The sequence below is a fragment of the Adiantum capillus-veneris genome, chromosome 16 (assembly GCF_014529385.1).
Source record: "Adiantum capillus-veneris isolate H3 chromosome 16, ASM1452938v2, whole genome shotgun sequence".
In the NCBI taxonomy this organism is placed as follows: domain Eukaryota; kingdom Viridiplantae; phylum Streptophyta; class Polypodiopsida; order Polypodiales; family Pteridaceae; genus Adiantum; species Adiantum capillus-veneris.
In genome coordinates, this window is record NC_140946.1 from 30,467,203 (window position 1) to 30,539,291 (window position 72,089).

The window sequence follows — 72,089 nt, forward strand, 5'->3', positions numbered from 1 at the left end:
TTGCTCACTCAATTAAGCTTTCACACAAAGCTTTTTCCTCCAAGCTCTTACAAGCTTCTACTCTTCTGCTCGAACGGTTCACCTACTTCAAGCTTAGTTGCACTGAGTTCATTATGTACAATGATTATCGCTTGTCACATATATACAAAAAGAGCCTTAATCATAATCTCTTAAGAAACCTAAGCACTTCCTTGAGGGTCTGCACACGCCGGGGAAGCCGAGCACCATCGCCAACCTCGCTCTGATACCAATTGAAGAGTGCGCGTGTGTGGATGCATGAATGGAGTGCTGTGTGAGGATGGAGAGCACATAGTTGGTGGAGCACAATGAGTTATCATCTCAGGCTCCTTTTTCTCTATATATGTAAAGAATAAGAGAGTTAGTAATGAGTGTTCAGCCAATTCGCCTGAACCCCAACAAATTCCTTGATAGCTTCGAGTATGTTCGCTTCGGTAGATAGCCAATTGAGATGAATCAAACATTTGCACGATAAACCCTTTGGTGGCTTTGATGTAATTATGTGTAGTGACTTCTGCCAAATAATCCAAGCGCACAACAAATGCATCTTTACAAAGTAAACACATTTGTTATGGGACATTGCTCCTAGATATTGGCAAACCACCACACTCTTCTACAAGCTTAAGATCACCATGGGGCAACTTGACCTTGGTGACATTGCTATCCTGTACAAAGTTTGAGTGGGAATCAAATAGATTCCGGTCTAGCTTTGGTTAATAATGCATTTTCTAGGATGCCTTCAAAAGGACAATGCACTCCACACCTTCACTGCACAAACAAAAAGACAATTTTATGTAGGGCCGGCCCTCTAACTTGTTTACCATCTTTTGGTACGAGTTCTCCATTTACGTTACTATCACTTCTTGAAAATTAACAAAGCAAACTTGCGAAAGTTTTGTAGCAATATCAATGTACTTAAAAAATAATCTATGAAAAGAAAAATCCAACTATATCTTTAGAGGTTAGATTTTTAGTAAAAAGGAAAATCCCTCCCATAATTACTTAGGTTTTGTTACATGTTTTTAGACTAGTACACCTATAGTTAAGGGTGACACCAAGCGAGATGGATCAATACTTGATATTATAATATCACCATGCTTACTCAAGTCGTTGCTTGATCATGCTTTTCATTCTACATCCCACGGACACATTGGTCACGTTAGGTGTTAAGCTAACAACAAAGTTAAGCTAATTTATGCTCCCTTGTTCATTAGGACCTATTTTAGAATGCCATAAATAAACATGGCTTATAGAATAATTGTCTTATTATTTTCCTAGCTCAAATGGCTTTCTTCGGATGTACAAGTGGCAGTTGATTGCTTCTGATGTTCATATGGATTGGAAAGAACAATGTGTTCTTGATAATCATCTTGTTATTCATGTGTTATGTTAGAATGCCTAATCACAATATATGCCCAACAAGGCCAAGGTAAGAAATATCTTCAATTTTTAGTTAATGTGGACCGAGTATGGCATTGCTGTGGGCAAAAAAATCCATGATAAAATTGTTAGTCGAGGGGGTTGTCGAAAAAGAGTCGTGCTTGGCAATGCTTTATTCCACATGTATGCAAATATGTTATACTTATGAAAGCACACCAAGTTCTTAACAAGCTTCAAGTTTGGAATACGCTCTCTCATAATGCGTGATTAGAAGATCTACCCAAAAATGGTAGGGCCAAGAAACTTTGGTCTACTTTCAACAAAGATGGGTTTTTATTGGATGTAGTCCCTTGGATTGGACTTTTAGGAGGATACTAGTATGTGACCCGCGCGATGTTGCGGCCAAGAAAAGCATGTCAATTGGATCTCTCTCTCTCTCTCTCTCACACACACACACACACACACACACACACACACACACACACACACACACACACACACACACACACACACGAAGTCATATAGAGGTAGGGGTGTGTGTGTGCGTGTGTGTATCTATGCATCCACATGTGAGGAAAATGGAACTCTAGTCCTTGGAATCAATCTAAAAAGATAACAATACAGAGGTTTGCCTTCTCTCTCTCTTTATCTCTCTCATATTAGATCTTGAGATCAAGACTCATCGAGCAGATCTTTGCTATCTCTTTCTACACCTTCTTTTCTCCCTTCCTCTATTCTTTTGAGTTGAAGACCTGTTAGGTAGCTCTCTCTCTCTCTCTCTCTCTGACACACACACACACACACACACACACACACACACACACACACACACACACACACACACAATAAGCACATGGAGTGCTTTTAGCTAAATGGTTGCGACTAACTCATCCTTCACACGAATTCTAATATATTCAAACTACCCATATCTTCCTACTCATCGACCAATGACAATGTAAAAGATTTCTACTAGCTTGCTATTGTTGCACCATGCTATCAAAACCATGAATTTGCCCAAAGATGGGCTTCTCACGACCTTGAGTTGTTTGAAGCAAGACCTGTTTTGGTTAGTGCCACGCTCCACGGTGACTTTTGGAGGGCTACCAAGTTGCCAAGGAAAGTCTCTCTCTCTCTCTCTCTCTCTCTCTCTCTCACACACACACACACACACACACACACACACACACACACACACACACACACACCAAATCTTGAGTTCAAGACTTTCTTGCTAGATTTTCAATGTCCATTTGCATTCTTCCTATGCTGTTAAAAATTATGCTCTCTCTCTCTCTCTCATACACACACACACACACACACACGTATGCATGCGTGCACATACACCCATACCTTGGAATAGATGTAAAACATCTACATGTTCTTCAAATATGTGCATCTCAAGTAGTCAGAGGTAGTGTCTTCCAGAATATAAAACAACAATGCTAGCCACAGAAAAATCCCAAATGCATCCAATGCTAGGACGTGCTCCATCGTTGCATCCCCATCAAGATCTTTTTGTATTCAGCATTATGGTAAAAGAACCCATTTTGACGTTTCACTTCAATTGCATCCCTGATGATGTGAGGATGGGAGAGTGCATGGAGAAGAATGTGTCCCTAGTCTTGGACAGGTGAATGGGCTCCTACGTCTCTCTCTCTCTCTCTCTCTCTCTCTCTCTCTCTCACACACACACACACACACACACACACACACATAAACATAGCCTGTTGAGTTGTGGCTAGAGTTGTTTCCACCTAAGCCATTATCTTTTTATCGTCTCATTACTAGCCCCAACACTTAATGGTTCGAGCAAACCCATGTATACAACACCCATCTACTACTACCAAGTGCTCCCCACCAGCGAACGATGCATATCCCTTATTTGCCTCTACTTCACAACTGAGTTACTACTGCTGAACGTTGCATGCCATCCCTTGGCCAAACATAAAAAATACAATATCTCCATGCTCCAAAAGAGCCATGGTAGCAAAAAGAATCTACAAAGTGCAAATAATTTTAGTACAAAAATCTTCAAATATAGTAAATGTGCCTCTAAATGTTTTGGAAAAAAGCAAAGATAGCCGAATTATTATAAAATCATTCATTTAGTGTAATACCACACATAAATTTTCAAGATAATTTTGAAATTCTAGATTTGAAGGTGAGGAAAACTACAAAGTATAAAGAAATTGAGTGTAGAAGCCATCAAACATAATAAAGTTGCGTCTAAATTTTGTCATATATAAGTTTTTAAAGTTTTTGAGAGAAGCATTTTGCCTCAATTTGATTCAGTGTAACCCCCCTTACAAAATTTTGAGATTTGCCTTGAAAATTCTAATTTTTCTTTAAGCGCTAAAAAAAGCTCAGGTTTAGAGCAATCCCACCTATGAATTTTCAGATCCACCTTTAAATTCCAAGTCAATTCCATTCAAAAGCGATATCACCCACCAAGCTCAAAGAAATCCTAGCATAAAAACCTTCAAAAATAGCCGAGTGTTGCCTCCCGTTGTTCGCCTTCCATCACTTGAGCTCCACTTCAACCTTGGGCTTGCCTGCCTTCTACCTTGGATTAGTCGGATCAAACTTTTTCAATTATGTTAATTCCTGATTTTGTCAATTCTTGATTCTATAGATATCGCTTTGTCGATTTCTAATTGTAAGACCAATGCTTATTCTCCCTCCCCTCTCTCTCTAGTGCCAGTGTGAGAACCCTCTTACCCCCCCCCCCCCCCCTCTCTCTCTCTCACACACACACATACACACTCACATAGGTTGTCTCGAATGGCTCTCTCTCTTACTCACTCACACATATGCACTCTCTCTCTCTCTCTCTCTCACACACACACACACACACACACACACACACAGGATGAATCGAATGGACCATTCTCTATTTCTTAACAATCTCACTCACACACAAAAGTTTGCAATCAGCAACATTGCATTCTCTCTCTCTCTCTCTCTCTCACACACACACACACACAAACACACACACACCTTGGTGCAACGCTCTAACACCTCAACGAATGGTAGGTCGACTCTGTCTCTCATATACACTCACACAAAGGTAGAGGGTCTCTCTCTCTCTCTCTCACACACACACACACACACATAAAACACGAACATGTGTATGCAAATGTTGACCTTCAAGCATTGTCATCAAAGATCACTTACGGCATGGAAGATTCGTGCAAGCCTCCAAAGAGAGGTTTATTGGGTGAGATAGAGGGAAGTTCTTTATAGCCTTCAAAATGAAAAGTGAAGCCACCCTTCAAATGGATTTTAAAAGTAAAAGTAGTATGAGTGGTCAGTGTTGAAATTTATGGGCTCGAGCGAAACCCCATGGCCTTCCCATAAATATGATAAATATAGTACTAAGTTCTTTTGACTTTACATTCACAGTACAAAAAAGCGTTTTCATTTTCTACCATCTTAGTACTTATCCTTCACTTTTGGATTTCAAATTAATTTTTTTAAAAGGCTATCTTTGAAATGAAGAAGTGTGACATGTGGAGGGTCTCTCCTTCCTTGAAAATTTTAAGCTCCATTATAAAGAGTATAGATGCCTAGCAAGGGCTAGCCAAGAGGGAAATTATTTTTCTCAAGGTGCTCAATGCATGTGCTCCCATGGTGTTTTTTTAATTTTTTGGAAAACAACTTTGATTAGAACACTTTGGTTGATAGCTCTGAAGTTTACAATGAAATCAATTACTCATTTTTGTGTATAACACTAGTGTAATTTATATATCAAGATAGCTTGACATCACATGAGAATACAAATATTATACTAGCAATGTTTGCCTTTGATGTATACATCAAACTCTTTATCTACATATGTCCTCCTTACCCTTTCTCCCTCCTTCCATCTATGAAACTTATATCCCATCCCTCTACTTATAAGTTTAAAAAGAGAAATTATTGGGGGCCATTCCTTAATTTATACGGTTTTTTTATTTATCTTTAAACCCTCTCTTTTGCACTAACGTGGTATAACAAGTTTTCCACGTCCATCCCCCGCCCTTTGGCAGTTCTTGGACGACTTAGAATCCTGTTGATATTTATATACTATTATGTAGAAGTCTTAAGATAATAATGGGACTTGGATGAGAAAGCTTTAACTCTCTTGTTACATTTTTTAATTTCCCCCCTTGAGTTTGTATACTCTCTCTCTCTCTCTCTCTCTCTCTCTCTCCCCGTGCAAGTTCCAAAGTTTAAGTACCACACACCACTAGAGTGCTCAACTTTTGCTCACCGAACTTGCTTCCCTCTCATTTTCGACCATGGCCTGGACCTACATACTTCCCTCTTTTAGCCACAATGTGGGCTCTCCATTGCAACTGTCATCACCACCACGATCCTTGAGCTTCGAGAGTCACTTATCAACCCCACACATAGTACATCTCATGATGTACATTTGGTCCCATAGGCTATGTTTGACCTTTGAGGACAATAATAAAATCTCTTTGTCTCTCTCTCTCTCTTGGAACATTCACGCAAGAGGTATAATTGTAGAGAGAAACTATACTTGAACATGCTCTCTCTCTCTTTCAACTCTCGTCGAATAGAATAGTTTCCCACGATGTTAAAATTGTCTTCTTCTTCTTCGTGTGTCATTCCAGTTGAACAATAAACTTTTTCTTTAGGCAATTGCTAACAATTGTAGAACTACCCCTAGCCTACGCACAGCCCAAATCTACCCAACAAATTTGAAAGACAGCATAGACCTGTAACTCACCTTGTAACAAAATTCTCAGGGCAGCTGAGCTATGGCTTTCCTACGTCGCGCAGGAGCCAGAGTGTTGGGCGCTAAGCGCAGAACGGCATCCGCTCTCCACGTTGAAAACCTACAGAGAGTTTTCGTGGGGAGCATGTTTGATGGCGATAGTGTGCTACAGCAGACCGCTACCCTGTGTTCCGTGTCCCCAGAGGGTGATTCGGATGCGGACCATCTTCACCTCGACGAAGAGACACGACAGCACATGGCTGATGTTGCATATGCCGCTGTAGCTACTAGCGATACAAGCAATGCACACAATGGAGCTTGGAAATGGGCCATTCGTCAGCGCATCTGGGACCTACTTGAGCAAGAAAACATTGCTATGCATCCTCTCCCAGTCCACCATCGCATCCCTAACTTCATGGGAGCTCTTACAGCAGCCTCTCAGGTTAGTTTTTTTTTTTCTTGTTTTCATTTAGTTTTCAAGTGGGTACTCTCTCTCTCTCTCTCTCTCTCTCACACACACACACACACACACACACACACACCTTCCTTTTGTTAACATTATAAAAGTAACATACTAATGGGAAACCTCAAAACAAGAAAAACCCATGGAAAATATTACATGCACTAAATAAAAAACACTCAAAGTAGATGTCCCCAAAGAGTTGGTCTAAGGGTAAGGCTTTGGCTTCTCAACCTATCGATGTTGGGTTCAAATCCCCCATTGGGTCCCCTCTAGAAGAACACCTTGTGAAGCTCACCTAGTGGTCACGTTGCTGGGGGGTCTTGCCCTTCAAACACTTGAGTGCATCCTCCGAGGTTTCTAGGCTCTAGCTTGTCGCTACGAGTTCTCTCTGTTGTTCTCAATACGTGGTACATTAGTTAGATGGCCATGGTGATGCCTACGCGTGGCTCTTGCCCGATGGTACGCGGCCCTTGCTCGACCATGTTTCTCCAAGTTCCAAGCAAATTTAAGAGACTGTTGAAGGGAGGTTTTGAATAGGAATACATAATCCACCTGAACTTGCTCAAACAACATGAGAAAATTATGTGCTTTTCAAATGGTCCAAAGCACCCTGAATCTAACCCAATCAAAAAAGTATGCATACGGCTGAAGGAGCGGTGAAGCACTTCAAAAATCCAAAAATATTGGCCAAAATGTATCCCAAGGAAACGAGTGCGAAGACATGTACAGATGTAAAATCCACACACATCCAACCCTATGTGTCCGTGGACAAGCTAAAGCATGACCAGGGTTCAGTTCAGTCAAGTCAGTCTAGAATAGGAAGTGATCTGGCACTTTTGTGAGTCTGTTCGTAGACCCTGCATGTCTAGACACTTAGATTAGATGCATATCCTCTGGCTGTAACAGCATGATCATCAGATTACAGTCAGAACCCATTAGGAGCATTTTTACAGTGCATAGACCTATTTTCCCTATTTTTGACATTTTTCACTTATTATTTTTAAGTGACTTTTGTCGGAAAGTAGGTAGGGCAATTTTGCTAAGTTTGTATATAAGCAAACCAAGCGCTAGCACTTTCTGGCAGAAGAGGCAGCAGGGGCACTCGCTCAACAAGCAACTTCTCAGCAGAACCTTAGATGCCCTAGCGTTTTTGCTTCACAGCATAAAGCTAGCGTATTTGGACCAGATCAGCCAGCGTTTTTGCTCTTGCAGATCCCTGGCGACAGAAGACCAAGCGTTAGCAGATTCTCCGTAGCAAAGACCATTTTCAGCCCTAGCGTTTTTGCATCAACATGGCACTTCAGCGTTTTGCAGATTCACTGCGACGGAACATCAAGAAACACCAGCGTTTTCAGTTTTCAGCAGTCAGAGACTGCAGTAGAGTCCCCGAACTTCGCAGATCTCACCTTTCCGCAATAGATCCTCGCCGCACGGTCAAATCCCGCAAAGTTTGCAGATTCAGCCCGGAAAACGCAGATTTCAGCATCTGTGTTTTCAGCGCGTCGTCATCGCATCGTCGCCATCGACATCGTCACCGACATAGAGTCAAAATTCAGCAGATAAGGATTTGCAGATTTCGGCCCTTAGCATTTTCAGATTTCAGTCCGTCTCGTCGTCGTCCTCATCGTTGTCAACATCGTCGGCAAGTCCAAAGCATTGTAGAGATTTGTGCAACCATAAGTAGACCGCTCTCGCCATAGAGAGTGGGGCCCTTGGAGGAGGGTTTGACAACATTCTGGCGTTGTATTCTCTTCTCTCTCTATCTCTTAGTCTCATGCACCTTCATTCACAGTGTTCACCACTTTCTTTGTGCCCATTGCACTCTCTCACTAAAGGAACGGAAGGCTCTCCCTTCCGTAAGTAAAAGGAACCCTTGAGCACAGTTCAGAGCACTCATCTTGAGCAAAGTTCAACATTCATTCCGCTACACCTTACAAGCCTCTTGCACAGGTAAAAGTTAAGGGACAAGTTGCTAGATGCTATTTGGTGAAGTTCAAGAACTATCCACCTATGGATGCAAAGTGGATGGAAGAGCATGAACTGTCAGAGTCACCAAATGTATTGCAGCTTTACCTTGAGGCCTTTGGGTTACAGCCTACGTATGCCCCAACCCAACGTCTACAAAGGAGGGGTAATGATAGAGCTAGCATATCAAATGTACTCATGGATTCAGTGCGATAGCAGTGTACATTGTTTGACACAAGTGTCACAAAGTGATGACGTGGCGGACAGCAGAAACCCTAATTTCTGCCAGAAACCCTAAAATTCCTGCAAACCCTAATTTTTGCCAAAAACCCTAAATTCCAGAAATCGCGGAGGCGGATTATTAAAAAAAAAATAAAATAAATTTTTTTTTTTTGAAAAATGATGAGCGACGCGAATTTTGCTTTTGCTTTTTTTTTATAAAAAAAAAAGAGAAAAGACTCTCTAAGAGAGAGAGAGAACTGATGCTTTTGATTTTAAAAGCTTTTGGGGCTCTGCTTTTGGGCATCCCTTGTAACCTTTAAATTAGTGGTGAGGGCCTCACTTCTCAGGGCATCTGGACGCAGAGTCTGAGAGTGAAACCCTAACCGCTCTCTTGTACTTTGATGATTGATTAATACAAAAAGAAATACCGAAAGGGGCGCCAGTCTTTGGGGCCAATATCTCTAGGCACGGAACTCCGCCGGGCCAGTGCAAATCTATTGTGATCTGTGAATTGTTTTGAAGTGGTTATTTGGTGCTGTCGCGGTTGATTCTTGACTTGGAGTGTCCAAGTTTGTTACAGTGGTATCAGAGCACGGCCGATTTCTCTTCTACAAGAAATCCGATCCCCGATTTTTTTTTTTTTCCGCGGCACCTATGGCTTCAGGCAATGATCAGTCGACTCCCTTTGCATCTGGAGATGCGGGCTGGGATCACAACGAAGATTCAGACAGAGAGTATGGCCCGCCTCGGCCTACTCAGGCGGAGCAAACAGAGATGGAGCGTCGTCAATTGATTGGCGATGCAACAAAGATGATGCTCAATTTTGCCAAGGACCCGAAGATGGTAAAATATATGAACCAGACCTCTTTGAAAGAGGTACAGATGGAGTGGCAGAGAACCACAACACCACTCCCGAAACCCGCTCTCAAGAAACCTTCTACCTCCAAGAAATATACGGAGAAGGAACTGGAGAACGTGGTTGATGCACGGATTGCTCAGCTTTTCGACGTGCAAAAGAAAGGCAAAAAGCACGGCAAAAAGCAGAACAAAGGTACTGACTTCCCGGGATATTTGGGTCGTCAGTCGACATTCGACAAAGCAAAGAAACGGAAGAAGCGTGTTCGATTTGAAGGAGTACCCAGTTCTTCTTCTTCTTCTTCTGACAGTTCTTCTAGCTCCTCGGATTAGAGCGAAGAAGACAGAAAAAAAGCAAAAAGCGAAGCAAGACACAAAGCTTCGGAACGGGCAAGAAAAAGGCAAAGAAGGCTACATCTCGCCCAGAGACTGACAGTTCTACTGAGGACTCGTCTACAGACAGCTCAGATTCCGATGACGGAAAGTTTTATGCGAACAAGAAGAATTTTTACAAAGCCAACCAGTATGACTTTCTCGAAGATAACAGCAAGAAAGTCCGAGAGTTTAAGGAAGGTGGCCACTCGATCAAGTTTGATACTTTTCAGGATACTCAGATGCTTCGAAGGCTTTGTCTCTTATACAGCAGTTTGACATCGCTTTCGCGGGAGGACGCTATTCAGAGCACTCCAAGATTCGGAGAGCTGCCTCTTACTCTGAGGGGAATGCTCGTACTTGGTGGTCCACGCTTCTATTAAGCAAGACTGTGCCAGTTACATGGCTGAAATTCAAGAGGCTTTTTATTTCTTCTTGGTTGACTCAAGAGTTTGAGCGAGATATACGAGCTGCTTGGAACCATCTCCGGATGACCAAGAGCGATACAGTGAATTCTTATTGTGAAAGATTCTGGAGCTCTTTTCTACCCGCCTCTTCATTCAAGAAGATCTCGTTCAGAGAACAAATTGAGCGGTTTACCTTGGGTCTACCTACAGAGATCCGAGATCACTGCTTGGAACAGAAGTCAGCTTCTATTCAGGAGTTGACGAGTCATGCGAAGCGGGGCTTTGCCATTCACTCTGGCAGTCTGACCTACCCCACAGATGAGGCCATGACACAACGAGCCAAACAGACTTCTGGGAATGAAAGTAGAATGAAAAAGAGCAACCCAGAGAAAAAAAAAAGGATGCACGACCCAAGCTTACTCCTGAGGAGAGAGCTCGCTTCATCAGAGAGGGGAAGTGCTTTGGATGCGGGAAACATAGACATATTTCCGCAAAGTGCCCTGATAAGGCACAGAAAGAACAGAATGATAAAGACGACGACAGGTCTGAGAGTTCGAGAGCAGCTGAGGAATGTGGCAGAAAAGGCAGATAGAAAAGCAGAACTGGTACCACATGGCGTGGGACTTGCACCGAATCAAATGAATGAAAGTACAAACTTTGCCGTTTTTTTTTTTTGGGGCAAAGTGAAGGATCAAGAAGCTCTTTTGAAGGAGCCAAGGCCAACTTCTTTTCACTTGGAATTGGCGGCTCGATTTGGAACTGCGCCCGACAGACTGACGCCACTGGCGGAGGTAGTTCGACTGGCACCCGGATGGGATGTTGCCATTACACCGAGCATTGGCAAACTTCGTTTGCAATGACAGGGGTGTTCAGGGCACGTGAGTGATGTTCTACTCGGGATCCCTTGGTACCACAAGAACTACGCCGTGGTTGACTACCGGGCCGAGAAAGCGACTTTGATAAATGAAGGGCTTAGAGATTGTACTTGATGAACTTCAGTTTTCTTACTCATTCTTTTGGGAGAACTGAACCATGGATAAAAGTTGAATATGTTTTGACCTGAAGAAAAGAACACCAAGATTTTTTTTCTCCACGCTCATGCCGATTGCTTTTGAGAGGGCCTGAAGATCATACCATTGATCTGATATCTGGAAGCACACCACCGAATCGGCCACCTTATTGTGTGAGCCGAGTACAGAATGAAAAGATTATGAACTCAGTGAAAGACCTCTTGGAAAAGGGTCTTGTCCAGCTTAGTACTTCACCGTATTGCTCTCCAGTGTTGTTGATTTTGAAGAAAGACAGATCTTGGAGAATGTGCATCGATTATAGCACTCTCAACGAAATCACCATCAAGAACAGATTTCCGATTCCTAGGATCGATGATATACTCGACAGGTTACAGGGATCCTCGTGCTTTAGCAGGATTGACTTGAAGAGTGGATATCATCAGATCAGGATAGCGCCAGGAGATGTCTACAAGACAGCTTTTCGGACGACTTTTGGGTTATTTGAGTTTTTGGTGATGCCTTTTGGCTTAACCAATGCTCCTGCGACATTTAACCGGATGATGGACAGGATTTTTCGAGAGTACAGGCTATTTGTTGGCACTTTCTTTGACGACATCATTGTTTTCTCGAAGAATGAGGCAGAACACAGAGATCATCTGCTTCAAGTCTTTTAGGCATTACGAGATCACACGCTAGTGATTAATGCAAAGAAAAGTGAATTTTTTTCTACCATGGATACACTTTTTGGGACACATTGTGTCAGCAACACAACAGGAGTGCAAATGGACCCGGCCAAGATAGAGACTATCCGTGATTGGCCCGATTTGAGGAATGTCCATGAAGTTAGAAGCTTCTTGGGACTATGTTCATACTACAGGCGGTTCATACGAAAGTTTGCAGAGGTTGCTTCCCCTTTGCATATCTTGACACAGAAAGGAGTACCTTTTTCGTGGGGACCCACAGAGGTGACTGCCTTTCAGACATTGAAAGAGAAATTGACTACGGGACCTATTTTGACTTTGCCGGACTTGCAGAAGTCATTCGAAGTATATTGTGATGCTTGTGGTCGTAGTCTGGGTGCGGTCTTGATGCAAGAAGGCCATGTCATAGCTTACGAGAGCCGTTTGTTCTCTAGGCCGGAGATGACAGCACAGATTTATGAGAAAGAGCTTTTGGCGGTTATCCATGCTCTTACTCAGTGGCGGCATTACCTACTCGGAGCGGATTTTATTGTCTTTACAGACCATCAGAGTTTGCGCTACTTCTTGTCACAGAAGCAGCTTTCGGAAAAGCAGATGCGGTGGGCGAACATCTTGTCACAGTTTCACTTCCAGATTGTCCATGTGCAGGGACAGAAGAATGTGGTGGCAGATGCTTTGTCTCGGAAACCGTTGGTTCTGGCTATTTCCGCGATACATCATAGGAGCTTCGAGGATATGGTCGATCAGTGTGCCACAGATACAGATTTTGCAGATATTTTCACACGGATACGGGATGGGGAGACAGTAGCTGGATACTCCCTTCGGGAAGGCTACTTGATGAAAAAGACTATGTTGTGCGTTACACAGCCGTTGAGGGAAAAGGTTATGACTGATTGCCACTGTCCACCTTTTACGGGTCACCGCAGCATTGCTACCACCATGAAAGGGGTAGAGAGAGATTTCTTTTGGCGGAGACTGAAGAAGGATGTGGAAGAGTTTGTGCGCAGTTGCTTGGTATGCTAGAAGGTCAAGTTTGACAGGCATAAGGCACAGGGATTGTTACAGCCTTTACCCATACCCACCCACCCGCCCCTGGGAAAATATTGAAATGGATTTCATTTTTTTTTATCTCCCGAGAATACAGAATGATCACGATGATTTTCCGATTACATGGCACGCCTGAGACGATTGTCTCCGACAGAGACCCCAGATTTATGAGTTTGTTTTGGAAGGCAATTTGGGAGAACATTGGGACGCGGTTGCAGTTCTCGTCATCGTTCCACTTGCAGACTGACGGGCAATTTGAGATTGCCAATTCAGTGATTTTAGATTTATTGAAGTCTTGTATCTCGCATCAGAAGACTCAATGGGAAAAGAACTTACCTTTGGTGGAATTTGCCTACAATAACACGATACACTCTTCGACGGGGAAGACGCCATGAGAGATTGTTGAAACTGCTGCGAAGGTTCCATCCTTCCTGAGCACGAAAGATTAGAAATTTGAAGCGGATGAATATTCGCGAGATTTGGATACGGCTTTTGCCAAGGTTCACGAGACTTTACAGAAGTCTCAAGAACGACAGAAAAAGGCAGCGGATCGCCATCGTCGCGACTGGAAACTGAAGGAGGATGATTGGGTGCTCTTACTTTTGAGAAGGCACGCCTAAGAAAAAAAAAAGGGAAAGGAGAGGCTTTTTCCAAAGCTTAGTATGTGATACTACGGACCTTTCCAGATTACTGACAAGATAAATGATGTCTCCTTCCGATTGGACCTGCCAGATACTTGGAGGATTCATAATGCATTGCATGTGAGTCTCTTGAACCCTGTTAAGGGTGATGTGCCTGATGATGGGGAGCCTGATGAGCAACCCGAAGTGGAAGAAAACGAGGAGATCCTTGTTCCTGAACAGATTTTGGCACATAATGATACGAAGAAAGGTAAAGTCCGAAGGCGGTTCTTGGTTAAGTTCAAGAACTTTCCTGCATTTGATGCGAAGTGGATGGAGGAGGAGGACCTAGCAGATACTCCTCGGATTGTGAAACTTTACCTCGATGTTTTGGTTTAGCATAGTCTACTCCAAACGGAACCCAGAAACTCAGCTTGGCCGAAGATCTGGTGCAGTGGGATGCACAAGAGGGGAGTCGCTCCACTCCTTTGTCAACAGATGCCTCGATTTTGATACTAAAGTCACTGATGTCTCTTTGAGCTTCAGGGATACTGAGAGCTGACAGTATTCTGCTGGATGACTTTATGAAATGGAATTCCTGATTATGATACTGATTTGTTCTTGACTTCTTGTGAGTGCAGGAACTGATAGCCGAAATGACTGCAGCATTTTGGTCTGATTGATCTCGAATAGACATGGTTGCAATAGGGGTTAGTCAATCGGACATCGATGAGGTCCCGATTGGACCTAGATGTGATTGCTAGCTACATTGCCGATAAATCATGGTCTAAGATCCGAATGAATGTTGAATGTCATGTGATGTCCTGTGATGTCTGGTGATGTCCTGTGATGTCGCGTGATGTGACTGTCGATTTTGTACATGTGCTAGATGTGTGTTCCTAGTACGTAGGTACTAACAGTCATTGTCTGCTAAGACGGTTTATGGCTTTTGTCGGTTTTGCAGGCGTAATCGCGGTCGATTACAATGCTTTCAAGAGGGGGGTATGTCACAAAGTGATGACGTGGCGGACAGCAGAAACCCTAATTTCTGCCAGAAACCCTAAAATTCCTGCAAACCCTAATTTTTGCCAAAAACCCTAAATTCCGGAAATCGCGGAGGCGGATTATTAAAAAAAAAAAAAAATATTTTTTTTTTTTTTGGAAAATGATGAGCGACGCGAATTTTGCTTTTGCTTTTTTTTTATTAAAAAAAAAGAGAAAAGACTCTCTAAGAGAGAGAGAGAACTGATGCTTTTGATTTTAAAAGCTTTTGGGGCTCTGCTTTTGGGCATCCCTTGTAACCTTTAAATTAGTGGTGAGGGCCTCACTTCTCAGGGCATCTGGACGCAGAGTCTGAGAGTGAAACCCTAACCGCTCTCTTGTACTTTGATGATTGATTAATACAAAAAGAAATACCGAAAGGGGCGCCAGTCTTTGGGGCCAATATCTCTAGGCACGGAACTCCGCCGGGCCAGTGCAAATCTATTGTGATCTGTGAATTGTTTTGAAGTGGTTATTTGGTGCTGTCGCGGTTGATTCTTGACTTGGAGTGTCCAAGTTTGTTACACAAGTATGAAGGTCTCATTAAGTCATCTGTACACATGTTTTGACAGGCTTTCTTGCGGATACATGCGATGATAAAAGGGTGCTTACCACACTAAATCATGTATGGCATGTATATATGGCACGCAATTGAGGACGTTTGCGATTTTAAGAGGGTGGTATGTCATGAGAACGTGGCAATTGCTAACTTGAGTAGTTGGTTTCTTTTCGATGATTTTTGTTTAATTTTTGGGACCCTCTTTTTGAAGTTGCAAATGCCCGGACATTGTATGACCAATGTGAAACGGCGGATGGCCGAGAGTTTCACCCGCAGTCGGGAAGGGCAGGTCACCACGAGTTGGTCGGGCCAATCGACACTAGAATTTGAGTAGTAAAAGGGTGTCTAGGCACAATTCAAAGTCATTTGGCCCCTCGCTACACTTGGGTACTAGGGAATTAACTCAAAAGAGGCAAATTCGACACTTGGCAGTTGTAGAGCAACCTGCAGGACACCTCAGCTCGAGCGGGCGCCCAAGAGAGAGAGAGGGGGCTGATTTTTGTACATACAGCGTGTGTTGCAGTGTGTGAGTAATGGGTGCAGGTGCTCACAGCTTTTGATGGAAAGCTTGTCTTCTCCCTTGTTCTATGTAGCGTGACGATTTGCTCTCGCGCATCTCTCTTCCCCCTTTGCAAATATGGTAATGTCCCTCTAGTTGGGCATCTCAGATGACCATGTATAGTTCTGGGGGTTTTATGCGCGTTTGCCAAGGCAAGAGCTTTCTGTACAGGAACCGGATTAGCTAATTGCTAATCCCCGTCAATTACGCATAGTTCCATCGCAAAGGAATGTGAGAACGGAGAGTTTTCTCGCGTGAAAACTCGTCCGATTTACAGGGGAACTGTCCCTTTGCGCGTGGGAGCACCTGAGACAGGGCGTGCTTGCTCCGCTCAAAACGGTCCAAAACAGAGAATTACAGCCTGCTGTGTTTTTTTGCAGTTTCAGCATTTCGCACCTAAAGTGCAGGGAATTACCAAGGGAGCCTCGGAAAGGCCTTGGGATGCGTGGGCAGTAGGCACCTAACAGTGACAAAACAGAAAATTACAACATGCTGAGACTGACGTGCAGCTCACTCGAAAGCTTCCATATTGCAAGGGAAAGTGTCCTTGACGTCTACTTTTGACCCACAGGTTTATTTGCGCCATTATGTTGGCGAAATTGGGTCAAAAACATGCAATTACAGCGGTTAGATGGAAGTGCTCCGATCGTTTATTTGTCAGGGGAGCCTTGAGAAAGCATTGGGTGCTTGTATAGGACAATTTAGAGAGATTTTCCGCGAGGAATCTCATCTAATTCAAGGGGCAAGTGACCCTACAAGTGCGAGAGCTCGAGGGCTATCCAAAAAAAGTGATCGGCACGTGGATCGGAGCGCAAAACAGAGAATTCAGCGAGCTGCAATTTCTTGCTAGGTTTTGCAAAGAGCTCTAAAGTGCGTAGAAAGTCAATGTTTGCTTGGGATTTTGTCCGTGGAGACTTCTATTGTGGTTATGTTGTCGAAATCGGGTTAGAGTAGAGGAATTTCAGCCCGATACAAGTGGGACAGCTTGTAGAAGTTTACAGGTTTTTCATAAGTGTAATAAGAATAAAGAAATACCGAAAGAGGCGCCGGTCTTTGGGGCCAACAGGGTGTCGCTGTTTGCTTGGTAGCGCTCTAGCTGCGAGGCCGTGGTTTGTCTTGAAGTGTTGAATTCCAATCACAAGTTTTTTTCGTGAAGCTCCTTTGTGTCGTAAAGTTAAAGTTATCGGGTGAAAGCCAAAGTCTACCGCCCTACGGGCCGGTTTCACACACACACACACACACACACTCTCTCTCTCTCTCTCTCTCTATGGAAAGGCCTTGGGAGGCTTAAAGAGGATGTGTTCCTGGTTCAATTTCAGGAACCTTGAACAAAGTTATGGCTCTTTGATACCTTAATAGCCTCAGCTATATGGGATGCAAATATGGGGACCATCTGTAGACCAGGATGGTTGGAGATGTATGGAGAGGCCCTTGGTATCTATGAGCTCTCGACTGATCAGAGGCAAGGCCTCAATACCCCACGCTATCATTCTAGCAGAGCTAGCCGCCCCTCCTATGGAGATTGAGGCGCTTACCAGATCAGTCTCCTTTGTGCACAGCTTGTGGGATACTATTCTAAGTCAGATATGCTCGACTGGCCCTTGAGTCTTCCGGATAGTTAGCTCTTCAAGGCTGGTATGCTCATATGACATCATGGTTTGAGACGCATGGCTTCACCATGGATAGGCTTTCCCCTTTCCAGTACTCTCTTCAGGCATCCTCGATGTCTCTTACACGAGTGGAGATTACTAGACTCATTCGTCAGGACCTGATCCAGCTGGATACGAGGAGGACATGGATAGAGCCGCCACAAGAGTTAGGCACGAAGACGGCTTTCTATAGAGAGCATCTTCTCCACCTCATAGGAGATGGGTTTGTGATTTGACCCAGCTACATGGACACACATATGTCTCATGGTTTGCGGTGTGCGATTGGTCAAATACGCAGATGTAAGGTGCAACGGAAGTGAATGTTGAACTGCTCCGAACTGTGCTCAAGGGTTCCTTTTACTTACGGAAGGGAGAGCCTTCTGTTCCTTTAGTGAGAGAGTGCAAATGATCACAAACAAAGTGAATGACACTGTGAATGAAGGTGCTGAGACTGAGAGAGAGCGAGAGAGAGAAGAATACGACACCAGACGGTTTTCAAACCCTCCTCCAAGGGCCCCCCTCTCTATGGTGAGAGAGGTCTATGCTATTGATTGCACAAATCTGGTACAATGGTCTAGATGCAATGGACTTGCCGACTATGTTGACTACCATGATGACGATGACGAGACGGGCTGAAATCTGAAAACGCTAGGGGCTGAAATCTGCAAATCTGCTAACTGCTGAATTTTGACAGTGTCGGCGAGGGCGGCGATGGCGACGACGCGACGACGATGCGCTGAAAATGTAGATGCTGAAATCTGCGGACAACGGGCTGAAACTGAAAATGCTTGCTGATCTGACCGTGCGACGAGGATCTGCTGCGGGTAGGTGAGATCTGCGAGGTTTGGGGCTGATCTTGGGGAGTGCTGGAAACTGAAAATGCTGATGCTAGGCGTTGATCCGTCGTTGGGGAATCTGCAAAACGCTAGAGTAGTTTGTAAACTGCAAAAACGCCAGGTTGAGATTGGGATCTGCAAAACGCAAGGGCTGATCTGGTGCTGCTGATGAAAAACGCTAGGCTTGATCTGCTGCCAAAACGCTCGTCTTGATCTGCTGTTGAAGGTGCACTGTAAGTTGGTGGACTTCTGTTGCCTCTTCTGCCAGAAAGTGCTAGCGCTAGGTTTCTTTTATAGGACTTGGCAAATTTGCTCTACCCAGTTTCCCAACAAAGTCACTTATTAATAATAAGTGAAAAATGGATAAAATAGGGAAAATGGGTTTTGTGCACTGTAAAATGCTTATGATGGATATTGACTGCAATGCTGATGATCATGCTGTGTGCAACCAGAGGATATGCAACTACTTTAAGTGCCTGGACATGCACGGCTTGCGTACAGGCTCACAAAGGTGCCATAACACTTCCTAAGGAGACCTGAACCTTGGACCTGAAGTAGAGCTTCCACATGCACATAGGGTTAGATGTGCACGTGACAGCCCCTCCTTTTTAAAGTGAGGTACTGGTACCGAGCTGCATGGCTTTCTTGTAGTGTGCCAACAAGTGTCGGTAATCTTTCAAAAACTCTTCATCGACCCACACTGCCTCGTGGGTTCCTCGATCCTTGAACTTCAAAGAGTACTGTCTGACTTGCTTCTTTGAGCCATGCCGAAACCGATGCAACAATACTTGCTCCGAGTCCATCACTTCGGCTTCATGGATGATCTCGGGCTCTTCTTCTTCGGAAATGTCCTTTGGAGGTGTTCCTTGAAACACTTCCAACCAAGAAACATGAAAAACGTTGTGCATTGACCATGAGTTAGGTAATTGCAATTTCATAGAAATGAAATGGACCATACATTCTGAAAGACAGCTTAGGACATTTCTTTCCAACTTGCTTAAGACGTTGCTTCATGATTCTTAACTAAATCTAATCCCCTTCCTTGATAGAAACATCATGACGATGCTTGTTAGCCTGTCGTGAGTAAGACTCCAGAGCCTTGCTTAGCCGAAGATTCACTCTTAGAAATCTCATCCAACGACTGACTTTCAGCATTGGTATAAGGCATTTGACTGACCGAGCGAGTCAAAAGTGATTGGAACGGACGGCCAAAAGCTGCCTCATACGGAGTTCGACCAATGGTAGAGGAAAAAGAGTCATTCAAAAGAGCGTGAATCAATGAGAGATAAGAGTTCCCAATGAGACTGCTGTTCATGCACATATGACTTAAAAACATCAAAAGCCAAACGATTGTAAATCTCTGTTTGACCATCTGACTGTGGATGAAAAGCCGATGAAAAATTAAACTTAGTGCCAAAATTTTCAAAGAGTGCGCGCCAAAAATTGGACGTAAACTTAACATCCCTATCTAAAACAATCGATTTTGGCCAACCATAGAGGGGGTGCCAATGCTTTATGAACAACCGTGCTACATCTTGTGCGGTGACTGTGGCCTTACAAGGAATCAACATGCAAAACTTTCTAAAATGATAACAATTGTCAAACATTGAGTGTTCCTTGAATGCAAACTAGGTGGAAGGTTAGTCACAAAATCCATGGAAATATCGTGAAAAGGTCCATCAGGAATAGGCAGGGGAAGCAAGAGGCCTTGCTGCTTACCCCCGAGGAGCTTTTACCTTTTGACAAATAGTGCACTGTGTGACATAACGAAACACATCCTTTCGCATTTTAGGCTAATAAAATAATCTTTCTATTTTTTCCAGAGTGGTGTTCATTCCCCTGTGCCCACTTGTGAGAGAGTCATGTGCATCGTGCAATACGGTTGTCCTGAGAGAGGGCAACACACGTAGACGGTGACGAACATACAACAAACCATCACGAATGAGATAGTTGCTAGGCCCTTGGGAAGCAAGAGTCTGCAACCATTGCTTACCAAACTCGGAATCTGCGTACTGGTTCTTCATGCTGTCGAAAGACACACCCTGAAGAGAATGTGTGGATCTTGACTCAAGAGCCAGGATCTGTCCTTTGCGACTTAACGCATCTGCAAGAGGGTTAGCTTTTCCAGGTACATAATCAAACCTCTAAGTTGCTCAAAAAATTGTGACCACCGTGCTTGGCGATCACTCCAATGTGCACTAGGCATAGATTGGAGCCACTTGAGGGCTTGGTGATCTGTGCGAACTGTGAACTCTCTACCATACAGAAAATGCTTCCAATGCTTAAGAGAGTGAATGACAGACAAAAGTTCTTTATCATAAACTGAATAGTTCTTTTCTGCACTATTGAGCTTCCGACTAAGGAATGCAACTGGACGGCCATGCTGTTAAAGCACAGCGCCTATGGCGACATTGCTCGCATCCGTCCATACCTCAAAGGGGTCATCGCAAGAGGCAAGGATAAGACACGACGCTTTTGTCACCGCAACCTTGAGAGCTACGAAAGCCTCAATGGCTACCTCGGGCAAATCCATGCGCTGTCGGTGAGTCTTTACCCCTTTCAAAACATCTCTCATGGGTGCGGCAATGCGTGCAAAATTCTCTATGTGCGAACTATATGCTTGACATAAACCAAGAAAAGAACGCACATCATATGTAGTTTTGGACAAATCCCAATTACGTACCTGTTCCACCTTCGCAGGATCTAGCTTGACGCCTTCTGTAGAAATGATATAACTGAGATAAGTAACTTCAGCGAGAAAAAACTCAGATAATCCAAAAGGCATGACCACATACTCCCATTGCCCTCGCTCTGTGCGAAAAGCGATCTTGTAGATGTCGCCTTTGAATACCCTTGCCTGATGGTATTCACTTTTGAGATCGACCTTACTGAAAACCTTTGCCCCATTGAGCCTATCGAGGATATACTCAATGCGAGGCATCGGAAACTTGTTCTTGACGGTCATCTTATTCAATGCCCTGTAATCAACACACAAACGAGACGAATCATTCTTCTTGTGGACAAACAAAAAAACAAAATAGGAGCAGCAAAAGGACTTACACTAGGACGTATGAATCCTCTGGCCACCAACTCCGTGAGTTGCCGCTCTAACTCTTTCTACGGAAAGCAGCCCGTTGAACTATAAACAACACATCAAGGCACTCTTGCGTAATGAGAGAGTCCATACCGGGAGCGAAGCTCGACACCTTGAGAGGAGATGTCTGACTAACCTCTAGGCGGGCTCTCTCTACAAGAGGCACTAATCACATCATGCATACTGTCTGAATCAAACAATTTGACAAAACGCTGACCCTTCACATGACCATAACACTTAAAGAGAGACTTATCAATGTGTGTGAGAAACATGTGAAGACTCAGATTGGTTCATTAAAGTACTTGTGGTAGCTGTTGGTGCTTTGGGTTCTTTAGGTGGGGCTGTCTTAGGACAAGCCGCCTTAATGTGACCTCTGATAACAACGACCTTCCTTAGCATAAATGACTTGTTCTTCTGCCATTATGTATCCTCCTATAATTCCTTTTGCGGCTTTTTCATCCGGGGTTAGCTTAGTTTAGCAGGTGTTTTAGCTTTACCCTTAGATTCATTTTGTGAGTTCTTTTCCGAAGGATTAGAGGAAGATTGGCTAGAAGAGTTACTGTTCTTACCATTCTTACCGTTCTGTGGGTTCTGAGGAGTCTGAGAGGTACTTTGGAAGACTTGTTCTCCCCTTATTGTGCTTCATTTCTTGCGCGAGAGCAATCGCTACCGCCTTGTTGAGATCTATTGGATCGAGTACTTTGACATCATACTTGATATACTCGTCCAATCCATAAAGGAATGCCTATTTGCGCTCATCATCCGATTTGCGTAATTGGGTACCGAGCTGCAAAACACGATTAGAGAAAGATATAACTGGCATACCATTTTGCTTGAGACTGCGCCAATCGTCTTTCAACTGTGCTAGGTACTGGGGTGGCATAAACCGTGCCTTGAGCTTGTCTTGGAAGTCGGCCCAATTGAAGGAAAGGGTGCGCGGTCAACTGTGCCTCTTGCCATGCGTGGTACCAATTAATGGCATCACGGACAAGGTACATGGCTGGTAAGCATCAAATTGATGCAACCAAGAGTGAATAATTGTAGCATCCATCTTACCGTCACTTACTAAGCGTCAACTTCTCAGTGACGGGGTTGTTGGAGTCCGAATCACTGCTTGTGCTACTTGATGAACTACCAACATCTTTGACCAGATTGGGCTTCGAGGTGAGTACTTGTAGGACCAACTCTTGCATGCATTGATCTCTCTGCGTCTCACGCTCCAACTCCAAGGCCGCTCGTCTTTCCTCGGATCCCAAGCGCACTTGCTCACGCCCACGCTCCAAGGCTACCCTTCTGTCTTCGCCCGCCATGCGCGCTTGCTCCCGCTGACGCTCCAAGGCTAACCGTCTTTCTTCGTGCTCGCGATCCAAGATTGCCTTTCTTTCCTCGGCCGCCAAGCGCGCTTGTTCACGCTCACGATCCAAGGTTGTCTTTCTTTCCTCGGCCGCCAAGCGTGCTTGATCACGCTCGCGATCCAAGTTGGCACGTTGCGCCTCTTGTTGTAGCATCATGTCCATCATCGTCTTGACCAAAGCCTCCATAGGATTTGGTGCATGCCTTGGCGTAGATGGGGAAGGGGGAGGGTCGGAAAAACCTCCTAGTGGGGAAAATTTTTCTTCGCCACCTCCATGCTTATCACCTCCACGCAAAGTATCCATTCCGCTTTGGGTGATGAACATACACTGAGATCTTGGGTACTTAAGTTCACGAGGAATTTGGGTTCTTGTGGTTCTTGGGTTCTTGAGGTTCTTGAGTTCTTGAGTTCTTGAGGTCTTTCTTTAGCTTGCAATCTGTGTTCGAGAAGGCTTTTCTCTTACCCGAGCTCGACTCTTCCCCGCGGGCGCACCCCTTGGAGACCTCCCACTCACACCAAGGTTGCTTTTTCCCACCTCACGTCGATTGGCCGGCCGCTAAGTGCACGGTCCGCTCTCAATGAGTGAAAAGAGGAACAAGGGGAGGCCGGACAAGCCCTTCTTTCTTGGGTTATGTGTCACCCTTCAAAAATACGATTAGGAATCGACACGCCCAAGTGGACTTGGGTTACGTGCGATTGCAACAAGCAAAAAATTTCTTGTGGTTCTTTCCTTGAGTGATACAGAACACTGCCAAAGCTCTGATACCAATGTAAGGTGCAACGGGAGTGAATGTTGAACTTTGCTCAAGATGAGTGCTCCGAACTGTGCTCAAGGGTTCCTTTTACTTACGGAAGGGAGAGCCTTCCGTTCCTTTAGTGAGAGAGTGCATGCAAATGATCACAAACAAAGTGAATGACACTGTGAATGAAGGTGCATAGAGAGAGAGAGAGAGAGAGAGAGAGAGAGAGAGAGAGAGAGAGAGAGAGAAGAATACGACACCAGACGGTTGTCAAACCCTCCTCCAAGGGCCCCCCTCTCTATGGCGAGAGAGGTCTATGCTATTGATTGCACAAATCTGGTACAATGGTCTAGATGCAATGGACTTGTCGACGATGTCGATGACAATGACGACGACGACGAGACAGGCTGAAATCTGAAAACTCTAGGGCTGAAATCTGCAAATCTGCTAACTGCTGAATTCTGACATTGTGTCAGCGAGGATGGCGATGGCGAGGACGTGACGACGATGTTGAAATCTGCAGACAGCGGGCTGAAACTGAAAATGCTAGTTGATCTGACCGTGCGGCGAGGATCTACTGCAGGCTGATCTTGCGGAGTCTTAAGTGCTGAAAACTGAAAACGTTGATGCTAGGGCTGATCTGTCGCAAGGTATCTGCAAAACGCTAGAGTAGTCCGCGAATTGCAAAAACGCCAGGTTTAGTCTGGGATCTGCAAAACACCAGGGCTGATCTGGTGCTGCTGATGAAAAATGCTAGGCTTGATGTGTTGCCAAAACGTTGGTCTTGATCTGCTGTTGGTTGGAAACACTAGGTCACCCGCCGGTCTTGCTGAGAAGGTGCATTGTAACTTGTAAAATGGTAGACTTCTATTGCCTCTTTAACCAAAGTTACAGGCCTGGAGGCATTTCATGAGCGGGTAGGCATCACAATAATGGAAATGCTAGTGAAAAATTCAAAAAACCCCTTGAGATATGACAATCACAACCAACCATAGGGGAAAACCCACTAGTGATGACAATCACAACCAACCATAGGGGAAAACCCACTAGTGATGGAGAGTTACAAAAGATGTGTGATACATCGAAGGCTAGGGACAAAGGAGAGAAGGACAACTGTAGCAGAGAGCTGAGGCAGAAACATGCCACCTAGACTTCATCGAGAAAACCGAAAACACCTCCAAAGAATTTCCAATGTGACTCTGGATCCTCAAGGCCAGAGGCGCACCCCAACAGAATAAGCATCACCACTGCACATCCACTCTGCATCAAAATATGGGAGAGAGAGCCTCAAGCCATCCTTGGTATCTATCAACAGGGCTATTACCCTCTTCAACTTGCAAAACATCAGCATAAAAGGAACAAGGCCAAAGGCAAGGTAGAGACCAACCGCCAAACCACCCATCTACCATCCCACATCCACATAACCAACCAGCAAGTGCCCACCAAACAGGGGACAAGCAAAAACTACACACTAGAAAACATGCAGAAGAGACAAGCACACACACACATCGGGTCCCCACCCACATGCTACCACACAACCCACCCACCCCCCCCCCCCTCCCTCCCCCCACAAAGCACATGCAGACCCACAAGCAGTGAGCACATGCAACACAAACAAAGCAAACAAATTCGCAAGCAAACAAGCAACAAACAAGGAATTGAAAGAAGAAAACCTGTGTAGAGAAGAAACAGCAAAAACAAAAACAAAACGGTGCAGGTTGCAGCAAGGGAAGATGGCGACGAGGACAGGATGATACACTCCGCACAGATCGTTAGGGAAGTTCGTACTTTCTCTCTAGAGCTCTTGAATAACAGGTCTTGAGTTCAACTCCTCGTCGGCTGGATCTTTAAGGTCCTTGGGATAGTTTCCTACGACGTTAAAACTCTCTTCTTCTCGGGGGTGTGTGTGTGTGCGCGTGCTAATAAAATATGAAATTGGTATAACCTTTCTATCACCCAAGTGTGGTAGATTGGTTATGCCATTTCCCTCTTGAATAACAGGTCTTGAGTTCAACTCCTCGTCGGCTAGATCTTTAAGGTCTCTTGGGATAGTTTCCTACGATGTTAAAACTCTCTTCTTCTTCTTCTTCTTCTCTCTCTCGCGCGCCCGCCGCTCAACCTGCAGGACCTACAACACGAGGTATGACCACCCTTTTACTTCCCAACCGATAAAGTTAATGGGGTGGGCTGCAAGGTTATCACTGCAATACCACAAAAGAACATCTCATCCGCAGGCAGTCAGTCAGTCTATGGGGTGCACAGAAGATGGGATTCTCGTATTAAAGCTTCAAAGTGTAGGCAAGCCTCCAATGTGAGGAACAGGGGAGCCTCTGATCGCACAGGGAACTCTTCCATGACTTGCACTACGTACCCATTGCTACCTTCAGGCAGAAGAAGTCTGAAGCTGATTTTTATTGTTTGGATGTCTGTCTGTTAGCATAGCAATGAGCATTGTAGTGTGCATGGCATGCGCAAGTTTTGCCACGTGTGTATCTTGAGCATGTTCTGCTTTGGAGCTGAATAGATGGTGAGCCAAAATGTCTGAAGTCTCATTGCTTTATATATGTTACCTTTGTATCTGTTCTTTGGTTTGTGTATCTTTTTAAGATCCATTCAGACGCATGACAGGTGCCTTATTAAATCTCTTTTATCTGTCAAGCAAGTTGGCTAGTCTTCCAGCATTTATGTCAGCAGAATGCATCAAAGTTAATCCTGACACTCCTCAGAAACAAGTGCGCTTTCTTACTTTATCCAGTAAGTCCAGGTTTGGTTCGCCAGAAAATTGTTTTCAGGTTTCCAAAAGCTGTGGTGATGTGATCTTGAGTGATTTCGCAGGCAAGAAAAAACTGCTGGTGCCACAACCAAGACTAAGGACAGGTTTCTTTTCTGAAATGGAGGCATCTACTCTTCCTCGTGGGACCTTGGCTGCGGCTTCTAGTGCTGCTGGTGCAGCCAAATATGGAAAGCCTCGAGGAATAAATGCCAAATTAAAGGTCGATTTAATAGTGATTGGATCGGTTGCGGTAGATCCAAAAACTGGTGTTCGAATAGGGAAGGGCGAGGCAAGTCTCATCTTGGCTTTCATTTCTTTATGAACACAGTAGAAGGTAAACATTGAACATGCTGATATCTGTGAGTGGTTTGAGGCAGGGATTTGCAGATCTAGAATATGGAATGCTTAGACACATGGGTGCTGCTGATGACACTACCATTGTAGCAACTACTGGTGAGTGGGCTCTCTCTCTCTCTCTCTCTCTCTCTCTCTCTCTCTCTCTCTGTGAGACTGTACACACCTATACATGCTTGTTCCTATCCCTTATCCACATTCCGCACCATGGCGGCGATTTGGCTTAGCTCCCACTCCCTTTGATGTGAGACGGGGCATTGGGGAGGAGTCCTTTCGTGTATGCACACTATGCCCTTGCAAGTTTGAGAATTTGACGATACCCTACTCAAGTGCTCTGCTTTTGATCACATTCAAGCTTTCTTCCATCACATTTTCAGCCCGGACCACTTTACATACCTTTCTCTCCCAGCCACTTTATGGACTCTCAGTTGCCACATTCATATCCACAGTCCTCAATTGAGCAGCTAAAACATAAAGCGTGCGACATGTTCATTTGGTCCCACAGGTCATATTTGACCTTCAAGGAAGATAATACAATCTCTCTCTCTCTCTCTCTCTCTCTCTCTCTCTCTCGTGCACACACTCTTAGGCACATTCAAGTAAACGAAGCACACATTATCACCATTATCTTTTCTGATTAATGGAAGGTTAAAAACCTCATGCCTGTCTTCTGTGCAGTCCATGACAAGCAACTTGTGGATGATATTCCGATAAACATGCTATGTGCTCATGATGTTCCTGTGGATATTATTTGCACGCCTACTCAGGTGATCTTCACTGAGACAACTCTCTCCAAACCTCAAGGTTTTTATCATCTCTTTGAGCCTTTGTGTCTTCTTTTTTTCTCGTTCTTCTTATGCTAATTTGGCAAAAGTTGAGTAACCTCTCTCTCTCTCTCTCTCTCTCTCTCTCTCTCCAGGCATATACTGGGATCTTCTTTCACCTGAGAAGCTGAGCAAGATTTCAGTGTTACAAGAGCTGAAGAAGCAAATAGAGCTTGAAACCGGTCAAGAGCTCCCAGTTGGTCCTTCAGAAGTGCTTCCTCCTCCGGCTGAGAGAAAGAAAGCACCAGAAAAGACTAGCAAGGATGCCCGTATCTTTGTTTGGAATTTGAACAGGTCGACACAATGGACGGATTTGAGGGATCATATCGCAAGTATGGGGGCGGAGGCTCTAAAGGTGAATGTAATAAGGAAGGAGCCAAAGTCCAAACCGGTAGCACGGATACTATTGAAAGAAGGCACTGACGTTGAAAGTCTTGTGGAGGCGTTAGATGGCTCGCAGCTTGGCATGGGAATGATTAGAGCACAGAAAGATAACTCTTCCAACTAGATGCACAGGCTTGAAAGGGTTGAGTATTTTTACCTCCTTACAGTTCGACAACAGAGTTTGGAAGTCTGGTTACTTGCAATTCTGAAGAGTTCATGTTGGGTGCTATGAAGCCCACAAGGGCTTGTTGGTTCAAGTCCTTACAGATGATATGAGCAAATTACCTCCCTTTACAAATGAGGTGACTTCAAAGCGAGCATTCACCGCATCGCTACTAAGGAGATGTGCACCTCAGGAGTTGGTCTTAAATTGCTCAAATCTGGGCAAAATTTAGTGCAAAGCTTGTTTTGTTGGTTCCTTAGGTCCCTTTTTTTCATGGTGGATTGTGCATCTGAAAGTTTCTCATTAGCTCCTATTTCCACCTTCATGGGGGGCACGTGGTGAGTTTCATAGGGTTTCTCATATGCAGGGTATGTAAGAGTTGCAATATGGAGTTGTAGTGAATGGCCTCTTCGAGCTGGTGGCAGCTGTTTCACTTGTTTGAGGTTCCTGTGATGTTAATAGACCCTTGTAGATTCGAGTCATTGCTTCGGGACTGTAATTGGGTGCTCATTTGTGCAACTTTGACATAGTCTTTGCACTGGTCAATAAGATAATTACTATAGATATGAAATAATATGGTGGGGACTCTTTATCACCATACAATTTTGGGTTCCAAAGTGGAATAGAGGCCTCCTATCTCTCGCAACAGTACCCTGAGAATCATCTGAGTAACAGAAGATATCTTGAGGAGATGCCACCTAATAGTAGGGCATTTACTAAGGACCACGACTTAGTGTTGAAACACATCCCTCCCCTTGACAACTACCCCATCCTACTAACAGCAGCACACGTCTGACCATGGGGGCAACATCCTAGTTTTGACCACAGGTGAAACTCCTTTCCAATAGTATCTGTGGTCCTCCTTACTTCTGTTGTAAGTTTAAGTGGAAGCTACCTAAGAATTGTTGTCTTAGCACCCAGGTTGGTTACCCAGTGGCATCTTTCAAATTTCAATTGTACCTTGAAAAAACACAAAACTAAAGGCTTTGGCCGAACAAAACATTCGATCAAACAGTGTGCACAAAATGAATACAAATTGATGCCAGAACACAAGTATTGGATGGATGCATCCTCTCGATTTTTAAAGACGACCAAGAATATTGCATATGAGAGTTCAATCTATATGTTTTCCTGGAGTACTTGGTAACACTGCACTCCATAACTTTCTTTTAATGCTATTTCAAGTTATTTGTAGATGTCTAATAAATTAATTGAACTATCAAGCTAAGCATTCAGTTTGATTACCAAAGATTGTCCATGGTTTTGAGGCTAAAATTAAATCTTAATTATTAGAGTGAAATAAAAGGTTTCTTGAAACAAATTTTTTATGCTAAAATCAAATTGTATCAAATACATTTGTAGCAATAACCTGCAATGACTATCTCATCTGCAAGCAACAAAAAGCATCACATAGTCATGGTAGCCTTGGACAAAATGTATGTTCTTCAGTATTATGTGAAGCTTTTGATTGGGAATGGGTAAGGGGGAGCTCGCTTTGATCTTGTCGCAAACCTGTCAATGACCATGTCTCTTAGTGTGGACCCTCTTTCAATCCATTCATCAAGCAAAGCTAAGTTTGACTAATTCGAGAGGCCATAGCGTCTCCAAAGATCGCTGCCACCATAGACATGGCAAGGTAACCATCTCAATTGCTTAGTCAAGAAGCACTTCTTGTGGATTGAGTGAAGACCTTGGAAGAATCTTCAAATTGTGGATATCAAGAAGTAACACATTCCCCACATATGAGCATGACAAATGTCAGAGTTCCAAGGAATGGCAAAAGGTGATGTAAATAGTAAAGCCAAAAAACCATGCCTTGAAAAAGAAAACAGTGCATTGCAAAGCATGGCTTCTTTGTTGAATGATAGGCACTAAGTGCTAAACATGGTTGTGAAATGTTGAGAGCTATGAGCATATCATAGAGAAGCTAATAATAATTTATTCTATTCAATTCACATTTGTGAAAGAAGAAGAGAGTTAGGCATACATTTGATATTTCATTATTTGCTATAGTATTGGACCTACCTTTTCCTGTGAAGCATGCTTTTTTTTCCCTTTATTTTTGAGTTTATCAAACGATTCCTTTGTTCATAGCTTTCATAACTTGACTTCGTTTTCGTTTTAGTATTTTAGAATGCCAATGTGAACCTTCACCTTGTTAGTTTGTAAAAGGGCCCTTTCATTTAAGAGCCTCTCTCATATATATATATCCTTTTCATTTATTTATTTATTTGAGAATGTCAACATGAATTCCATCTTTTTCCTTAAAGCATGCACGAGTATTAGCTTAAGTTAGTTAGCCTAACACTCACTGACGTGAACAATACGTCCATGTAGTAGCTAGCTATTGATCAATCCCAGAGATGAGCTCATTAGGAAATGGATTTGGGGAGAGTGTTAATGGAATGCTGAGACATACTAGTTGTGCAATCTTAGAAGCCTATGTTTTCAAGAGAGACAAGCCAAGATCTTTGCAAAGTCTATAGCCAATAAATTGAAAGCCGATAACAAATTGTCAGTATATTAATATCTCCATGCGGCTTGGTGTCATCCTTGAAATTCCACAACTATATTCTAGGGTAGGTGTTCTAGTCTAGGAGCATGTATCAAAACATAAATAATTATGGGAGGGATTTGTCTTTTTACTTCAAATCTACTATGTGAAGCTATAGTTGGATTCATCTTTTCATGGAGCATTTTTCAAGTGCATTGATATTTTCAATATTTGTGCAAGTTGCTATGTCAAATTTTAAAAGGTGATAGCAACGTAAATGGAGCAGTGGTACCAAAATACGGTGAACAATTTAGTCAAAACATTAAAAGAGCTTGACCTATATCCAATCAATACAACTATGAGAAATGTCATTCCAATGCTAGAGTGCACTTTATACAAAGTGTGATGTTTTCTTTTGAGGACACAATAGGCAATGTGTCAAAGGAAGGAAGAAAATGTGGGGCTTCATTTGAGTTGAAAATTGTGGGTTTTCTTTAGTGAAAGGGGGTGGGGCTTGAAATGGTCAAGAATTTGGCTATATGTGGTACATTGCGTTGATTCAACATGTGGACGTTGGATTGATCATACCAAAAATAATAATTTGTGCTAAAATTATGTTTGGTGAACCACTCATTGTCCACACATTGTCCAATGGAATCCCGTGCAATGTAGGTTGAGCCTGAAATGTGATGTTGCATACCATGGGAAGCAAAAATTTGTTTGAGCAATTTGTAAGGGTATTTGGTTTTGTTTGTCTATGCTGAAGTCATTCATGACAATGAAAGTGTCAATTTTGTAAAAAAAAGTCACAACATTTACAGGAACGAAAAAAACGATGTAGGCCCATTTGTGAAGTGTTACTAGTTGCATGTTTTTGCCCCACATGTCGGTGAAATTTCTCCTTGTAGTAATTCTCCATTTAATCATGTTCCAATTTAGCTAAAGAAATGTGTGTATTTTGATTGTTAATCGTGGCTTGTACAAAGTTTGCATGGTCCTTCCACAAGTGTTATGCTTCTTATCAATTGATGGAAGCATGTGCAGGTTGTTTGACATCTCATGATAAACTTTGCTATTGTGATCGTCGTTCTCTTTGTTTGTACAATAAAGATGTGGTTTGTCTTGTCCTTTTGAAGGCATCATTAAAAAGGTGTTATTAATTGAGGCTAGAGCTGACTCTGTTTGGCTTCCCTCTTAAATTTTATGAAGGATAGCAATGTATCAAGACAAGGGTAAGATGCCCACCCAAAAGGACAAGAGTAAGATGCCCTCTAAGTGGGACATGGTGTCGTGTTGTGGCATGTACATAATGTAAGATCAAAATGTTCATCTCACATTTTATGCTTTGTGGTATGTGGGAGAAAATGCTACAATGTACAATGTTGTATACGTGAAAGCAATTGCCGCAGTTGCAGTTGTGTATATACTTTATCGGGGATTCCAGGCCTTGCATGTGGCACTATTTTGTGATTTCTCACATTACAACATTTCTAATTTGGTTCATAAACTTACATATAAGTGCATGGTGGCACACTCATTTTGCCTAGAAAGCTCAATGTGGATGAACACCATCCAAAAATAGCAGATGGCATGTGTAATCATCAATGATGTCATTAGAGGTCACAACAAGTGGTTAAATGAGGTTCATTATGACAAATTGAGCCTAAGGGATTTTTCCCACAATTTTTTATGGCCAAAATGGAACATGTTTTGGCTAAAAATGGCCATAGAATGGTAAAATAAAACCCAATTTGAGAAAAATATGGCTCAAAATGCCACATTAGTCATGCTTTTGTGACTCTAAGCAAGGATATTTCTTGTTTGGAGCTGAATATCAGCATTCTATGTCTCTTGGAAGAGGGATACACACGTACTTCTACGGTGTGCTAGTACATCCCCATGCTACTCCTACCCTGTATTCGAGTGTGTGAGGGTTTTGGGTTTTCTCTTTACAAAAAAAATGTGTGGAATTGTATACAAAGTGCCCAAGCTTCCACAAAATTTAAGAATTGAGGAAGATAGGGTTGATCACAAGGCAAAATAGCACTGTATTCTTGCAATTGGGTTTGAAGCTTTATGATATCATGAGTTTTGAGTTGTTCTTGGCCTCGTGTATGAGAAAAGCTTCCATGGCTGAACTGAAGTTTGTCATCTTTGATTTTATCTTTTGGATAAGTAATATTTGTTAACGATTAAGCCGCAAACCCTCATAGTTAGAGGCAAGGTGCCTTCCTAGCGATACCACAAGATTTTTGACATACTTTCGGTGAACCCAACACAAAACAAGCTAGGGTGAGGGTTAAAATATTCTTCAAGGGTCTCAATATAAAGCTTGTAATCAATAGATCAACCATAATATGAGGGATGCGGTTTGAACAAGTTACAATGAAAATGTTTCAAGCACTTGTTATGTTTATGCAACAACAACAAGCTGTAGAGAGAAAGGAGGCGTCAACAAGCAAATTACTTGTTATGTTTATGCAACAACAACAAGCTATAGAGAGAAGAGAGGTGTCAACAAGCAAATCCCTTTAGTCTATTGTGAATAAAATGGATCAATTTGAAGGGAAATATGTACAAAGTATCTTCGTGGTTACGTGAAGGATATGGAGTTACTATGAGTACTAGAGCCAGAGATGACTTAAGTTTCGAGCTTGTTGTTGTCCCTGAGATTAGAGACCATGTAAGGGAATTCAAGAAGGAGTATGGAAGATATTGGGGGAAATACAAATTCTTAAAGGATGAATACTTCATGGAAGACTCGAAAAGGGTTACGAAAAGAACTTTTGTAGAATGGGTTGCAAAGCTAAAAGAAGGGGGTAAAAGACGGGTTTTCTATCACAGATGTTTGATGACATTATGCTTAATTGCCAAGAGAAAAGCAAGGTGCTTTGGATAGTGAAAACAATTGATTGTTTCTTCAAGCTACATGTCCTAAACTCTAGGAAAAGTAAGAGTTACTATTAGGTCTAAGCGGTTCTCCTCCTATTGCTGCAAAGGCTTCAAAGCGATTTCTCCTGGGAACCCATTCGTGTGAATGAACAACAGAACTTCCACAAGGGCAAGAAGCACAATTTAAGAAGTAGAGTATTCTTAATGTACAATTCAAGCCATTGTCCACACCAAATAGTGTATGTATATTTATTAGTGGTATTAATGTATATTACTAATAATGCCACATTAACATATAAAAATGCAGCCAAATATATATCATAACATGCACTGATGTACATGAAAATATACATCCTAGTATATGAATATGCACACTAATATAATAATATAATAACATACAAACTCCTAATTATATGCATGATAAATATGCATCACATATAATATGCATTCAAATATACCTCTTTAATACGAGTATATGAGCATAAACATGATATTTTGTCTCCCTTAGGGTTATGATTAAGTGATTTTGAGTCATTTGCTATCGTATTTGCTACAGAGCGTTCACTATGCATCGTATATATTGCAGAGCATTCATCGGACACTCAAATATACCTCAATACCTCACATGTCACCATCTTGTGGTGTCACCACACTAATACAATATCATTATGCACAACTTACCATGTGAGTTTTTCCTAAAAACTTAAAAAACCAAGAACATAGTATACACCCATGTAGAAAAGAAACTTCGCACTATTTTTGAAGGTTTTTAAGTAGCTAGTTAAATCTTCTAGCCTCTCCTCTACGCGATAGGACGATGAAACGTCGTTCAAGACCATGGATTTCCGAATTAAGTTTTGAGCAATGTGATTTTTCTCTTCTTAGAAAATTTGCACACTAATAAACACCACTACTAAAGCACATACATTCAGAAAAACATTGAGCAAAACATCAATAATCCCCCATTACAATAATACCGCCTAGGAGGGGATCACCAAAATGATGCATGTATAGGTCTTCTTCAAAATGCATGCATCACAAAGACTTTCTAATAACACTTAACAAAAAATTAGGAAAGCATACACTTGGAATGAGGAGAAGACATAGAATTACATGCATCAACTCAACACAAGTGTTGTCCAAAGGAAGTGATAAAAGTCAAACAAACCATTAAATCAGTCACACAAGTCTTTTACAAAAGTGTTCTCCAAGGAAGTGTAAGAGACCATCAAACAAACCATCAAAAACCAACAAATCCACCAATTGTTAATAAAAATTCTTTCACACAATTAGCATTGCCTGTAGTAGTAGCATGTTGATATGGCGCCTTCCAAATAGAATTCAATGTCATCTGCTTCTTCCAAAAGCTCAAGAGAACTGTGCTTGTTTCTCAATACTGCTACCACTAACCATCCTCTTTATTGTGCTAGAGAAACCCTCAAAACAAAATATCCAAATGCATCATACAAGAGCCACTAGATCATCAATTGCCTCAAAAACCACACCACCCTCTACTCCATCTTGAAGTTGTTGTAGGACATTATCATATGTAGTGTACAAGCACCCGGACAACGAATACCAAGACCAGAGACAAATTCCCAATTTGTTATGTAATACCTGTAAGTACTCGTAGATCTTCCTATAATTAAATTATATGGTCGAACATCCCTGGTTTACAATCCATTGTGCATGAGTTTCTCTTAATGAGCTTGTTAAGAGCATGCAAGAAATGAAATTAAATATGGCCAGGCTTGAAGAGAAAGGGCAACTTTTCAAACAGAAATCCCAAAGTAAAAAAAGGCTTTGTGCATATATGTATATGGTATGATAGCACAAATCATGGTAGAAGAGATTGTTATAGCTTCAACGATGCTTTAAAAAGAGATTTTATGTTTTTTTAAGGATGGGAAGATCCATTTGTAGGAGACAGATCTGCCATTGGGATTGAATTTTGGAAAAGGAGCTATGCACAAATTAATGGAGGATATGGCAACCAACTATGCCATCTCTATAAAAGAAGCCGCTACCTATGGAGCAAAGATAGAGCCCATTCTAAAGCACGGATCAAAGCTTGTTGAAGATGTTTTTGAGGAGGTCATATGTAGTGGCGTCGATTGACAGAGGAAAGGTAACTAAAGTGGTGTTACATGGAGCTGGAGATTGCATATACACCACACAACAAATTGGGGTGATCCTATAGATTCTTTGTCAATGCATGCCTATCTTGCCAAATTACATAACAATGAAGCAATTTTGGAAGAGAAGCAGATGCTTGAAAATGGGATGAAGGGCTCTTAACTTCAAAAAGGGTTACAAGAGATAAAAGAAGAAAATCTGGGACCCTCTCATGAGGCTTACCATAGGTTCCTCCTCTTGCTAAGGCTCCTCCCTATGGAGGAAGCATCCACATGGAAGAAGAAAGAGTAGGGAAAAGCAAAAGAAAAAAGTCCTACTTAGACATTACAATCCGACATTGAAGCTGCTACAAACTTATACAAGGTATTGGAGGAAAGGATTTTGAATAGCAAAGGCGAGTTTACTTTGAGTAAATTTCTTAACATATCCAAGCCTAATTTTCATGAGGACATTATAAATATCATAAAAAGAAAGAGGAGTCTATTCCTCCACAATCACAGAGTGAAGGAGAGTCTTTGTTTGATGAAGGCCCAAAGGATACATGTACAAGAGAAAGAACGTGATGACAATAGAGACACATATTAGATTTATGGATGATGATGATGAAGATGAAGAATCACACAAAAGCCACTATTCTAAAAAACTATTGGGCAAGAGCTACAATGGAAACTTTAGTCAAGATGGGTGATCTTGAGGAGCCATATGTTGCATTGATCGATCATGGCTCCAAAATCTATCTCATGTCCAAGAGACTTTACATGAAGGGAAAGTGGACGTTAGACATAGATCATGATTGGATGATTAGAGCTGTCGACAATGCAGCTTGAAAATATTTTTATGGGGTTTGTCCTAATGTGAAGATGACCATTGGCAATGTCAAAGATGAGCAAAACTTCTTTGTGCAAGAGATGTCTAGTTATCCTCTTATCCTTGGGTAGCCATACATCACAACCATTTTTATGGAAACAAAGGTCTTGGATCATGGTTCTGTTTATGCAAGGATAAATAGTAGAGATGGGAAGTGAGCTATGCAATTCTTAATTGTGTGTGCAAATCATGAGATGAACCATGATATTCTTCAGAATTATTCTGTATTAAAGGCTAAAAAAGAGTTGAGAGATTATAGGGAGATGCTACGTTTTGGCCATGTACCATTGTGAAGTGGGATTGCAATGGTTCATAACAAAAAAGGTTTTTCTGAAACCCAAATAAAGAAGAAGCTGGGGTGACCCTCCCCCTACCTGTGGATCCATGATGTAATCTTTTCCATTCTCTTTTTAATTCTACATTCTTCAAATAAAGAAGAAGCTTTTACTACAAGTTTTTAAGGTCTAACAGACTATGAGTTAGTATGTTTCATGAAGCTTGAAGATATGAAAATAAGTGAACGATAACATGTATATAATGTACACAATGAGATGAGAAAAATGGTTTTATAGAGGATAAGAAATGTATTTCAGATTTCTTTTGGAGACACTATGTATGAGCTTGAGGCTATAATGGATTCTAATATGCAAGATGGAAGCCAAGTTATGTAAGTGTGCATTATGAAAATGTATGAATGATTGAAACTTTTGAAAATGAGAAAGGTTTCAATGTCAACGACATACCGAAAGTGCGGGTAGAGACCAAGTACAAAATTGTGGAAAAGGAAGTAAGACCAATGGCCTTACCTTTACCATCAAATTGTAGGGAAAAGCTCAAACAAGCCTCTTTGCACAACTAAATCTCAAGGATTCAAAAAGAATTGGACATAAGCTCACAATGGAATCTTTAAAAGAGCTAAAGGTAGATTATGAGGAGTTTTTATCACATGATGAGAAGAAGTATTTTAAAGAAATGATTTCAAGAACATAACTTAGCCTTGCTATATGAATAAACAACCATTTGTTAATGATATTTAATCTTACTAGGTATCTGACAATTTTTGGCCACTAAAATTGTTTATGATACTACGCGCTCAAAATGGTCTAATAAATGGATTGGACTAGCACCTAGGGTATCGTGACACATAATGAGAGACTCATATTCTCCACATGCAAAATATGTCTCATATAATGATGTCGAGAAATAGAACATCCATTAAGTACAAAATGTAGTTATCTGTGGAGATGATGAGAGACAATTAGGGACATGAGTAAGAGGGACCCTCATAAACCTTGCTCCACATTGGCTAAATTGAACTCCATGAGTTCCTAGACCATGTTGCACACCGTGTGACTGACAATATGTTCCAAGAAAACCCTACCATATAGGCCTATAACTGTTTCAATAGGAAGTGAACCCTTGATTGTATCATAATACATAGTTAAGAGAGAAAGTGTCAAGTTACAAAAATAGTACCTGGTACACTACTTTACCAAGATTCTTTGCTCCTAGATGACCTTAGCATGTGTGTAAAGAGTTTAGTGGATGAAAGAATTGCAGCTCATGCATCCCATTTGTAGAGATCAACCAAAAGATATACATAAAAAATCAAATCTTATGCTTACTATGAGGTGGAAAATATCTTATACTTACCCCTAGGTCAAGTGCAATTTTCAAACTTGAAAGGTACATTACCAAAATTCTAACCTCAAAAGGCCCAATATTTCTTTGACTTGCTAAACACTAAATTAGAGATGAGTAAAAATAAACCAATATTTAATTGATAACCGAGGGTGTTGCCTTGGCAATCCGAACCCCTTGGTTAGATCTTTGCAAACAAAATAGCCAAGGCTAGCACAGGCCACCGTGCTACCAACAGTAATTGTAAGCAGCTTGCTAAAATGATATTAGCCCTACCCCCTTGGTAGTTGAGAAGTTCTTTCCTTGAAAGGAAAAGTGTGTAGAGGCCAATCAATGACCATCAACACTCATGGAGTGATTTGTCACTAGCTGGGTCATACCCTTGAAAATACCACTTTTATAAAAACAATCAGTGCTATAGAGATCCTCTCAAGTTGGAATCTAATTCACAATCGGACCTTGAAACAATTATAGCTCCTCATTGAAAGAAGAAAAACATTCCCCAAACCAAAAAGAAGGTGTTAGACTAGCTATTCTTTGGTTCTTAAAACAAGAGACTACCTTCCTTGAGGCTCTCTTAGTAGATTCATGTTATCCCATGAATTGATTACTTGATAGAAAGGCCATGCTTGTTTGCTATAGATGGATATCATCATTTGTAGTGCATGCACCTTGTGCATATAACCTATGATATAGAGTTTCCATCGTTGCAGTCATATGCAGTGAACACAAGCAAATATACTAGCCTTAATTATTAATAAGTAGAAGGTAAAAGCTATGGGTAACCCTTGCAACAACCTCAATAGGAGAATCATCAATAAAAATTATTGGAAACAAACAAGATCTTACCTCATCCTAAAGAAGCTTGCCATTCTAGAGCATGTGGAGACCACGTCAAGTTGAATCCACTGTGACGAGTAGGCTGTGAATGATGTCCTTAATGGAGTAGCTGATGTTGTAGTAGAAGTGTAAACAATGATTGAGTGGAATTAATTCCAACTTAATGGCACACCATGCATGTAAAAAAATAAAAATAAAGTGATAAGCCCTTGGTTACAATGACAGCCTCAATAGTATAACCCGATACCGTACGTGCCTTGCATGATCTATACTGGCTTGGAGACATTACAATTCAATGTTACTACACATAAAATGTGAATTCGTATCCGCATATTTCCAATGCCCCAAACCTGTCTATCCTTGGCCATGATCTTAAGTCAATGAGCAGTATCTTGGCATGGGGTAGAAGCCGTGCTTCTTGTGATGGCCTTCAAATCACTTTGCTTTGCAAAGTAGAAGATCTTTAAACAAATGAAAAGGACATACACAATAGTAAAACTTGAAATTTTTCACCCTAGTCATTTGTCCTGTGCCAGATGTTTGAAAATCAAGCAAGCACTTGCTCTCTTAAGAATATATTTTGGATGAATTTGGCAGTCCTTGCAATATAATAGTAAGTAACAACTCAACTTTGATAAGCTTTGGATTTGGTTTGTAGCCGTAGGTTTTGAAGTATCTATGGTTGAATCTAGCTCATAGCTATGCATTCTGATATACCTAGAGCTATTGTATGTACCACCCATGTAAACCCTCCTAGCTTGGTTCATGTCACCACATAGTGAAGGACCATTTAGACACGTTGCAAAGTCTCCCCAAGTTCATATGCTGATGGCATATTCCAAACTTTGGATTCCTCTATGCAATATGCCTAAAACTGAAGCCTTGCTTAACATAAATACATCAAAAGGATAAAACATGATGGAGATTCTGTGCTCATAGATAACGTATGCTTCTGCTGCCATGTATATGCCATGGCAAAGAAAAATCAACCTTGTCAATTATTTACAAGTAATTGACCTTGTCAAATTGTACGTCTTAGTGAGAATAAAAAAAATACTTGCAATTGGCGTACCTTAAATTTCCCAATGGTGCCTCATAGAAAGGATCCCTTACTGGCTTCTTGAAGTGTGACAACTAGTCGGCCATGCCAAGCATCTTTGCCACACCAACAACATGCCTTACTGCAATTGGATGATTTACCAAACTTCCTACTACAATTGGATGATGTACCCAACCGTTATTGATTATCCTTGACCACCTTGGGACAAGATCTTCCTCCTTGAGATTCTAAAGCATTGCCTATTTTCCTTGCCTTTCTCCCTAGGTACCATCAATATTTGAGTCACCATCGGCTCCTCAACCAACTCAAAGTTCAAATACATGGCCATAGCATGGCCTTTGATTCACCCTCCATATAAAATCTCGATATTCTAAAAATTGAGCCTCTGAAATTCAGAGTAGAACTCCAAAAGTCTTCAAGGCAAGCTTTTGCCTACTTTGTTACTCTTCTAATCCTTCTGCCATTCAACCACTCCTCATCATTTGAAGCTTTGTGCTTGTAATTATTGTCAACTATAGATATGTAGGGTGCTAATGCTGTAGTGTAGACAAGGATTCATTGACAAAGTTCCCAAAACTTTGCCTTAAAAATTTCAATACCCTGGATTACGTTTGTATGATTGAGACTTCTGAGCCATCTTGGCCGTGGGCACAACCCCTACCTTGGGAGGATGCCCAAAATAGGGTGCCTCTTTTTGCTAGCATGAATTTTTCTTTCTGTAACCAGCAACGATGGTGGCTCACGACAACAAAGAGCAAGAGAAGAGCTTGTGTTGTATAGTTGGCTCCAACTCGGCCCTTGCAAGAGGCGCGAAAGATGATGCACTCACTGAGGTGACCACTTTTGGTGCCATGTCGGCCACAAACCATTCAAGTCCACCATGGATTCTCCTCTTCATAAGCAGCCACTCCTATGCCCTTCGGCTACAAAACACCTTACTTATTAGTCTTCATTGGCTCCTTGTTCTTGCACAAGACCGCTCCTCCATCTCCTATGAGCTCCTACCTCCATCTCCATGGCGAGAGAAAGAGAGAGAGAGAGAGAGAGAATGGATACGCCTAGGTGTGTGTGTGTGTGTGTGTGTGTGTGTGTGTGTGTGTGTGTGTGTTGGGGTATAAAGCCCAATGTGGTCGCCCAGGTAAGTGGGCGGGCCGCCAGGTATGTACACATATTCTTTTGTAAAAACCTAATAAGAACTCACTATGCTCTACACATTACAGTAGAGAGAGTTCACCATATCGTCGTGCTCTTCTTCTCGCACTCTCTCTCTCGCGTCGCACTTCCGCTCGTACTCCTTCAACTGGTCTCAGAGCTCAGATCGAGGCTCGGGGCAGCACTGTAGGAGGCTAGAGTCACCAACTCAGATTGGAGTGAAATTCGACAGGCAAAGACACGGAAAATTTCATTTTGAGGTCATCTCGGCCACCGTTCGGCTTCGACAAAGGTCTGCGCAGGCCATTTTCGACTACGTGGTCTCGATGGGTGAAGATCCGACTCTGCAAATTTGGGGTTTTCAGCCTACGACTGCAGGTGCTGAGGATATCGACACTCCCAGAGTGTTGATTTGTGGCTGTCTACACATCAAAGGACGACTCACAGTTCTTGGAGGCGTGTCACATACGACACAGGCATATCTACACACAGACTGTAGGCGACATCCACTAGTTCATCAGGTAGCTTGTGTTTGCTGCTTGATATTCCAGATTTCATCCTGACATTGCAGGTACTTCCACATGGGATGTATTGTCAGAGATGATGTATGTCTGTTGAGGGTTTGCTGGCTGTGAGTCACGCAGCAAACAACCGCCGCAGCGGTTACAACATACAGTGGGAAATTTGTGGATGTATGACTTTGTGGGAAGTCTATGTACTGTCAGATTTACTGCAGCCTTTGTTGAGGGTTGAGTGAGGTTTTATTGAGTTGAGGGATTCTCGAATGTTGAGATCCTTTCGGTGATACAGGTCTTGGAGCGATCCCTCGAGCACCCTTAGATAGGCAGCTAGGATGTATTGACTGTTAAGTATGGAGCCTGATTTACCCTTGCAATTTTCTGTGGTAAAAGCGCACATTTGTAAGGCCCCCATTATGAGGAGAAGCCATCGTGCGTGAAGGAAAATCACTCACCGGAAACCAAAATTTTCACGGACAAGAATCAGGGGCAACTTTAAAGGCCTCGGGGATGGAGGCCCCCGAGACTTTTTTTCGTCGGAATATTATGGCCGGACGGTGGCCGGAAAGTGGTTGGAAAACAACAGGTCGGTTGGCCGGTGGCCGGTAGTCAATGGCCGATGGCCGGTGGTCGGAAGTCAATGGCCGGTGGCCGGTGGTCGGAAGTCAATGGCCGGTGGCCGGTGGCTGAATTCAAAAGCGGACTTGTCTTCTCAAGGGCGGCCACACATGGGTAGATTGGAGGGTCCGATTTGGACTTATTCGCACAAGGGCGGCTACACATGGCTGTCTCTCATAAGAGAGGGCAGCCCTTTTGGCCTATAAAAGGAGGCCATTTCTACACACATTTCATAGTGTGAAGTTGATGCAACAAGGTGAGTGTGAGGTGGTGAGAGTGAAGCAAGGCGGGAGCTCCATTAAGGGTATAATCCCTTTGTAAACTACTTCTTGTTTTGAAGTACTAAAGCCATTGAGTGGCGGCTTTCCCGTGGACGTAGCCCACATTGGGTGAACCACGTATATCGTGTGTACTGTCTCTCTCTCTCTCTACTCTATAATCTCGTGTATATAAATCTGTCTCTCTCCATTAAGTAATCTACTCAATTATCTATTTAGCTACGTCTTATTTCCTAACATTGACTGTGAGTTAGACGGTTGGGATTGCATCTTTGCTTTACTGCCGTTGAGACATTGTCGCAGTCTATGCTTACAGGACAGTGACAGGACAGTCAGAGACAGTACAGGTGCAGGACAGGTTTACCCACAGCTTACAGTGTTAGAGAGACAGTGGTTTTTTGAGCTGTTTTTTGGTCTGTTTTTAGTACACCAGAGCCATTTTACAAAGGAGACTCTGCCAAAATTTCTGCAGAATCTGAAGCTTTCTTAGTTCATTTGACAGGTTGATATTAGTTCAGAGGTCAGTTTACAAGGGAAACTCTGCCAAATTTTTCCCAGGAAAGTAAACTACTGTGAAGCGTAGCTATGGCTGGATCACAGGACACTGCTCTTTACAATATCAAGAAGCTGGATGGAACCAATTTCCCATTGTGGAAGAAGCAGATTTGGCACATGTTGGTACAAAAGAAGCAGATAAAACCTATAAAGCTCAAGGGGATAAAACCAGAAGATATGGACGAAGATGAATGGAGCGAAATGGATGAATTGGCACTTTCTACCATTATGCTGACTTTGGCAGAAAGCGTTTACTTCAATGTAGCAGACGAGATGTCGGCTTATCAAGCATGGTTAAAGCTGAGTGATCTTTATGAGAAGCAGAGTGCAGCTTCACAGGTATACTGGCTTAAGAAGCTTGTTGACTTGAAGATGAAAGAAGGGACACCTATGTCCAATCATCTGAATGAATTCAACACAATCTATAGTCAGTTATCAGCTCAAGGTGTCAAGTTTGAGGAACCTGTTAGAGCTATGTTCTTGTTGATCACATTGCCGGAAAGTTGGGACACTTTTCGCACAGCTTTGAGTAATTTTGCACCTCCATATGGTTTGAACATAGCAGGTGTAGAAGGAAGTCTGCTTACTGAAGAAACCAATAGAAAGACAATGGACAAAGGCAAAGGAACAGCCTTAGTTGTCAGGGGAAGGACCAAAGAAAAGTACAAAGGTGGAAAGAGGAATCAGTCTCGTAGCAAGTCCCGCAGTGCTAAAGGCACGAGTGACATAGAATGCTACCATTGTGGCAAGAAGGGTCACATGAAAAGAGACTGCAGAGAATGGAAAGCAGAAAAAGGCAAAGAGAAAGCTGAAGACCATGGTGAGAAGAACAAGTCCTCAGTGAAGATTCAAGAAATAAATGTGACAAACACTGTTGCAGAGGATGACAGTCTAGTGTCAGGAGACATCTACTTCTTGAAGAATACAATGTACTCAGCTCTTCTTACAACATCTGATGGAAATGCACTGAGTGACTGGATTATAGACTCAGGGGCATCACTTCATGTGTCTCCAAACAAGGAGTGGTTTACCTCTTATGTGACCACTAAAGATCATGTTCGGCTAGGAAATGGGCAGACATGTGAGATCTTAGGTGTTGGAGATGTTCAATTGAAGTTTCAGAATGACTCTTCTTTCACGCTGAAGAATGTGAGACATGTTCCCGCAATTACAAAGAGCTTGATCAGCACAGGTTTACTTGATGATGCTAGCTACGTCACCACTTTTGGACAGAACATGTGGAAGATATCCAAGGGTTCTATGACAGTAGCACATGGAGTAAAGTCTGGAGGACTTTACATGATTTATGTATCAAATGTCTCTAAAAATGTAATCAATGTAACCGAGTAGCCGAACGTTTCTTTGTGGCATAGCCGGTTAGGACATATGTCCAAGAAGGGAATGGAAATCTTGTCTCGTTCTGGTTATTTGACTGGCTTTTCATTTAATGATTTTGAATTCTGTGAACATTGTCTGTATGGTAAGCAAACACAACAGCCACATAAGCATAGAAGCAGTAGAAGAGATACATAGTTGGCACTTGTTCATAGTGATTTGTGTGGACCTATGCCTAACCTATCTCTAGGGGGAGCTTCTTACTTTATGACATTTATAGATGATTACTCGAGGAAAGTATGGGTTTACTTTCTCAAGCACAAGGATGAAGCGTTTAGTGTTTTCAAAACGTTTGTGACACTTGTGGAGAATCAGAGTGGCAAGAAGCTTAAATGCTTACGCACTGACAATGGTGGAGAGTATGTTTCAAAGGCCTTTCAGGACTTTTGTGAGTCAAAAGGTATAAAACGTAAACTTACTGCTCCTTACAATCCTCCTCAAAATGGTGTTGCTAAGAGGATGAATAGGACCATACAAGAGAAGGTCAGAAGTATGTTGTCTAATGCACAGCTGCCAAATGGGTTTTGGGCTGAAGCTGTATCAACAACTGTTCATCTTGTAAATAGATCTCCTAGCAAGGTTTTGCAGAAGGATTCAGTGCCAGAGATGGTATGGTCAGGCAAAATGCCCTCATACAAGCATCTCAGAGTCTTTGGCTGTGAGGCATATACTCACGTTCCAAAAGAATTTAGGAACAAACTTGAGCCAAAGAGTAGAAAGTGCATCTTTCTAGGCTATGGTAATTCTGGTGAGATGGGGTACAGACTTTGGGATCCCGAATCTAGAAAGGTTGTCCGCAGCAATGTTGTTCACTTTAATGAATCCAAATATCATTCTAAACCAGAGAGGGTTGAGGAGATTAGAAGAGTTGTCTTCCAAGAAGATGGACCTGCACGTGCAAGACAAAATGTCAGGGCTCAAGAGGAGCAAGGAGAGGATAGAGTGGAACCACAGGTTGTGGCTGAGCCTGAGCCACCTATTGTGCGTAGATCTGGACGTGTCACGCGACCTCCTGATAGGTTTGTTCCATCTATGAACTAAGTCATGTTGACTGATTGCAATGAGCCTTCATGTTATAAGAAGGCAGTGCAAATGAAGGACTCCGGGAATTGGCAATTGGCCATGCAGTCAGAGATGACAGCTCTGCATAAAAACAAGACATGGAAGCTAGTTAAATTACCACAGGGCAAAAAGGCTCTACCTTGTAAATGGGTTTACAGGTATAAGATCACCGCTCATGATAGTCAGCCAAAGTACAAAGCAAGGCTTGTTGCCAAGGGCTTTAAGCAAGAACAAGGCATTGACTTTGATGAAGTCTTCTCTCCGGTGGTCAAGATGACTACATTGAGATGCTTTCTTGCATTGGTTGCCATATTAGATTTGGTGTTGCACCAAATGGATGTCAAGACAGCGTTCTTGCATGGTGATTTAGCTGTGGAAATTTACATGCAGCAGCCAGAAGGGTTTGTTGAGAAAGGCAAGGAAGATTGGGTATGCCAGTTGTTAAAGAGTCTTTATGGCTTAAAACAATCACCGAGGGCATGGTACCATAAATTCCACAAGTTTATGCTTTCTTAAGGCTACAAACGTAGTGAGTTCGATCACTGTCTATATACAAAGAAGGCTAAGGATGGTAGTTGGCTGATCCTTATTTTGTATGTGGATGACATGTTGATTGTTGGCAAGCACTTGGAAGAAATTTTAGCTTTGAAGTCAAAGATGGAAAAATCGTTTGACATGAAAGACATGGGTGAGGCAAGTGATATACTTGGTATGCGTATTGAGAGAGACAGATCAAAGAAGTTGATTTGGTTATCTCAAACATAGTATATTGACAAGGTTTTGCTACGTTTCAATATGGAGAAGGGAAAGGCACTGAGTGTTCCATTTCCACCATATGTGAAACTTAGCAAACAAGATTGTCATGTGTCTAAGGAAGAACAGGCTGAAATGGATAAGATTCCATATGCGTCTGCAGTGGGTAGTTTGATGTATGCAATGATTGCTACTCGCACAGACATTGCATTTGCAGTGGGAGTAGTAAGTCGATACATGTCAAACCCAGGCAAGAAACATTGGGAGGCAGTGAAAGGAATATTGAGATACCTGAAAGCTACAAAGAGTATGCGTATATGCTATGGGAGTCAGGAGCTAAGTGTAAAGGGTTTTACAGACTCAGATTATGCAGGTGACTTAGACAACCAAAGGTCTACGTCAGGGTATGTCTTTAGATTGGCTGGTGGAGCAGTATCATGGCGTTCTAGATTACAAGATTGTGTTACTCAGTCTACTACAGAGGCTGAATATGTTGCAGCATCAGAGGCATGCAAAGAATCAATTTGGCTTAATCGACTAGTAACAGATTTGGGAATCAAAGAAGAGATACCTGTGTTATATTGTGATAGTCAAAGTGCTATACAATTGGCTCGCAATCCAGTTTATCACTCAAAGACAAAGCATGTGGATGTGAAGTATCATTTCATCAGGGAAATGCTCGAGGATAAGCAACTTCAGCTTGTCAAAGTTCACACCACAGAAAATCCTGCTGATCTACTTACAAAAGGACTTCCCTCAGAGAGCTTTGCGCATTTTCACAAGCAGTTAGGTGTAGGGTAGTACATCACTTCTCTACATCTCTTGTATATTAGCTTGTATAGTAGCTTCTCTCACACTTAAAGTACCACATTGGACTTTAAGTGGGAGGTTGTTGAGGTATAAAGCCCAATGTGGTCGCCCAGGTAAGTGGGCGGGCCGCTAGGTATGTACACATATTCTTTTGTAAAAACCTAATAAGAACTCACTATGCTCTACACATTACAGTAGAGCGAGTTCACCATATCGTTGTGCTCTTCTTCTCGCACTCTCTCTCGTGTCGCACTTTCGCTCATACTCCTTCAGTGTGTGTGTGTGTGTGTGTGTGTGTGTGTGTGTGTGTGTGTGTGTGAGAGAGAGAGAGAGAGAGAGAGAGAGAGAGAGAGAGAGAGAGAGAGAGAGAGAGAGAGAGAGAGAGAATTGATACACCTTGGAGCTCCTCCATGCTTCCTGCCTCCCTCCCTCCTAGCTCTGATACCAATATAAGGACCGAAGAACTACTGCATACTAATCTCCACCCATCCTTGCCCCTATGTAGACCCTTGATCCCTATTTTAGGAGCCCCCTTGACCATGCATGCGTAGATTAGGGCCATGCCTCCCCGTCCTACCTTAGGCCTGATAGGGTAGATGACCAATTGTGGATGAATTTAGAGAGGCGTTTGCAAGAAGGAGAATTTAGACAATGGGAGATCTCTATTCATGGTATGATCAATTTTAGTTGGCTATTGAGAGCAGAGATGTGCAAACCATGAAAACACCTTTGGGATTGGTAAGTATGTGTAACTTACCGACTAATTCAGTTGCACATATAATGAATCGGATGAATAAGGTTCTACAAGACTTCATACCTCAAATCACAATGCCTTTTCTTGATGAAGTACCTATCAAAGGATGTTAAGAAAAAGACAAAGATGATGCCACGGATTTGAGGGGCTGCTATAATTTTTTTGCAAATCATATTGAAGATTGCGAGAAGATTTTGGCAAGGCTAGAAGAAGTCAAGTTTACCTTGTTAGGGCAAAAGAATGTATTTGTAGTTAATGAAGTGATGATTGTGGGCTATATGTGTGGTCCTTATGGTAGAAGGCCTTATTCCCAACAAAGGTGGATGCAATTAAAAACATGAAATAGACATCTCAAAGACATGTAAAACAATAACTAAAGTTCATATATTTTTGGGTGAGTGTAGTTGTTGAGAAAGAATAAAAAGTTTCAATGGGAAGAAGAGCATACAAAGACCATAAGAAAGATAAAGAAGTTACTCCTTTCATTGCCAACCTTGAAAAATAAGTTACTCCTTTCATGGTCTACCTTGAAAAAGGTAGACCATGCATGTGAAAGACCTGTGATTTTTACAATGGATACAAGTCATGCAGGGATTGTATGGGCCATAGGGCAAGATGATGAGAAGGAAACATGTATGTGGTAAGATTATGGGATGAGGTCTTGATTTCATGCTAGTGAGATTATGCATAGGTAAAGAGAGAGTTCTGGGGAGTTGTTACAACAGTCAAGTGTGACAAGGAGTACTTGATAGGAGTAGCAGTAATTGTGAGAAACTAATTGTTTACCTCTTCTTGGCATGATAAAATTGTTCAACTCCTGACATTGTAATGTTACGATGTATTTTCTACATTAAGTCTTTGATACCAAAGTTTATGCATATTACAGGGAAGGACACAGGACTGTAATTCCATCAAGGGTAGTATGTGACAAAGATACTCAAATGAAGCTTATCAAGGAGTTTCATTAGAGTGTATAGACTGGTCACCGAGGTGTATAGGAAACCTTTGCCAAACTAAACGAAAGGTATTGGTGGACAAGAATATACAAAGATGTATCTTAGTATGTGGAATCATATACAATCTATCAAATATACTCAGATGTCAGACATTGTGATGGGTTGCACCCTACTTATCCATTAGCCATGCATTACAAATTTTACATAGTTCCACCTATGTGAAAGCAATTTTGGCAATTGTAGTTGTTTACATACCTTATTGGAAGTTGAGCCCTAGATGTGGCACTGTTGCATGTTTCATCACATTAGAAAATGTCTAATTTGGTTTATAAACATACATATGGCAAGTGCATCATGGTGGAATGCTTATTTTTCCTAGAAAGTTCAATGTGGATGAACATTGTCCAAAAAGAGCCGTTGGCGTGCCTAACTATCAAAGGTCATGAAAAGTGGAAAATTGAGTTTCAACATAAAAATTGAGCTCAATGTAACTTTTCCACAATCTTAGGGTTTTTTCCCACCTTGTTTGGACCATTTGTGGCCAAAACTCATAAGGCTCCATTTGCCTAGCCTGTGTGGTACAAGGGAGGCTTCGACTGGGATCTGTGTGTGTGTGTGTGTGTGTGTGTGTGTACATTGGGATGTTCTGTACAATGAGCCTGCACCCTTGTCTTTGTTCGTTTTAGCACAGAGTAACATAGTGTGTGTCTCTTCAAGTGGCCCTTTTGTGTTTGTGTATGCTAGTGAAAGGTCTTGCACATGAAAGATTTTGAGAGTGGGTGAAAACCAACAATGTAGAAATCGATGTTGCCGCGACCTCCCTATTACGCACGTGCGAGGTGAGGTGTTGAGAGTGCACAATGGATATGTGAGCACTTGCACATCGAAGGGTGATGGAAGTGGACCGTAGCTTCAAAAGAAACCTCATGCGTGTGCACTATGTACATGGATGAATGCCTCATCAAAGAAGTGTATTCTACCTCAACATTTTTGTGCAGCGTCAAATCCCACCACTTGTGAGAGAGAGAGAGAGGGAGAGAGAGAGAGAGAGAGAGAGAGAGTATTTTAAATATGTACTTTTCACTTCCTCCTTAAACGGAGAGGATTTGCAGTAGACTCCACCATTAAACAAATATCCCAACATTGTGCAATCCCACCTACTTGCTTGTTTTTGTAATGAATATCTTCCTAATGAGTATCTTCCATCTCTTCGAACCAATAAAAAATTGTGCATTTTTTAAAACAATTCCTCTCGTTTTTCATTAGCAAAAAGGGGAGGTATCACTAAGGACTCACCCCTTTGGGGTAAGCAGAAAAATGAGAAGCATAGAGGTGCAGGAATGTGGAGGAAAGAGAGAGACAGAGGGAGAGAGAGAGTTTCCACATGCATGCGCGAAGGCAATGTGTGTGTGTGTGTGTGTGTGTGAGAGAGAGAGAGAGAGAGAGAGAGAGAGAGAGAGATGTGTCTGAGTGCAAGGGCGAAGGGGTTAAGGGACGGTGGGGTTGCACAACAAGCAAGCGGAAAGCAGGGAAGAGCACGAGGAGCATGCATAGGCGACCATGGCTAAGGGGCGGGTTTTGCAAAGTGGATGACAGTGACACAAAGTGTTCTTTTGCCTTCAAATTAGCAGATTCCTTCTTCGAAAGCAATCCGAGTGACTAATTAATGGGTTTTGTGAAAAACGACCCAATAGGTGGTATTATGTGCCTTGTTATGTTTGAAGTGTGACTAAGCACCATTTATTGCTGCAACTACGCAAAAATTGGCATAATTGCAAAACATTTTTGCATAGTTATAAATGACAAATAGTTGGTGCGTGTGTGACCTAGAGAGGGCATAGTTATCAATTTAAATTAATGGAGAACTATGCCTCATGTGATCATAGCCCAATCGTAAGCTATAGGTGATCTCTCTCTCCCCCCCTTTTTTTTTTCAAAACTCACAATGGTGAGTAGATTATATTAGCATAGCCAAAAAGTGTCAAATTCTTGCCATGCTTGTGATGAGCCATGACATTTTCAAAGAGATCGGAGATACATCGGCTAATAGAGGAGCCACCCCATGTCAATGGATGAGCCCACACCTTCACCTATGCAAGTCAGTCATTGCGACACCCATGACCGTGTTCCACTCATCAAAGTTGAGCTCTTTTTTATAACACATTGTTCGTTGTCGCTATATATGCACACGAATGTCTATGCAATTTGTGCAAGAGGCTTATGTTTTCAAGAATGTGATGTCCTTGCCAAAGTAACATAAGAACTCTTGCAAAAGCAAGAGTCTTCCTATGTGGAGCACGTGTGCTGCAAAAGCAAGAGTCTTGAAGCTATGTGGAGTACGTGTGTTGCTTCTTCAAGGGAAACCTTTTCTAGGGAGATAGGCAACTCTCTTCTTCAACCATCCTCTTCCAAGTGTTTAAGGCACTCATGAAATTACAGAATTAGTTCGTATTCATTTTCTTCTTCTTCTTAAAGCACGTGAATCTAGATATGAAGGAAGGAGCATTACAATGAAAGGCATGAAAGCCTTGATACAAATAGATACAATAAGAAAAAAACCAAAAAAAGACACCTTATTTTTTGGGTTTGGGCTTGTCTAGAGGCTTTGGTGAAATATGTCGGGGTCGGGGGCTCACTTGGAGTTTTGCACTTCCATAGGGGTAGGCCACTGGTGGCTACTTGAGGGCTCTCCATTTTTTCTGACTCAATAAGATACCTATCTAGAGCATTGACTTGCTCTACTAGTGAAAGCTGAGGGTCACCTTCATCTTGTTCCTCACCCAAGGAGTCAAGAAGGGCAAAGACTGGGAGGTGGGCTTGCCACCTTTTTTGCAGGGACAATATTTGATGATGTGCCCTTGGAGACCTCAATGGAAGCACGATCTGGTTTGTGCTTGTAGCTTAACAGTTGGAGAAGGCAGTAGGAGTGAAGTTGAATGAGGATCTTCTTGGGGAGGTCCTTGGACAAGTTGAGCTCCATGAGGACTTGCAGGTGCGATCTCAAGTTGAACTCCTGATGCAGCCTGGCACCCATGATGTTGTCGAGCTCGCTCACAATGGACCTGATGAGGGGATGACAATGAAGAGGAAAGTTAGGTAGCTTGACCCAAACCGGGAAGAGTGAGGGTTTGGGGTCAGGTGTGAAGGATGGAGTCCACCTCACTAGGTAGATTGGGGAATGCCGGAACATCCAATGTCTTGCAAGTGAGGAGCTTGATGGCCATAGCTTTGTCTTTGAGGAGAAAAACATAATATTTGTAGGGGAGGGCTTGTGTGCTGCAAACCTCTACACCTCTTGGAGATTTTTGCCATGCCTTGAGGGCTTTGAGTGGTGGATGAAGACCAAAGAAATACCCAATGATAGCCTCGGCAACAAACTCGGTTTCATGTTGTTAGATAACTAAAGTGAGGAGAAGCAAAGAAGGGGGGATATTACCTTATTGTGCAGTAGCATCCATGGGAGGGTCGGCCCTCGATGTACCTGTGATGAGGCCATCTAAGGGAGAAATGGAGGAGAAAGGGGGCCTTGTGATAGCCCCAATTACTTGCTTAGATAAAAAAAGTACTGTTCAATAGGATTGGGAGGCTGGGGATCGAGGTAGCATAAAGGGCGGAGCACGAGAGCAAGGGGCGAAGGAGACGATGGGCGCAAGCAACCGCCATAGCTATGGCGGCAGGGTTTTTCCGCTCAAAACCCTCATCTCTCTCTCTCTCTCTCTCTCTCTCTCTCATCCATTTTCTCCTTGCTCTAATGTGACAACTTACCTTTAATGGGCAATTAGGTCCACACCACTTTGGAAAAATAAAAAACCTTGTAAAGCATTTAAAAGGCAAGTATGTGGTCATGATTTTGGGACCATTTCTTTGTAGCAAACCTTTGGTATATGTTGTAGTGTTGGCTTGAGAGTAAAAAGCGATTGCTGTCTATAAAGCAAAAAGTGAGAAGCAGAGTGTGGTCGAAAAAGCGGGGGGGGGGGGGGGGGGGGAGGGCACACCAAGAAGTGAACTCTCCTTTCTCCATTGGAACAAGAGTTAAAAAGAGAAAAAAGCAACGTCTTCAATCACAAGCTTACAACTGTCCATGCCACCCATAGGGGTTGTGGACCTTCTTGCAATCATCTTGGAGTAATGCCAAATTCTTGGAGCTTGTGCGGGTGTTAAATTACCCGCTTTAAAAATATCATTAAAGTATACAAAGTTGCCAACCTTGTGCTCCTTGGTAAGTTCAACAAAAACCTTTTGATAGTCAAGAATTTCATTGGCTGAAGACTTCAAGAAAGCTCTCTAGATCAAAGGGAACATTAAACATTTCCCTCACATAGGCAAACTTAGACAATTGCTTGACTTGGTAGAGTAGTTCCTTCTCCTGCACCCGATTCTATAGAGCTTCAAAAGCTCTGAAGATTCCAAGCTCTTTGGGGTTGCTACACATGCAGGATGGGGGGTGATATCGGGGCTCCTGAGCTATGATACCACTTGTGGGGAAGGATGTGTAGGATTCAAGAGAAGGAAGGAGATAAAGGGGGAAGAGAAAGGAGATCATACACAGTCTTGATGGAGCTTAGTGAGACAATGTTCTCACACCCCTTATTGTTTGCATTATAACCAATAATGTTCATGGGCGGGCACCCAACCAAATCGGCCACCATGGCACGCCAGTGGAACCGAGAACAACCGACATTAAGAATCTCTCTCTCTCTCTCTCTCTCTCTTAGATTGCAGATCGGCTCTTGGCTAGACTTTGGCATTGGAACTCTGCATCGGTTTTGACACCGACTTTAGAGACTACGACATCGGCGATTGCTTCCATCTGGTGGTGGAAGGCGACATCGACTTCACTTTTTTGGCATCAAATTTGATGACGATCTGATCTACCGACAATCTTTTGGCATGCACGATGAGGTACCTCTGTCATAGAGGAGTGATGCTTGATATCCGCATCGAATACATTCTTGTCTGGCAACATAAATCAACACCGACATTCCTAATCTACACCAACACATAGGTTTACAGGGGGTTTTTGAGCCCACATACACCATTTTCTTCAGGTTTTCAGACGCTTACAAGCACAACGCTTTCATAGGCACTTTTGACAGTCATTTTGGCGATCGTTTCTCTACAAATGACCATGCGTTGACAAATGCATGTTTGTTTGAGCACGCATAGTGCTATTGAGCTCTTTTAAGAGCAGATATCCCCGCAAGGATTCTTTATATTGCATGCAACAATTCTTGGCACTTGTTCGCATGCGATCACTCATGTACATTGAGTTGGGATCACTATCTTACGTCTTTTGTTGGTCCGTTTTGGCTGATATTTTGGAAGTTTATCGGTCGTTTTTGAGAATCGAATTGGAAGAGCCCTTTTTGAGACTGTGGCTCGTCATTTTGAGTTTGCTTAGCCTTTGGAGGGTTGTTGCGTGAGGTTTTCTTTGAGCTAGGGTATTCTCGAACGTTGAGATACCTTCGGTGATACAGGTTGCTGGATTTTCCCTCTTACAATACCCTTGCCATAGGATATGTATCTGGTCGGACTTTTTTGCTTTTGACGTTGAGTTGGTGATCACATGGTAGTTGGTTTTGAGCTATTTATGTCCAATGGTTGTTTTGAGTAGTTTATGCGCTTAATTTTGTCCTGTAGGGTTTGAGAGTTTTCTCCCTAGACAGAGGAGACTCTGTCGGATTTTTCTCGTGTGTCCATTTCATGCGTTCTTGGTACATTTGACTGTTCTTACATGCTCATGTTATAGGAAAAACTCTATCGAAATTATCCCAAGAAATTTGCCATAAAGTTTTTGGTCACATTCTCTTGAGTCATGGTTACGAGTAGTGCTTCTGAAAGAGAAGAGTACTACATCAAAAAGTTTGATGGCACAAACTTTGCTATTTGGCAGCAACATATGCAAGATGTTTGATCAACAAAGGCTTGATATCACCCTTTAGTGAAAGAAGAGAGAATGCGTACAATGATGATCAGTGGGAAGACTTTAATGAGCATGCTATGGCGACCATTCGCCTGCACCTTGGTGATAATGAATAAGACCAATGCCAAAGATTTATGGGATGCCCTATGCGGAGCACGGGATGGTAACAATGCCTCGAACAAAATTTTCTTGATGAAGAAGCTTATGTGCATGAATATGAAAGAGGGTACTAATATTAGTTCTCACTTGAACGAGTTCAACAACATATTTACATAGCTTACTTCAAAAGGTCTCAATTTTGATGATGAAATGAAAGCCATTTTCTTGCTATGTTTACCACCATCATCATGGGATACCTTCAACACAGCCATAAGCAATTTTGCACCTAATGGAAAGCTAGGTTTCAACAATGTTTCTAGTGCATTGCTCATTGAGGATATTCAACATCAATCTCTTGATGCCAGTGGGCATGGTGATGCGTATGTGGCTAGTGGCAATCATGACAAGCATAGGCAGCGTGGTCGTAGCCGGAGTCATTCTCAGGATCGCAGACAAGGTCGTAGCAAGAGTCACGGAAAAGACATGAGAAATGTTGAGTGTTACTACTGCCATAAAAAGGGACACTTGAAGAAAGATTTCCGCACATTGCAACATGAAAGGGGCAAGGAGAAAGCGAAGTCTGACAAACCTAAAAGCAGTGTGAAAATTGAAGAGATCAATGTGGTTGAGTCTCCAACCATTGAGATAGTTTCTAACGTGCCAAATGATGTGTTGATTTTCACATCAATTTGATTCCTAATGCATTATTAGCTCTTGCTGAGTTGTTATGCATAGAATTGGATTGTGGACTTAGGTGCTAGCTTTCACATGACTCCTCACAGGGAGTGGTTTTCTACATACACTGCCACACATGGCACAATGAAGCTAGGCAATTCTTATGAGCTTGATATATGTGGTGTGTGCAACATCCAATTTTCTATGCATAATGGCATTGAGTTTATGATGCAAAATATCAGACATATACCCAAATTGACAAAGAGTTTGATGTCTATTGTATATATGGATGATTTGGGTTACACTACCATATTTGCTCATGGTTCTTGGATTATCAAAGGCCAGAAGTCTGGCTCATTGTACCCATTTTATGTTTCTTATTTGAAAGAGAATTCTATTTGTGTAGCCGAGCTGCCGTCTACAGAGTTGTGGCATAGCTGGCTAGGACATATGAGTCAGAAGGGAATGAAAGTCTTGCAACATTATGTTTACATCCTTGTGTTAGATTACTCTAACTTCTCTTTATGTGAGCATTTCATCTATGGCAAAAAAAACTAGGTTGACATCAACGCCTTTAGACAAGGAGTTAGGAAGTCCTCTAGATTTTGTTCATAGCGACTTGTGCGGACCCATGCCAATCAAGTCTCTAGGGGGAACATTATACTTCTTGACATTAATAGATGACGCTACTAGAAAGGTGTGGGTTTATCTCTTGAAGCAAAAGAGCGACGTCTTGAGTGTCTTTCAAAAGTTCTTAGCCTTGGTAGAGAACCAATCGGGTAGAAATCTTAAAGCTTTGCAAATTGACAATGGAGGCGAGTACATCTCCTCCAAGTTCAAGGACTTTTGCATTAGAAGGTAGTTTACCACACTCTTGGATTTAGGGTTGCAAGAAAACACACATAGCTTGGAGAAGATGAAGGAAGCTCATGCACACAATAGAGAGTATATTACTTAGTGTGCAATGGAAATATTGATAGCCCTAGAGTGATGGAAATATATAGAACGCATAGGATAAAAAACCTTCTAGTGAGGGGAAAAATTCCCCGACGGTCCTAAGTGTGTTCACACACATCACTACCACATGTATATTGTAACAAATCCCCCCTGGAGTGATGCGACGAACGAGAGCTGGCACATGAGTAAAGGAAAGTGCCATGCCTTGAGGACATGATCAGTCCACAAAGAGGAGTAACCCCAAAGCTTTGCAAAAAGCTTCCAACTTCTCACGAGACAATGCCTTTGTGAAAAGATCTACAAGGTTGTCGTGTGTTGGCACATAAGCCAAGCTGATCTCTCCTACTGAGAGCCTCTCCCTGACATAGTGGTAATGCACCTCAATGTGCTTTGTGCGAGCATGAAAAACTGGGTTCGCGCTCTGACTGTCAGTGTAGATAGTGTTGGCAGTGTCATGTCCAACACCCAAGTCAGCCATAAGGCATCTGAGCCATACACACTCAACTGTAGCTGTGAAGACTGCACTGTACTTAGCCTCACAACTAGAAGTGGCCACATTGTAGGTTGCTAACCATCCCAATCTGAGTCCAAAAAAGCATGTAAGTATGGCGGCAAGGATCCCCCCTTGGGATAAAACAAGAGAAGATGTAAAGTGCCACTTAAGTAGCGGAAAATTCTTTTGACAGCCTACCAATGCTTAGACCGTGGGCTATGCATAAATTTGCTAACTTGTGAGATTGCAAACTGAATATCCAGCTGTGTGTTGCATACATAAATAAGGCATCCAATAGCTGTTTGGTAAAGAGTGACATTTGCAGGATCACCAATATCATGAAGAATCAATTTCAAACCTGTTTCCATGAGAGTGGCAATAGGTTTGCAATCCTCAAGTCCAAATTTTCATAGCAATGCACTTCATCTTCCACACTGAGGCAGAGTATGTTGCAATTTCCAATTCCAGTAAGGAAGCTGTGTGAGAGACCTTGGTATGCACCAGACTCCAATGCTGCATTGTGACGGTTGGAGTGGGATTGCGTTAGCAAAGAACCCCGTGTTTCACTCCAAGTCAAAACACATAGAATTCGGGTAGCATTTGATACGGGATATTTTGGCTAGCAAACACATCGAGTTAGCCAAAGTTCATACGGATGAAAACCCAGCGGATGCTCTAAGAAAGAGCTTAGAGCGGTTTGCACATTGCATAGAGACGATGGATATAGGGTGAAGCTATGGTCACGCTTCACGTTTCTACAATTGTACGTAATAGTCCCTACATTCATTAGCCACTTGGGCCAAGTTGGCCTTCATGTGCGAGATTGTTAGGTTTCAGGCTAGTGGTCGGTTTGATCGGACGCCCACCCATTAACGTTATTGGTTATAATGCAAACAATAAGGAGTATGAGAACATTGTCTCACTAAGCTCCACCAAAATTGTGTATGCTCTCCTTCCTCTTCCTCCTTTCTCTCTTTCCTTCTCTTGCATCCTACACATCCTTCCCCACACACACTTATGAACAAAGATATGGTTATCTTGAGGACATTAAGGTACATATTCAACAAATTCTTGAATCAGTAACTCTTCAAGATGAGAAAACCTTCAACATCCTCAACATACCCCCATCGAGAAAGGAAAAAGAACCTAAAATGAAAATTGAGGAAATCATAGAGGAGGGGGATGTTCAGTAAGAAGGGGAGGATCTCAACGTTGACAGGGAGGAGATGGAAACAAAGGAACTCATGAAGATTGAAGTCAAACTCCCTTCATTGTTGAGAGGTGTTTACCCCAGAGGCTTCAAGGTGACTGCCTTCTTAGAGAATGAACTTCTTGAAAGAAAATATTATATCTCCCTGGATGCTGAGTCCGTTGACATTCTCAAAGACTGGTAAAAAGAGATCAATGACTGTATTATCCTGGCATCTTTAAGGTTTGCCTAACCATCAACATTCTATATGCGTTTTTGTAGATTTTTCATAGGTGATAAGTGTTCTTTGAATTTCTTTGTAGATTATGACGCATGAGTATAAGTTAGATGTCCAAGATAAAGTGAACATCATTGACCCAACCATCTCTCACTATTTGAGAACTAATTTTGACATAAGGAATTGGCTATCCAATATTGATTTTTAAACTTGTGAGTTACTTCTTTGTCCCTACCATGAGAGGTATGTTCTTCTGCAACCCTAGGTCATTTTGAGATTTTCATCTTGGAGGCTTTTGAGAATGTTGCGTGGTCTTGCCACAACTCACACTGAAGTCTTATTGCAATTGATATCACTGATAAAACATGTTTGATATTGAACTCTGTTGAGGGCCACCATGGAATGGCTAGGTTGTAAGTGTAAATGTCCAATAATTTAGCCAGTGCTCCCACTTTCGATTATCTTGTAACAATATTTTGGATCTTTCTAAATAGGGCTGCCTCAAGGATGATAGAGGCAATAGAGCAATGCCCTCTCATCACAAAGCTTATGGATGACATGCAGCTCTTAAATGTGAAGGTATAATAATGTTAGGTTGTAAGTAAATACATTTTTAGATAGCACTTGTATTTGTTTTTCCCCTTCTATTTGTGTAGCCATCCTTGCAAGAGGAGGCTTTCTCACATTAGAAAGAGAATGGGGTCTAGGAGGGCCTCTTTATTTGGCAGTTTAAGGAAATCAAACCTTTAGTATTAATAAAGTAATCAAAGGACAACTTTCAAATTCAAACATGCAAAATGGCTAGTTTATTCGAATTCAAAGTTCGGCCCCAAAAAGGAATTTAAAATCTAGCGGGTAAAACCATATCATGTAGCATATCTACGGAAAGACCTTGACGTGTAGATTGCAGATCTATGATCTTCACTCAAATCAGAGATCATATGTGGGAGTCATGGAAGACCAAAAATCATAAAATTGTTCACCACCTTTTTGGGGGGGAAAGTGCATCCTTCGACCACTCTTACACATCTCTTTCACACCCACCATTCTTGCGCACATAGAATACACCTATTCGTCAAAATGTTAATCACCTCCATAAGCTCATGGAAAATAATTAGTCCCTCCTACACCCCATCCTCTTCCTAATGTGTGGATGGAGAGTGATAACAAATGCAAAGCTAATGGTTGACTACATCTATTGCAACCCAAAAAAGAATATTAGGGTAAGCATTTCAACATATGAATATAGCGGTTACTTGAAATGTTTTTGAGAGCTAACACACTAATCCTCATATGCTAGATCAATAGGAATTGCTACACTGACAACCTTGTTTGGTGGGTAAGGGAAAATTTGATTAGGTATATGGTCAATGTCTAGATGCCAAAACCCACAACAACACCCAAGCACCCCAAGGGTCAATGAAGCCAAAGGAAGAGGCCAGGCACCACAGAGGGCAAGGAAGATCCACATAAAAGAGCAAAGGAAGAGGAAGATAAGCCCAAGGAAGAGAAGCCCAAAGAGGTTCCAAAGGAAGAGAAGAAGGCAAAGAAGCCAGTTGCCCCCATAAAGAGCCCTAGAAAAATACAAACACATACCAAAGAGGAGCAGAAGAAGGAGACAAAGAAGAAGCAGAAGACATCAAAAGGACCAAATCCCATGGACGATGATAAGTAGAAAACACCAGGAGAACCAGAGCCCAAGGGAGGAAGAGAAGCAGAAAAAGACAGCCAAAGAGACAAAGCCTAAGAAGGGAAAAAAGATGGAAGATGAGCCAAAAACACCAAGAAAGAGCCCAAAAAGAACATAGGAGGCCGGCACAGAAAAGAGTCCTAGGACTCCTAGAACCCCCAAAAGTATTTTTTGAACCAACATTTTGTAAATTCGAAACAAAATGTTTCATTTTACTAATTAATCAGTTTTATTTAATTAAAATAAAACTTCTTTTTTTTAGTTCTTTTCTTAATCTTGATGCTTAACTGATAAAAAAAAAGAAACGTAAAATTGTCATGAATTAGCAAAGTAGTACATATTCTACTTGACATACTCTACTTGAGAACATTACATACTCTCTACTTGAGACCATTTTGTAAACATTACATACTCAAATTTTTTGTTTTTGTAAAGAGAAAACATTAAAAATTCTCTCCTTGAGAGCATGATATAAATTTTACAAATTTCACTGGATCCATCTCTCATGTAGCTCCCAATATAGTCTTTCAGTTTCTACTGTAATTGTGGTAGCCCTTGCATCTATCTCTGCATGTTTTCCGAGTCCAATTATGTTGAAAGCAACATGTCATGGCCCAAACCATAATCCATGCCATCCTCAAACCCTACTCCTGAAGCGTAAGTAATATGACAACCATGGGGGGAGTTACTATAGAGAAAGCGTGGACGAGGCTTGCAAAATATACAAATAATATGCTACAAACAATGAAATACACGAATCTGCATACCTGGCAATCACACATACACTTGGCAAGATAGAGAGGATGAGAGAGAGCCACCGAGCACATGCAGGCGCACCTCCTAGAGTGGAGTGCTACGCCGGCACCACGAGAGAGAAAGGAGGAGGGGAGAGAAGAAACACACAAGCACTGGGTACAATCTCCCACCGTGCAAGAGTGACCATTTCCCTCTTGCATGTATTTGTTTTATAGATTTCATGAATGGTCAAATTGGTTACAAACTGGCCGGCCGGACATAATTGGCCAAAGCTCGTTGGAAATCAACTGTCCTCAGTTGGTGAAGATAAAAATCTGCAAACAATACTTGTCAAAAACAGTGATTAGTAAGTTGTGTCAAGAACATCACATAATAAAAGAAAAATTTATAAAACTAAGCAACATTAGCTTATGCCTGCCGTCATCCACATACTACCTATTCTAGTGTCCCATACCACTAGAATAAGCAGTATATGTCATACCCTGATGAATCAGGATATCATTGGTCACACTCATCATCAATCTCATAAATGTCAAGTCCTATCACATAAACACTGCCGTGACAAAATAATCATCACATACAAAATTCCAATCCAATTTCAATTCCACAATATAATCCAAATCCAAAATATATTTCATCTTCTATACCCGGGTAACAAAATCATACCAGTTGTTGCAGTGGTGGCCAACCACTGCAGCATGATTTTGTGATTGGTGTTGCCAAAATCGGCGAATCTACACCAATAAGACGTGCTGCCTAAATCGGCGAATCTGCATTTTGTATAAGTTTAAAAAAGTCATGAATCTGAAATTTATCAATGTGCTGCCTAAATCGGCGAATCTGCACTAGGATGAGCATTTGTACACTGCCTAAACCGACGAATCTGTGTGCTTGTGACCAATGGACTAGAGAAGACATAAAGGAGAAAAAAAAGTATATTTACTATGTTGTCGACATCACAGTGCAGTATATCACCAAAGGATTTACAAATGGTTGTGCACTATCCTAGAGCACCTTAGGTCGCATGAGTAGCTGCGTAGCTTACTGACAAAGCGTCTCAACACAATTATCTCACAAAAATTCCTTTGAATTCAATTAGAGGGCATAATCTTCGTAGTGTTTGAGTGTGCAGCTTAAATGCAATGTAGAGAAAAAGGAGTGACATAGTCGAGATACATACCAGCAGGATCCAGAGTGGCTACTTGATTATGCGTGTCGAGAATGTTGTGGTCTCTTGCAATGGTATCAGTAAACATAACTGGGAGCTTGGCACAATCTTATATGACAGAGTTAGTATAATCAAGCAGGAGGTAGTAAGGTTTAGGTGAGGATAGATATTGGATCGATAACAGAGTAGGGGGTATCATAAAACTCGATAAAATATAGTGAGAAGATGAGTATGAAAGCCGTAAGAATGAATGTGCAAATAAAGTTAAAAGATGACTTATCTGACGTCCTCATATTATGGTATGCATCGGTTTTTGTGAATCCTTAAATGAGTTAGAGAAATGTAACAAAAACAAGTGAAGATTATGAAAAAAATCATTTGATTAAAGTCAAGCAAAACAAATAATTTTAATTTCCTATCAATTACGGTAAACCGAATAAAGGTATGGGAGTTGAGCAGTGCTACTGTACATTAAATAATGGTCCATTCGAAGAGGATAGAAACCCATAAAATCTTCACAATTTGGTAAATCCTACAATTTTCAAGTCCCGAATGAAGAATGCAGGACATTTCACAACCACGGTTGACAGAAGCAATCCCAAAAAGAGCATGCTATATAGCCGTGTCGCAATTAGATGAAGTTGCAAAAAGGGATCACTGAGCAAGCTGGCAGTAGTAGTATGAGCATGAACTAACGTGTGTTAATATGCGAATAGCATCGCTAGGAATCGCAAAGGTTAAATACTGTGCTACGTACCCAAAATCATGCAAATCTTGCCATAAATATCTAAAGATTAGAAGTAAAATTAAATTTCTGCAAATAGTGTGATGGAATCCATTGAAGATATTAGAGTTATATAAACCTAAGTCCTACGATCACTTTATGAAGCTTGAGTGTGGTCGTCCCCAGCATAGTTCGTAGTTGTGTTCCAAATACTTTGTGCCTTAATTAGTGTTGTTACCCACCACAAATTTGTACCATTCATCAATATCTAGTCACATTGTAATCGCCGATGGGGCATATCGTCAATGTAATTCTGAGAGGGGGGAGGGGGGGGGGGGGGGGGGGGGGGGGGGAGGGAGGCTCCATTGTGGAGGTGTTAGATGATGATGTAGCAGACGAGGGAGAAAGAGCGAGGAATGAAATGAAATAGAATGTTACATTAAACGCCTTCAAAGGCCAAAATTATATTGTGAGTCAAAATTGATGTAAGCAGTGTGAATCTAAGATTTGTGTACTCAAAATGAGGTAAAATGAAAGACAAAAATTAAAACCTTAAAAGCATCATTCCAAAAATCGTCAACGTCATTGTCGATTTTCGTGGCTGCCCAACAGTAGGCGTTTATATGAGAAAGCGTCCTCAATGTTTCTCGAAGAGCTTCCTCAATGTCTGTCGTGATAAGGAACCATAGTGGGGCCGACAAGAGAGGACAGTATTTGGTGAAAACCTCACATAAAGAACAAAAGAGAGGACAATACTCTAAACAGAGGTGTTTTTTGCAATAGCGGCACCTCTATAGCCCAAGTTCACCTCTATAGCCCAAGTTTATATGCTCCAACTTTGCTAGCCAGCTGCACATCCTGTCCGACAGCTAGAAAAATTTGCTCCATAAACACCCATATAATCTCAATCGGCATTGCCACAAATGTGAGGACAACCATTTCCCTCTGCATGTATACTTTGACTTTACGATATTTGTCTGCTCTGAAATCTTGTCCGCATAAGGTCTCCAAAGGCACCATCCAAGTCCAGCAACACACTGTAACCAGTGACAATGGAAAAGGAGTAGGCAAGGCCGCCAAAGAAAACTCCAACGATCCAGTATGGCCGACGAATGTCATAGAGATCAACTGTAGCGAGAAACTGAGGAGGTTTCCTAGGATGAGGGGACCTTCCAAATGGCATTGCAACCACAGTTCCCTCAAGCTGAGCCATGGCTGCTTTTCCTGTACAGAGGCAGCAAGCTCGTTGTTCACGAACAAGAAGTGCAAAGACGGAGAGGAATTGGCTTCGTCATCAACTAAAGGATACCAATGTGTGCAGATGAGGTGGTGCTCTGGCACTGTGGAGAGGAAGTAGGAGAAAGACTCCTATGAGATAAGGGATCATACCCAAAATGAGGAAGAAGAAAGGAGGCGACGCCATATTGCCTATAAAGTTTCGTGTGTGTGTGTGTGTGTGTGTGTGTGTGTGTGTGTGTGTGTGTGTGTGTGTGTATGGTTGGGCACCAACATGCGTCACCCAAAGTGAATGTGGGTAGCTCATGGCTGCAGGGATTTTGACATTAGATTGGGCTGCTGTGATGGCTATGTGATCTTGGCGCAGCAAGGGCAGCCCACAAAAGGTGTGGCGGTGTAAATGGCCGCATTAGGTGCGTAATCTGCAAGTGCTGCAACAGCTTCGACTGCAAGCAGCTTGATCATTGTCATGGCCGCAAAGGTGGCAGCGTAGGAGGCATGCAGGTGCATACGGTGCCCAGGCTGTAGGAGTGTGTGTCTGTGCTTGTTCCTAACAAGGGAAAAGAAACATGATATGCATGCACAAGTTGTGGTAATAGTTGACTGAGAGAGAGAGTGAGTGCCACAAGGTTGGTTTGGTCTACATGGTGGCTGAAAAGTCTGCACCGTGAGAGACTGAGGGGATATAGGAGATGACTGAATACTGGTGGTTGAGCAGTGGTAGGTAGAAAATGCATGCGAGAGGCAATGGTATGAAGATTGTGTGTGGCACAGCCACTGGACCAGAGAGAGGAAAACCGGCGCAATTGTGTGGTTCCAAATTTGCATGGCGGTTGGTGACCTGTGGGGATGAGAGCGAGCTGAGTGTGGGCATCGTCGCCAGTTGACAAAGAGAGAGAAAGAACCTTTGGCAGCTAAAGCTAGAGTCCAGAGAGAGAGAGAGAGAGAGAGAGAGAGAGAGAGAGAGAGAGAGAGAGAGAGAGAGAGAGAGAGAGAGAGAGAGAGTCGGCGGTTGCAGTTACTGCATGGGTGGGCACGTTTTGGTGGTAGGGAGGCAGGGAGAGAAAGAGATCAGTGAACGTTGGATGGTTGAGAGAAAAAATATGTGTAAGTAATTAGTTGGAGGCTTGACAGAGAGGACGGCTGAGAGTGATAGTGCCGGCAGCCCACTGCATGGGTGGTTGGTCCAGCGGCGCAGTGAGAGAAATTAACAAGTACTGTGTGTGGCTGCCAATAGGCCAAAGAGAGAAAAAAAACGCCTAGATTTTTGCAGTCATGGTGGGTGGCACACAGATAAAACTACAGGTGAGCTGCCCCTTTTTTTGTTTTTGAGATCTGCATGGCGGTTGCTGAGGGTGGTTGTTGGCGCAGTGTGTGTATAGTCGTGAAAATGAGGGGCAGAGATGTCAAGCGGGTTTGGTGGGAACTAATCATGCCGACCCTCAACCGTTGATATAGTTGTAGTGGCGCTGACAGTGTTGTAACGACAGCATGAGCGGGTATTGATGACAAGCAATTGTGGAGAATGATAGGTTAAAGGGATGTTCAGGAAATTTGGGTTGCATGGTATTGATCGATGGCGTTCTCTGCTAGATTTGCTTGCTACCAGCTTACTACACTGGCCATTGCGACATGTGAAGAGAAAATAAGCAAGAGAGAATGGGAAGGCATCACGCAACACGAATCGATCAAGGCATCCCTATGGAATTGTTATAGCCAAGGAAGGTAATGTGAGACAAGGTGGATTCAAGTGTAGCTGTACACATAGCCGAGAAAGGTGCATAAAAAACATAAATTAATGTGCATCTTCTTCTTTTCATTTTGCCTCTAAACATTTGTACTTATAACTCTCTCCCTTCTTCTTCATCCACTCCTTGATCAAGCTCGAGCATAGCGCAAAGGTTCACTTGGGATTATTACTCTTCCTCTTCCTCTAATCTCTTTCAGGTTTGACTTTTCTACGATCTTAAAACTCCTCCTCGTTATCCTATAATGTGAATTGTAGCCGAGTCTTCTTGAACAAGGTTCTGCTCTTTGTAATAACCTATCTAATGCTATGTAATGCTCCCCTTTTTCGTAATTGACTATCCCCATATGATTTAGTTTAATCCAATTTATGATTATGTTTAATTAACACAATATTTACACTAACAATCGCTATATTATAACAATAAAGAAAGAACTCTCTTTAAATCTAGAAATCACTAATTATGAATACAATCAACACTAATTGAAGCAATTAACGGAATCTACCAAAGAAAAGAAAAATTCTTAGCTGCTATTTGTCAAATTCTTTAGTCTCGGAGCGTAGCACCTCGCTCTGATACGACTGTTACAAACGGAAGACGTGGCGCCCCTGCAAAATACTAAAATATAATATATTGCAATCCATGAAACACACAAATATGCTTACCTGGCACATAATCAACGATGTACGTGAACAGAGGGAGACAACGAACGAGAGAGAGAAAGAGAACATGTGCAGGCGCACTTCCTAGAGCGAAGTGCTACGCCTGGCACGGCGAGAGAAGAGAAGAGAGGAGAGAAGAATGAGACGGACACTGGGTGCAATCTCCCCCCGTGCAAGAGTGACCATTTCCCTCTTGCACGTATTTGTTTTATAGATTTCTTGAATGGTCAAATTGGTTACAAACTACCCGGCCAGACATAATTGGCCAAAGCTCATAAAGAGCACTTGAATCATCTAATATACATGAAATATATTTCCGTATGCATAGGCCTAGGTCGGTCAAGCCTTTTCCACCTGTCAACTGCAATAATTAATAGAAATATCAATTCCATTACAAGAGTTCTTTCAAGTAAGTGGAGATAATGAAAAGTGGCTCAGGGTCTACCTCTTCCTTTTCTTTCACCTCTTCCTTCTCCTGTTCACGGGTGTTTCTCTCTCTTTTTCTTCTCCTTCTTGCTCACAAGAAGCAAGGAAGAGGAGCCTAAATCCTTACCCTTATCTCTTGATCTATTGATCATTGTAAGGGTGGCAAACATAAACTGAGTTGGCCTATTTATATTGTTGTGAAGGGATACAATATTGATGACATTGATATCAAACAAGACAAGACATTTGAACAAATGAAAAAAAAAGGAAACCAACAAGATGAGACATCTGAACCAAAATGTCATTTGTCATTGATATGGAAATATTGTACAAACAGTCATTCTGCTACAAGAAGAGACAACTAGCATTTGTACAAAATAAGGAGAAGGCTCTAGTTTGGCAGAAGATGTACTATCCCTTCTGACACTACTTGGCATATGAATTTCTTCTTAATCCTCCTCGGGACCTACAATCCATATAAAAGAAAAGAAAAAGTAAGAATATGTCACACAAATTTCTCCATCAAGAAAGAAATCTTCTTTTTCATACCTTCTTTCCAGCTATTTGAAAAGCAAAAGTTGTAGGTAAATCTATCTCCTCATTGTGTAAGTCATGCCTCACTTGATATACAATGAGTACTTGATTCTTATCTTCAATGTTGCCAAGTGTTCATTGTTCATCCATACATAAATGTCCTGAATGTAGTTCTCATTAAAACCATCCATGTTTTGATCTAAAGGGACCAAGTCCCCCCCGCATGATGCCATCGAATATAAAAAAATGAAATTATGAAGATTTGGGTATGGATCATGTATTTACAAATAATGGAGTAAGACTTCACTTTGCAAAGGACCCCATTCACTATTTTCTGACTAACCTTCATCCACAAACTCTAACACATGTTCATTGTCTAAGCACTTAATTGACATCATTTTTCTATACACATTCATTTCAACCTTTGCAAAGAAATCCAAAATTACAATGATGGGCATAAAAATTTAAACTCTGCTTTGCTTGCTTGTAATTTTGGCCTTTAAACATTTTTGAATCTTATAAAAGATCTTGAACCTATAGCTTTCACTTGTTACTTAAGCCTTGTAGTGGCCATTCTCCGCTTCTAAAACTAGTCAATGCAACCTTGGTGACAATGCCCCAATCCTTCATAGATTTGGCGGGACATAAAAATGATCATTAAAAAATATTCCTTTTTTTCTAGAGAATCATGAGTTCTCTCTCCCTTTGTAAGCTCTTCACCAATGGGTCCATGCCAGACAAAATATATATGACACACTCCACTGGTTGCCATTCCTCTATGCTTGAGGGATACAGGTCTATAATGGGCGTAGTATAGAAAAAGCACAAAAATATAACAATCAAGTAGAGAACCACAAATAAACCAAAGAAAAATTAAAATAATCTACTGTGTACATCTGAACCATTTGAAGGTGAAGCTCCTTATGCACGTAAAGATGCTGTAGCAAAACCTCTTTCAATGTCTTCTTGGCTCCAACAAGTTGAAAGTCTTTCACTGTTCCTTTCCAACATGATAAGAATGGTTTTTTGGATAAAGCTTTTCTTCTCCTGCTCTGTTGCATTATAATCCAACTATCCTTGGTTATGGTTATTAGGATCCATTGGTTTTGTTCATCTGAGTGGCATAAGTGGTAATGATTTTAATGGATGTGCTAGGGTGTTTAGATCGGGTGGAGTCCATTGCTTAAGGATAATAGGATGCAGAATAGATGAAGGTGAAGAGAGAACAAGAGGAAGAGGAGGGAAGATGAGGTGAGATGACGAGAGGTGGAAAAATGATGAAAAATAAGGCCGTGAGAAGATTCAAAAAATCTTTTGGGTTGATGAAAGATATCTTTTTTAGGTAAAAGGACCATGTACTTGGAAGTTACCTTAGATTGTGGCTCATCTAAAATTTATTTGAGAAAATCAAAAGAAATTTCCAAAAAGAAGATTCTATAATGAAAGCCCTCTTCTCATTGGCGTAGTGCACGCTCTCTCTAAATATTAAAAGGCAAAAAAGAGACCTCAAACTTCCCCTAATGTTCACAAACCGGCATACAACAGTTGTCTAGTCCTTCCAGAACTGTGATGGCTATTAGTCTTTCTGTCCCATTGAGATTAAATTGGGGTTCCAATTGGTTAATCGCTTTGCATCTCCTGGTATTGCTATCAAACAACATTCCAAAGAAGAATCTCGTCAAGCACTTAATGTGCCCTTTGAAATTTTCAACATTTGACTACATATCAACCAAAGCATTGCCTGTCACAATAGGCTCTCCAATAACTCTTGTCGATGAAAAAAAATGACCGATGGCTCTCTTTTTTTGACCAAAAAGTCCTTAAAAACTTTATGTGCTTCTTGAAGTGCACCACATTTGACATAAATATTGGCCAAAGCATTGTCGAGCACAACATCTTCCTATAATGGCCTTGATTAAAAAAAACATCAACTCAAAACTTTCTTGCCACTGCCATGCCAAGCATATCCCTGCAAGCACTATACTCCAATAGACAACCTTCTGGAATGATGTTATTGCATATGCTCTACTAGATTCACTTGTGCCTCCCTTTATTTTCTTCTCATGTTGTTGTAGTGAATTAATTACATCTTCAAGGTTGGGAATGGGCTCCTTCTCCTTTACCACAGTGACTATTTGTCCATAGTCATTATCAGGCTTTGCTTTGAGCAAAACGGATACTCGATCTTCATTTTCTATGGGACATCAAATGTAGGAAAGTTGGGTGCAGAGCACTATGAAAATCTTAAATCGTTTACCACGCTCATTTACCGCATTCTAGAGAGAGAGAGAGAGAGAGAGAGAGAGAGAGAGAGAGAGAGAGAGAGAGAGAGAGAGAGAGAGAGAGAGAGAGAGAGAGAATCCAAAATGGGCTAGGCAAGGAAGAGAGAGGCGGTCAGGGGGGGGTTTGTATTTCAAATATTACCACGGTTATATCCACAAGTATTACCGCATTTATTACCACCACTTTTACCATTCTTAATATTGCGTTTATTAACAAACCTAGATTAGGCGCTTAAACATTCAAATTTTGGTGTTTGCTCCTATTTGCTTGTGAAAAGAATTTAAGAAACATTATATAAACTTTCAAAACAATGATATTAAAACATGAAACAATAGCTATGTCGATAAACATGAAACTACAAAGAGCATGGTCCATCCTAAAGTTATGCACGTGCCTTCATGTAAAGCAAGCACTGTCAAAGATGAGAAGCCAAACATGGACGACATCTTCTGCCGAGGCATGGGGATGATAAAGTGAAATGTGCCCATAATTTACTAGATGGTAGCACCTATGTTAGTATCTTGAAGCACTATCTTGCAACAATGTTCTTGAAGAAAAACATGGACGACATCTTTTGTCGAGGCATGGGGATGATAGAGTGAAGAGTGCCCACATTTTACAAGATGGTCACACCTATGATAGTTTCTTGAAGCTCTTCTTCAGAGCACTCTTGCACTGCTCACAACACAAAATACTAGCTCCACTTGCACCATAATGCTTTACTTGATAAATAATTGCCCCAAAAAATTATAAACATTTTGTTATCAATTAAATTAATCACTCTCAATTGAGATTAACTTAATCTAGCATTCTTCAAAAAGTATACAAAATGTTTATGAACCATCTTCCAAAAGATCTCTTCAAGAAGAGTCATCCAATTCTAAGCCCATGGCTCCTAAATCAATAAGGAGAGAAATAGAATTGTCGTTTGTGGATGTGTTGGATTCATCATCTTCAAATTCACCATCCTCCATCTCATCATCATCATCTTCATGGCAATCATCCTCTCTAGGACTTGTGGCCGTGGGACTTTAATCATCAATATCTCTCTCCTCTATCTCCCTTTCCTCCAAAGTAGTAGGTGAAAGAGGGTCAAAGATGATCTACACTTCATTAGTGGTAAAAATGGTTCTCCTCCGTGGTGTTACGGGAACTACGAACCAAAACTTTGGTTTGTGGATTGTTGGGATATAGACCTATAGAAGAGAAGCTCAAAATGAGTAACATTAATTGGTATAATTAATTCTACAACCAAGTAAAGGTAAATAAGGTAGTCACTCACCTGCTCACAATTGCGTGGCAAAAATAAAATTCATACCTCTGTGTGTGATGAACACTACAGTCCACCATGTAGAGATCATTCTCATGCCGTTGTCGTGCTGTGGCACGTATATAGTGGGATCGGGCATTAAACGATTTATCTTCTGACTTTTTGACGCATAAGTATACTTCATATAATACTCATATGCATAAATAAAATCTTTCTACCATTCCTTAATATTTACCTTTGAAGTAATATAAATGTACATTACTATTAGAAAGTACTGCAAGAGAAGTATCAATGATTGTGCCTCTTTTTGTCTGGGGGAAAGGCATTTGTATATTTCTTCTAATATCTCAGCTATACCCTATGATATATAAATTATTTTCTTCTTTTCATATTTATTTAATAATATAACCCTTCAATAATGCATACCTTCTTGGATACATACAAGAGGGAAGGGCCTACTAGAAGACTTTATGAAAAGGAAGATCCAAAGCTTCTTGGACCATACCAATTTGAAAATCCCGACCTAAGGGTGTGGAGAAAAGGCCAAAACCAAGTCAAGCTCTTTTAGTAGGCCAATTTTTCCTTTTGAAGCATATCAATCCAAGTTACAGGTCAAAAGTTACAAGGAAAACAATGAAAAATCCTCTCACAACTACACTGCAAGAAGAGATGGTAAACAGGTGAATCAAGTGAAAAGAGGTAATCTTGGTCTTTTTCCATAAAAATAAGATATTTGAAGGATAAAAGACACAAGCATGTGAATGTGACACCTCAAAGATGTCTTGAAGGACAAAACACACAAGTTGGGACCCCCTGTTGGAGCCACACAGAAGATGCCTAGGTGGGGCCCACATACATCATGCACCCACATGGAGCTTCAACGATCAAAAATGCTGAATTTCATGATATTTTGAGTCCTAATATTGCCTATTTTAATAAATATCCAAAGAACATTTGATTTGGACTAATTCTTTAGCCTAATCAAGTGATTATGTAAAACATGGCTCCCTCACCTATAAAAAGGGCAACCTTCTCTTCATTGGGGGCAATTTTATGAGTGAGTGAGAATAGCTCAATTCCATAGTGACACACTCATATTAGTGCCATACTTTCCCTTGAAGAAA

At 41.9% G+C, this 72,089-nt stretch overlaps 1 protein-coding gene across 1 annotated transcript; it reads left to right on the forward strand.

Moving 5' to 3' along the window:
* Positions 1-6,021: 6,021 nt before the first annotated feature.
* On the forward strand, positions 6,022-28,759 carry LOC147438798 (5-formyltetrahydrofolate cyclo-ligase-like protein COG0212). The gene is made up of 6 exons (XM_086484770.1): positions 6,022-6,563; positions 26,279-26,369; positions 26,451-26,677; positions 26,766-26,841; positions 27,421-27,546; positions 27,662-28,759. Exons 1-6 carry the CDS (start codon positions 6,165-6,167, stop codon positions 28,072-28,074), a joined length of 1,332 nt encoding a protein of 443 aa, XP_086340896.1. The 5' UTR covers positions 6,022-6,164; the 3' UTR covers positions 28,075-28,759.
* Positions 28,760-72,089: the final 43,330 nt, after the last annotated feature.

Coding starts and splice junctions, on each gene's coding strand:
- LOC147438798 (XM_086484770.1), top strand. CDS start 6,165: ATGGCTTTCCTACGTCGCGCAGGAGCCAGAGTGTTGGGCGCTAAGCGC. Junction 6,564..26,278: donor CTCTTACAGCAGCCTCTCAG/GTTAGTTTTTTT, acceptor CTGTCAAGCAAG/TTGGCTAGTCTTCCAGCATT. Junction 26,842..27,420: donor TACCATTGTAGCAACTACTG/GTGAGTGGGCTC, acceptor TCTTCTGTGCAG/TCCATGACAAGCAACTTGTG.